We start from the raw sequence: 72,089 nt of genomic DNA on the forward strand, positions 1-72,089 counted from the left end.
TATGTGAACATACGACGTTGGTGGTGGCTGACAGGCTCGGAGTGTTTCCCAGATTTCTGAAGTGGAATGTTGGGACGCTATTGGCGAGGTTGTGGAGTGTGACGCTAGATGATGTTGACAAGTTTGAGGTAATCCGTGACTTTTACGCCTTATGTATGGTGACAGTTTGCGTGGTTTTGTGAATCGTATATGCGTTTGTGTGTAATTATATGGTTGTGGAATGTATGAGCAGGTGCTACCGGGTAGACCTCAAGTGTCAAAGTACGAAAGGGACCAATTGCTGAGTGGGAATAACGTGGTGGACGGTAGTGATGATGACTTTGTGGATAGGTTTGACATGATTGATGACGTACACAGAGATGATAATACAATAGACGCAAATAAATCCATTATGAATGTGATTGCCGGGGGAGACCAAACTGGAATGCAGGTAAAGGCAAAGTTGTCAGATGAACTGCCAATGGGTAGATTGAAAAGGGTAGATTGAAAAGGGTAGCTAAAACGGGAGAGGATAGAGTCAGTTTTATGACAAAGACTGATGGGGCATCGGTTCCAGCCACCCTTGAGGATGCACACCGAACAATTTTTGTTCTACAATCCGAGAACAAAAGTAACGATTTTGTTACTACGAAGTTGGAGGAGCAGGTTTCAAAACTAACGAGTGCACTTGAGCAGCAAGCCTCGAATATGTTTGTTGGGTTCAACAGTTGTCTGAAGGTGAAAGATGATGAAATAGCACACATGACAGGTGTTATTAGTGATCCGAGAAGCACCATAACCAGCCTTGAAGATAAACTCGCGTTCTCGGATGCAAATCCCACTGGAGAAGGTGCACGTAGGCGTGACACCGAGGACGAGACAGACTCATTTGCCTTTGTGGATGAGAAAAAAGCAGAGGAGTTGATCCATGATGTTACACAGATGGCTGTGGGTCGGGACAGTGTTGGGACTGGAAGTCGGACGGACATAGCATCGGCAAGTAAGAAAGCGTTGCATGCAGAAACGTTTGCTCCTGATGGTGGGAACCAAAGGGATTTGCAAATGGTAGGGGAAAAGCTGGTGAGGCCCCGGTAGGATTTGCTTTACAAAACTCATTTGTCAAGAAAATCAAAGAGAAGGCGAGGCGAGAAAGGAAGTTGTCGGAATTTGAGTATCCTATGCATCGGGGGTGCCTTCGTCGTGTGGATGGAAGTGAGGGGCAGCGTGCAGTTAGCGAGGGTGGTATTAACTTTAATATTGATTTATCTGAGGAAGTTAAAGTTGCTAACGAGGTTGATGAGCATGATAAGAAGAGGTTGGGGTATGGGCTGAATAATCGGTTTGCAGTGTGGAAGTTAGTGAAAGACGACGTGAAACGTAAAATTAACACAGCGTACAAGCGAGATGGAGACGAGTAAGTCGTGATTTACTATTTACTGTGTTTTTTATTATGTTGCTTTGTTTATCTCTGTCTAATGTGTGTGTTTTTTTTTTCCAGTGCTGTCATATAGACCGGTGGCAAAAAAGATGTGTTTGTTTACTTTTCCGACATTAAAAATTTGGTCCGCAATTCTGTAACTAGGGGAAATGTAAGTGTCAAACAATTACATGAATTCGCTGTGCATACGTTATATATGTACACTGTGGGATCTTATTTCAAACGCTTGTTATATCGCATCTCTTAATGTTGTAGTGTAGAGGTAGTGAATATAGTGTAATGGTAGTGAATATTTGGGCTGAATGTGTAGCTGGTTGGTAACAGGTGGTCGACGCGTGCGCAGAGCTTTTGGTGAGCAAACAGAATGTGCTTGCAGCAGGAATGGTTTCCCCGGAGAAGTCCTATTTTTTCAGTGGCATATGTCTGGTATGTGTTTTTTTTGACACGCGAGTTGTAATTCTAGTATTAGGGTATGTTGTTGTTTGAAGTTGTGGGCATGTCGTGGAACGCTGGATATGGTGGTGAACATGAGTGATACGTCAAGGGATCGATACTTGGAGGCTAACTTCCGCGCATGCGTTGGTTGTAGATACTTACATTTCCCTATATGCCACAAAGGACACTGGACGTTAGTGGTGTACGATACGGAAGATGGATCGTGGAAACATTACAACCCGCTTATGTCACGCACTGGTTTGGAAGACATACATTACAATGTATCATCGATTTTGGTATGTTTATCCCAAAACTGTTACAGTAATAGCCTAATTTTGTAATTTTACTGTAAAGTCCTGTCTGCATATGTGAGCGTGGAGGTGTTGTGTGAGACTTGATTCTTGGTTAATGTAACAGAAACGAACTTTTGCTGGATTACATTCAGCGAACATGCCTGGCAGCCGGGGACAATGCGATTGTTTGTACCGAAGACGGGAACATGGTGCTAGAAGCAGTTAGTGATTGTCCACAGCAGCGAGCAGATGCGTAAGTAATCTGAGTTTTCAATTTTTTTCCCAATTACATTGGATGCTATAGTTGATGACTTGTTTTTGACTGTGTGTTATGTCTATCCACGGCAGACCTGACTGTGCAATCATCGTTTGTTACATAATGCGGCAATATGTACACAATGTCGGGATCCATAAGGCAATGGAAGGTACTACTTGCATCAGTGCACGTGCAACTATGGTGGAGGCTTTTGTGAATAACCCACAGAAAGGGCTGGAAGTCATGGGAGGCAAATAATGAGACTGGCGTTGAACTGTTATGTTTTTTTTTTTTTTTTTTTTTTTTTTTTTTGTGTTAGAACTTTTTTGTTTTGTATGGACATGGTAATTGTCCTTCAGTTTAGTAAGGCAAGCTGTGATGATACATTTGCTTCATATTAAAATTGAACTAGTGGTTTTTTTGAGAGTTACCGGTCCGATGTGTCCAGGTTATATGGTCAATCTGCTGTTGACAAAATGCAATTTTTTTGTGATAATGTTTATGCTTATTTGGTTATGTTTCTCTTACAATAAGCTTGTACGTGTAGTTTTATTGATTGTTACTCAATGCTGGACATGAATGTGGCAAACCCACAAATGCATGTGACTTGTTAACCATGTGTAAGGATACTTTTGTATTAAATCCCCGCAGTTGGTATTGGGTATTGGTTTTTTTGGTTGGTGGTTGTACTGTAGGTGTATGGGGTGTGGGATGTGGTAACATGGAGGGCTGGTGGAATTTGTTGAGATGAGAAAGTTTGTGTATTTTGGGAGTAGGGGTTTGAAGTTGCATGTGTGTTGGTGGTGTGGGAGTGTGGTGATCATGGTGTTGTTATGTTAATGTGCGTGGACGTTTCTTTATTCATATTTATTTGTTAGTGTGTGTGTTGTTGTTTTGATGTATTCGTGAACAACGGAATGTGGTAGTTAGGTGGGTGTGCGTGTACACACATGCCATGGTGTCGTGTGGGGGTGTTGTGGTTTGCACCATATGCATGTTGACTTTGTTGTTGCTATACAAGTTCATTCTGTGGGATGTTACGAAGCTATGTAAGTTCATTCTATGGGGTGTTGCGAAGTGAGGTGCGTTACGTTATTTAATTTTGGGTTGTAGTAGTATTGTGGGGTGTCTTGGCGTGGCTGTGATTGAATGTTTGTTCGTGGCATTTCGTGAATAAAGGTGGCAATGCATGTGTTGGGGAGTGTGATATGTGTTTATGTAATTGTGTTTGTCAATGAAGTTAGATGTGCTTTCAGAAGTTAGATGTGCCTGCAGTGGGTGTCATGCCTCCACGCTGCATGGTCCGTGTGCGTTTGAATAACATTCCCAGAGTGCACGAACTTGTAAACATGGTTAGTAATGAAGAAGGTAAATGTGAAAATCGAACATTGCGTTCGTGCATGTCAACGTGTGGGATTATTCCAATTCTGGTGGTATGGCAGAAGTCAAATTTGCAATAAACACATAATGTATTACAAATTCATGAAGAATGTATTCCAACAACAAACATAATTTTTTTTTCACGTTAATTTGAAAACGAACTAACTAATATGATTGGTAACAACGGAAATTAAACGAAACCATAATATCCTTGCGGATTAGGAAATCCAACAAAAAAAAAACATAACACCAACCATGACCAAATTTAATTTGCAAACAAAATTAAAAACGAACTAACACATATTATTGATAACAACAGAAAATTAAAAAGAAAAAAAAACACTTCCCGAATTAGCCAAATTTGTGTTGCACATAAAATTGAAACAGGACAAGCACATAGCTTTTGCAATGTGGGTAATTAAAAGTGAACGTTTAAAACTAGTGGAAAGGGTAGGTAAACCAACATCAAAACACCACACGTGAAATCGGCCAACCACATTGCTATTTTCACATCAATTTTAAAACAAACTAACACCAATGTTTGTTAAGGACGGAAAGTAAAACAAAACGTAATGGCATTGCAGTACGAGTAAGTATTAAAAAATTTAAACATAACACTAACCATCAATCAAAGTAACAAAATTTATTTTCCACGCCAAATTGAAAACGAACAAACACATATTATTGATAACGACGAAAAATTGAAAAGAAAAAATAACACCAACCATGAATCGAACTAACAAAATTTATTTTGCATGCCAAATTGAAAACGAACTAACAAACGAACTAAAAAGAAATAATAAAAGCCTTGTGGAATGGGTAATTTCAACGCACAACTTGTGAACCTATAATGGTTCGGTACATGTTTTCCTGTTATGATTTCCCAAACGTCCGCAACAGCCACACCGGATCTGTTGCACTTCTTCACCTTTTAACGATATCCTCTTTTTCTTTGGCCTGCCGGGTGGTCACCGCACAGTTGGAGGTAGAATACCATAATGTCCCGGAATGACCTGTGGTTTCTCAATTGTTGGTATCGGAAATATAGCTTCGGAGTATGATGATTGGTAGTTGGTGACGTGGAAATAAGGGTCAACCAACGCATTCAAATCACTGCCACTATTGCGGATAGCAACCACTGCATGTTCGCAAGGAAGCCCATTGATCTGCCATTGGAAACATGAGCATGTACGCCTACCAATGTCCACCAGAACAGATGGGTGTGAGTGGACCTCATACACGTCATTGTTGGACTGACTGACAGTCCATGATCTTCCTTTCTTGTACGCCATCTCTAGTTTGTATTCCATCTTCGGACATATTACACCAGCCCAGGAACTTGACACTCCCTTATGGTCGGACATCTGTTTCATAATCTGTGTCCTAATTGCGTCAACCATTTGGGTGATTGGTAAATGGCGTGCTTGCTTTATCCAATTATTAAATGATTCAGCAGCGTTCGAACACATCTCACCATAACGGTTGCCCTTGTAAATTTGTGAGCTTGTTGTCATATGTAATGTTCGATGTAATACGGGGAATAATAAGTCATGAACATGGTGGGGGAAAAAATTAAATGAAATGTTTATGCGTTCCGTTACCTGAAGTACGCGTTGGCCCAGTGGTACGGCTTTAGATCTTGTAAGAAATTGACAGCAATGTGCCTCCCGGATTGCATGAACGCCTCTATTTTTTCATTAAAGTCAGCAATGGTCGGTGCGTATGCACATTCCCGCAATTTACTTACCAACCCAATACAGTACAATTTGTTCACATACTTCATCTTGTTCTTCAAATTCCTCTATAAATGTTGCATACAAAAAGTATGGTGGGCAGACGGGAACACAGTAGGCAAAGATTCGATGATACCGACGTGGCGATCAGAAACAAATGTCAAGTTCCGATCCCCATCAACTACATTAGCCAGATTTTGTAAGAACCAAGCCCAATTCACTACATTTTCAGAATCAACAATTGCAAACGCGACCGGGAATAGACCTGAAAAGAAGTTTAAAAAAAAAAAAAATAGTTTGATCAATGCTAATAGCTCCAGTGTGTGTGTAACACTCCATAACCACAAAGTATGAACCCACCATAACACAACTTTTAGGAACAGCCTATAACGGCATTACCATGTCATGCAAAACAAACACAGCTGTGTATAATCAAACATAGCTTTGAGGAACCCACCATAACCATGTCATGCAAAACAAGTATGAAGAACATTACCTTGGCTGCCATCTTTCCCGGTAGCCGCAAGCAGGTTGCCTTTAAATCTACCTTTTAGAAAAGTACCATTGAGAAACAATAACGGACGACAGTGGTTAAACCCATCCATGCATGCTTTGAATGATATGAACAACCTATTAAAACGACGTGTGTTGTGTTTATCGAAGTCAAGATTAATATAACTTCCGGGGTTATATTCCATAACGGCATCGCAGTGACCCCACACGTGTGGTCGCGACACCACTTCTTCAGATAAAAAAATCCATTCGCATTCAACACCCTCGTATGGATGGACCACAAACACCCCCTCGAGTCGCTAAACATGCATTTCGCCGTAATACGAACTGAGTCATTCTTTCGGAACCTAAATTGAACCCCACATTCGATGGCATATTTGCTGAGTACCTTGCGAAATTCAGTTAGCCCACCCTCGAAACATTGCCCGATATGAGTTATGCCACCCACCCAATCCGCCGACAATAATACCTTTCTAGCGTGTTGGCAAAAATTTGGTAGCAAATCAACCTCCTCATCAATATTTGTGACCATTTCCCCACCGTCCCCACCTGTGTCATCGTGCCCATGTGTTAAACTACGTCCACGTTTGACACCCCAACATGCACCACAAACTATTATATCGACATCAATGTGATCTAGCCGAAAAGACCTGGCAAGACATAACATGTTTTGGAAGTCTGCCTCGCTCTCCATTTTGAAATTATTGTAACCTGGGATCTTGAATGATAGGGAAACCGAAGTAGGCGTCAGTCCATCGAAATGTTCACACACATGAGTGGTGAATCTGCTAAACGTTAAATCATCACACACCATAACAGCAACGTTCTTGTTATCGTACAAACACAACAACATTATACAATCAGCCATTCCTACACGGAAACAAGGAAAAAAATAAATTAAACATGCAAATCAAGTTCATGAAGTACGCATTAAATGTATAACGTTACAAAAGTTTCCGCCGGAGCGTATCCAACGAATCGATTTGCACAATTGAAAAAAATAAGAAAATAAATTACCGTCGACAAACTCGGAAAATGCTGCACCACGGACTCCAAAACACAACCGCGATCGAATATAAAACACAACCACACTTAGAACACCTTGCCTCCCCTTCAAGAAAAAATTCTGATAAACCTTGCAATCCCTACAAATCTGGCAAAATATGCTCTTCCATAACGTCCACACACCAACATAATCCAAGGGATAAATATAAAACCCTACCAAAAACGTATTCAAATACCAAACATAAAAGGGTACAAACGTCATGCACAACACAATTTCAAAAAAATAGGACTCCCAAGTCTATTATTCTAGAAGGAGGACTTATTGGCCTAAAACTCTCCCAAATGGGATTTTCCAATAATTTCCCCTTATTGTATAGGAGAGTAGTTAAAAATTTTATTTTTTCAGTTAATTATGTTAAATAAAAATTTTTAACAAGAAATTTTTTATAATTTTTCAAATCACATGGAACAATTCATATTTTAAGAAAATGTCAAGAAATGTATTTATAATTTTTTTTTCCAACCAATCTCAAACCCAAACCGTAACATTCACCTCCCACCACCCCTCCTCCATCCACCTCTTGCTACCCTTCCTCCTGTCGCCCCCTCTCTTCCTACTCAGCCTCTCCTGCATCCCTCTCTCCCAGTCGAGCCACCTCCCGTCACCCACCACTCCATTCCAACTTCACTGTATAGTTTATATAGATATAGGACTTATTACAAATTATATTTTGTTCACACACTTCTCAAATGTGTGAACAAAACAATTTTCATTTTCAAGGTACATTTGAACATAGAAAACATCTAGGGCTTTTTATCATTATAGAAAAGATAGTAACCTAGAAAAATTGTCAAGATATGTACTCTGAATAGTGAGATGTGGTCTAGATTTAATATTTGTAAAATTGGACTCACACTTGAAATTAATCATAACCACACAATACATTTTTAGAATTCTTTTTAAAAATAAATTTTCTGAGTCCTGACATTGTTGTCATCATTATAGTTTCTGAATTACTCCTTGTAGCAATGAGCTTATCACTACCATTTATTTGATACTTAACATTACAGTGATAAACACACTTCAACTATAACCCAATAAAAAAAAAAGGGAATTAAGAAAGTCCTAAACAATAATATAGTGTTGTTAAGATTTATTCTAACCTTCCACCACCTCTAAAGTCTCCGAATGGGATCTCTGTAAGCTTGTCGTCTACGATTTCTTCTTCTTCTTTTTTCTTCCGGATGGAAAATCCTCTCAAGAACTTGTTCAACATGTTTGAAGTACCATTCATTCCATCTTTTACAACAAACAAGTAACCCAATGAAGATTCCCAAACCCACCACAAATCCAACAGCAGCACTTAAAAAGATTTCGGGCTCTAAACTGGGTGGAAATACTAAGGGCACTCTGTCAGATCTCAACATTGGGGATGAAACTGGTGAGGCATTGTTGCAACTGATGTTCAAAGGATACCTACATAATCCCTTGTTTCCTTGAAAGGAAGTGTCTGAAAATGTTTGAATTTGAGCGCCTGTTGGGATCATTCCAACTAATTGGTTATATGACAGGTTTAGGAATGAAAGAAATGTAAGGCTTCGAAGTTGCATTGGGATGCTCCCACTTAGCCTGTTCTGTGAAAGGTCTAATGATCGAACCTGTGCCAAGTTCTCAATTGATGGTGGAATTGGACCTGTGAGGGCATTGTGCGATACGTTAAAAATATAGAGAGATTTGAGATCGCCAATGCTATTTGGTATCACCCCTTGGAAATTTTTGTTCGATAAATCAATGGAGGTAAAAATAGTTAAAATTTTTACTAGCTCAATCTCCATCCCTTTATTGTTGAGCGTCACTGTATCTTGATAGTAGAAGCCATTAAGTTTTAGGAACTCAAACTGCAGGTGACCGAAATTTGATTTTGCATTATGATCAGCAACAGTCATTGCTGTCCAATGTGAGAAGACTTTATCTGGTAGATCACCACTAAAGTTATTTGAAGCTAGGTCAATGATTTGAAGCTTTAGCCACATATAATGGCCTAGTCGACAAAAGCGAATGCCTCCATGAAACTTGTTGGATCGCAAAACTAATACACACAAGCTAGATAAGTTCCCCAAGAAGCACGGGAAACTATCATTTATCTCATTGTTACCAACATTTAAAACCTCTAACACTGTGCAATTGGCAAGAGATTTGGGAACCTGCCCTTCCAAATGATTCCTACTGGTGTCTAGTGTCTCCAAAGCACAACTTTTCAGAAATGTACCCAAGATCTTACCACCAAGACTGTTATTGCTCAAATTCAGCACCCCAAGAGTCTCAGTACTCCTTTCAATCAAGCATGGAGGTATTGTGCCACTGAAATTATTGTTGGATAAATCAAGAACATTGAGGAACCTTGTGTTGCATATTGATTCGGGGATGGTTCCTGTGACACTATTACTTGAAAGAGAGAAGAAATAAGCAAAGGTGAGCTTGTTGCCAATTTTAGCAGGTATAGAAGAGTTGAAATTATTGCTCGAGTAATCCACATAGGCAACAGACTCTGGTGGTATTGGAATTTCCCCATGAAGTTTGTTAGAATGCAGGTCAAGGACAGAAAGACTAGGAAATTTATATGGTTTTTCCAAATCTATCAGGAGATTATGAGAGAGATTCAACTGCACCAGAGATCCAATTTTCAAAATCCAGTTTGGTATTCTCCCTGAAATTTGGTTGGCTGAGAGGTCCAAACTAATCATTTTTGATTGGTTCCGTAGCTTGGGAAATCTTCGCAACTTGCAAGAAGCCATTTTTAATATGCTGAGTTGGGGAAAGGAAGACAAGCTAGACTCACTGTCACTTGCATTAATTGACAAGCTATTGTATGAAAGCTCAAGACTTGTGAGATTTTGGAGCCTCTGGATCATTTCTACCACTGAAGTTGTTGAAAGAAAGTGAGAGGACATTTAGACTTCGAAGTTCAAAGAAAGATGAGGGAATTGACCCGTGTAATTTGTTTCTACTCAAATCCAATGTATCCAATGAAGGTAAGGATTCGTTAGAAAATCCAATAACTGAACCATCAAATTGGTTATTGGAAAGCTGAATTTTTTGCAGCAATGGTAGTGAAAACAAAGACAAAGGAATTCTCCCATTGAATGAATTGTGCGCTAAATCAATATTTAGAAGATTTGAAAGGCCCTGAAAGTGAGTGGAAGGAACATGACCTGTTAGAGCATTATGAGATAGATCTATGTATGTGATATTCTTGGACATCTGAAAGGATGGGATTGTACCAGTAAAACTGTTGGATGACAAGTCCAAATAAACAAGTTGAGTAAGGTTTGCCATGGTATTCGGAATTAGTCCGTTGAAATTGCAGCCTGGAAGCTACATTCTAGACGGCATCTTCAGGTTACCAACAGAATCTGGTAATGTCCCAGAAAAATTTGTGTTGCTAAGCACCAGGGTGTGAAGGGATCCATTTGGAGGAAACTGTGGCAAAAACCCCTGAAGATAACAATTTCCTGACAAGTCAAGAGCCTCCAATGTTGATTCTTGGAATATCTTTTCCGGAAATTTTCCATCCAAGTTGGAAGAACAGAGATGCAAGGATCTCAAATTCGGCAAATCTTTAAAGAACTTCGGGACTTTGGCAGAGAGATTGTTTTGACCAAGTCGGAAACTGAAGCTTCTGGAGCGAAGAATCAATAGGACCTGAAAGATTGCAATTGAACAAGCTCAAGACTTGCAGATTAGGTAGTGAAGACGAAATGGCCTCACACCACTGGCTTGCCTGGGCCGAAATATTTACCCCATCAAGTAGGAGTGTTTTTAGCCCCGTGAGGTTTTGAATGAGCTTTAATAAATTTGGGTTCTCAAGTTTCAGTGAAGGTGCTCCAGGGAAGTACAGGGTAGATAGATCAAGAGTAACCAACGTTGTCATGCGCGACAATACAATCGAAATTTTCCCAGCAAAATTTGCATTTGAGAAATTCAAATATGTTAGTCTAGTAAGGTTGCCAAAACTGGGTGGAATTTGTGTGAAGTTGAAGTTGTTGTAAGCCAAATTCAGGTTTTGAAGAAACTGGAGACTGAAAAGACTACTCAAGTGGCTGATTCCACCTGAGATTGATTCTCTGTTCAAGTCGAAACCAATAACATGACCCTCTTTGTCGCAAGTAACGCCCTTCCAACGGCAACAATCAGTTGTTTGAGTCCAATTTACCAACTTGACAGAAACTGCTGAATTATATCTGAGGTTGTTCTTCAATTGGAGCAATAGTGAGTTCTGATCATTGAGGCATTGGCTGTGTACTGGAACAGTACTAATGCCAAAGCTCAAGAGAAGAGTAATAGAGAAAAGCCAAGCAAAGAATGCAATTCTCATGTTTAAGGGTATTGCGAAGCACAAGCGCAACAATGGAAATGAAATGAATTGCTCAAGTTGGGAGTGGAGGCTTCTTTATCAGGTCTATTCTTCAAGCAAAAAGCCACTTGCAAAATCTGAGGGCTGGTCTTCCAATATTTTCTCCTTCAGTTGGTGCAGTTCTTTTTACTGTTTGGCAAAATTGCATCACCTTTCCTTTGTCATGGGATTATAATCTTAAAGGGTACTTTTTTTTGGATATTTGGTCTTGTAATTTCTACTCTAGTCCCATTCCCAATGACTAGGTAAATCATTTGGTTACTTAATTCATTGGGTTTAATAAAAGAAATTTTAAAAATTCCTATAATCAAAAGTTCTAATTTTTCAAAATTGTAATATCATAAGGTCATGTTTTAATATATACACTGAAATTCAACAAATCTTAAGCCTCTACTGTTCTTGAGTTGATTCAGGTACGCTACCCCCTCAACCGAGGTGCTAAAGGTCTAGGAAACTAACCCAAATCTGCTATTCCTCAGCTTTGACTGTTACCATTTGGACTTGATTCAATATCTTTGGAAAGACAAGCAAATAATAATGGGTAATACACATTAAGGAAAGTAAGTACTTATTTATGAATAGGTAAATTATTAATAGGCCCTAATAGTTGGATTTAATTTCCATCAAGTCTTATTGAAAATAAGTCCTAATAAAATCGTCGCTACAAATAATTTTTGTGACGATTTTTTGCATATATAGTTAAAAATTGACAATTATTGACTTTTTTTTTGTCACATTTTTATGAATTGTCGCTAAACTTATAATTAGTGACCTTTTTTTGTGACGAATTTTTTCAAACTGTCGCTGAAAGTTAAAAATTAGTGACTTTTTATGACATTTTTTAAACTATCGCTAAAATTTAAAATTAATGACATTTTTTTTGTAATAATTTTTAAACTGTCACTAAAAATTGGCGATTAGTGACTTTTTTTTAATAGTGTTTGATAGAAAGTGTCATTAATTATCATAAGACCTATTGAATAATAAGTCCACCTATTAACATCTAAGCGTAAGTCCTCTCTATTACATGGATTAAAGATCTCCATTTCAATTTATAAGATTGTAATATATTATTGAATTTTAAATCAACGATTACTAGGTCAATATGAATTTATTTATATGCCAACCTGTTTTGTGAGAAGTTGGTTAAAAATTGACTTTTTGGCTTTTTATGGCTTTTTTGTCATTTTGTGTGTAAAAAATATAAGAGATAATATGATTTGAAATGGGTTAAAAGTTAACTTTTAGCTAGCTTCCCAAATCATCCCATAGTTTCCACATACACTGTTTTTGCTATTTGTTTCTCCTATTTTGCCTAGAAGTCAAGATTGGTGTAATTGACTTGATCTAGTTCAGCCTAAGAAATGGGTTAGATATCTTAATCTGGAATTCATGTTCTTGGTGCTTTTACACCCACTCATATATATATATATATATATATATATATTATCTATTTATAATGACAACTACTTCTTGAGAAAATTAGGAAAGATATCTGGTCAAGTAAGTTAGTCAGATTGTTAGTTTCCCTTCGGTATAAATAATAGATAATGATTTGAATTATTTATTTCTTTTACATAATTTTGTGATGATTATATTACTATTGATATCTAATTAATTTAAATTTTTACATAAATAATCTTCTTAGTAGATTCAACAAGATGAATGAATTAGATTATCAAAATAGATTCATAGACAGCAAACTATATGCTACAATCTAATTATCTAGATTGGAGAAAAGTGTTATTCTTATTCTTATTATTAATATTATATACCACGGTAGAGAAAAAAAATGTTGAGTAGGGCATCGGCTAATGGATTGTAGTTCAAAGTGCAATAACTTCTTTGAGAAAATATTGTAACGACAAACTATTGGAGGATGGAGGGATATGAATTTAAGTCTTACTAAACCAAGCTACACGACGGCGCTGGACCATCTGGATGGAGTCTTATTTTGTTCATTGTGAACATTACACATCTCCATGATTGATTCTGTAAAATATGTTGAGAGGGTGATATTGAAAGAGTAAGTAAGCTCTATGATTCAATATATACAGAAACGGTAAGAAGAGGCTCCATTATATAGGAGCTGCTATACAACATCATCATGAGAAAAACATATAAAAGAGAAAGGGGCCGAAAGCAGCCAAAAGCAGAATCCTATTTTAATCCTATAGCTACTTGTATGGCTGTAGTGATTGCATTAATATATTATACATTAATATATACATTATACATTAACAGCCCCCCTCAAACTCAAGGAGGACAAACATCAACCAACTGGAGTTTGGAGACAAGTTCAACGAAGTGGCCAGGAGAATGAGCTTTGGTGAAGATATCAGCAGGTTGATCAACAGAAGAGATTGGATGGAGATGGACAGTACCACGAGTGACGTGTTGACGAATAAAATGGCAGTCAATCTCAATGTGTGTGGTGCGATCATGAAAAACATCATTGTGAGCAATTTGAAGAGCACTGTGATTGTCACAAAAGAGGTCAGTAGCACCAGAGGGGGTAACACCCATGTCAGTAAGAAGCCAATGAAGCCAGAGAAGCTCTTGAGTAGTATCAGCAAGAGCACGGTATTCGGCCTCGGTACTGGAACGAGCAGTAAGAGATTGTTTCTTGCGGCGCCAAGAAATAAGAGAATCACCCAGGAAAAAGCAAAACCCAGTAGTAGAGCGGCGGTCAGTAGGATCTCCAGCCCAATCAGCATCGGAGAAAGCACGAAGCTGGAGAGATGAGCGGGCGGAATAATGAAGACCATGAAACAGGGTGCCTCTGAGATACCGAAGGATACGAACTAATGCAGCATAATGAGGGGTACAAGGAGTTGACATAAACTGGCTGACAATATGAACGGCATAGGCAATATCAGGACGAGTAATAGTGAGATAGACAAGACTGCCAACCAGCTGACGATATAGGGTAGCATTAGAGAGAAGAGGGCCATCAAGAGGTGTAAGATGACTCTGAGGCTCCAGGGGAGTGGGGGCAGTCTTGCAATCTGTAAGACCAGCACGTGTGAGAAGATTAGAGGTATACTTAGCCTGAGAGAGAAAAGAACCCGTAGAATCATGAGAGATTTCAAGACCCAAGAAATAGCTGAGAGGACTAAGGTCTTTCATCTCGATATGATGGCTAAGAAACTGTTTAAGGCGAAGAATACCATCGATATCATCACCGGTGATAATCATGTCATCCACATAAACCAGAAGCAGGGTGGTCCCTTGAGCTGTTTGCCGGATAAAAAGAGCAGTATCATAAGAGCTGGAGGTGAAACCACATTCATGAATAGTAGAGCTGAACTTGGCAAACCAAGCTCGGGGAGCTTGTTTTAGACCATATAAAGCACATTGAAGTTTGCAGACTTTATGAGGTGGATAAGTACCCAGGGGGAGGTTGCATGTAGACCTCCTCGAGAAGAACACCATTAAGGAAAGCATTTTTCACGTCCAGTTGATAAAGATCCCATTGGCGGGTGGTAGCAACAACAATCAAGCTGCGAACAGAGGTGAGATGAGCAACAGGAGCAAAGGTCTCCTTATAGTCAATACCACATTCTTGGTTGAAGCATTTGGCAACAAGGCGAGCTTTGTAGCGCTCAATAGGAGCAAAGGTCTCCTCATAGTCAATACCATATTCTTGGTTGAAGCATTTGGCAACAAGGCGAGCTTTGTAGCGCTCAATAGATCCATCAAAACAAGTCTTGATTTTGTATACCTATTTACAGCCAATGGCAGTCTTGCTAGGAGGAAGATCAACAATGTCCCAAGTATGAGTTTTGTCTAAAGCCTGTAATTCATCAGTCATAGCATGCTGCCAAAGAGGATTAGAGCGAGCCTCACGATAAGAGGTCGGTTCATAAGTAGAAAAAGCAGTAGAACCAACAATAAAGTCACGAAGACGAGTAGAAGGTTGGGTTACTCAGTGTGGTCGAGCAGAGGGAGGAGGAGCCAGAGGAAGAGACTCAATAGGAGGGGAGGAGCCCGAGGGAGCAAGAGCAGGACCATCAGAGCGAGCAGATGCATGGGACAAATCAGTAGGCAAGGTGATCTCGAGAGAGGCTGGCAGGGGCGGTGGGGTAAGCGTATCAGAAAACTCGAGAGAAGCTGGCAGGGGCGGTGGAGTAAGCTCATCAAAAAACAGATCTGTGGAAGGGTCAGTAAAAAATAGAGAGGGCGAAGGAACGGACAAACGGAAGAGAGAGAGAGAGAAAAACATTTTGTGTTCCCAAAAGACCACATGATGGGAGATACGAAGTCGCTGGGAGAGAGGATCCCAACAACGATACCCTTTATGTTCAATACCATACCCCAAGAAGCAACAACGACGGGAACAGGGTTCAAGTTTGGTACGTTCATGAGGTTGGAGAAGAACAAAACAGGCAGAGCCAAAGACCTTAAGGTTGGTGGAAGGGGGACGGGTGCCATGCAAACGCTTATAAGGAGTGTGATTATGAATGACAGGTGTAGGGATACAGTTGATAGTGTAAGCAGCAGTGAGAGCTGCCTCTCCCCAAAAATGTTCCGGACAAGAGGAAGACAGAAAGAGAACATGAGTAGTGTCGAGAATATGCCGATGTTTCTGTTCAGCACGTCCATTTTGTTGAGACGTACCGGGACAGGAACGATGAGGTTGAGTACCATGACTCTAAAGGAAGGAAAGAAAGTCAAAATCTTTATATTCCATGGCATTGTCGGAGCGAAAAAGCTTAATAGTTTTAGAAAATTGTGTTTTAACCATTGCAGCAAAATTGTAATAAAGTTGTTTGAGCTCAGAGCGATTTTTCATAAGAAACAACCATGTAAAACGGGAAAAATCATCTATAAAAACAACAAAATAGCGTGCGTCGCCCATAGTGGGAGTAAGAGAGGGTCCCCAAATATCAGAATGGATGAGATCAAATGGTGCAAAAGAAACAGAGTCACTTTTATTAAACGACAAAGCAGGTTGTTTGGCAAGTTGACAGGACACACAATCGAAAGCATCAGAACTTACAGGACCTAAATGACCACTAGAAATTAAAGATTTTAAATGACCAACAGAAAGATGGCCTAAACGACAGTGCCAAAGCTGAAAAGGAGATAAAGGAGGAGCAGTGGTAGGAGCGGTGATCTGAGAGGAATCCGGAACATGAAGATGGATGAGTTCGTAGAGACGTCCATGCTTACGGCCTATCCCACGAGTTTGCCCCGTTCGAGGGTCCTGCACCAAACAACCAGTATGAGAAAAGGTAACAGTTAGACCATGCTCACATAATTGACTAATGGAGATAAGATTTAAAGTAAGAGCAGACATAAGATATACATAGGATAAAGATAAGTGAGAGGTGGAAACAGAACCAACATGACTTACAGACAGGAGATATCCATCAGCAGTATGGATAGAAGGAACATGAGGAGTAGAAGAGAGAGGAGAAAAAATAGTAGGGTCAAAGGTCATGTGATTACAACAAGCGGAGTCAAAGTACCAGGAAGTGTTACCTGCGGTGACAGATAAAGCAGCAGAGGGAGGAGTACCGAAATTCTGCCAAAATGTTGAAACATGGCTTCGACATCTGCTTGAGAGAAGACTGGAGTGGAAGGGTCTATAGGGACAGAGGAAGGTAAATCCTCTGAGGCAGCAGCAGTAGTGCATTGAGCAGGCATTGGTTTAAACGGAGTCCCAGAACGGTGAGAGTTGCTGCGGGAAAAATTCCCGGTGGAAGGACCATTGCGAGAGGCACGAGCGGGATTGCGGAAGCACTCTTGCTGGAGATGACCAGGACCAGTCTTGTTGCAAAACCGACAAATACGAACTGGACAATTAACCAGAAAATGAGTCGATGGAAGACTGCGGTTTTGACAGTAGTTGCAGAGAGATGACCTCTGTTGTGAAGGTGGTGAAGGAGAACTCCGAATCTGGGGAGTAGCAAGAACAGAGTCCACAGAGTGCGGATGGAGAGTACCAAACCTGGTTTCCTTTGACAGTAGCTCAGAAATTGCTTGCTCAAGAGTGGGTAAAGGAGTGCGATGAAGGAGAGATGCGCGTACTGGCTCAAAACGGGGAGTGAGAGCCATGAGAAACTGAACCAAGCGCTGTTGGTCACGGTAAGTAGTAAACAAGGCAGCATCCTTAGTACAATCCCATGGAGGTTCAGAAAGAGCGAGCTGATCCCAAACATAATACATTTAGGAGAGGAAATCATTAATGTTCTGAATGGTATCTTGGCACATACAGTGAAGATGACTCAGAAGCTGATATTGGTGAGCAAGGCCAGTAGTTTGATGGCGTTCTTGTAAAAAATCCCAGATGGCCTTGGCTGGAGAGGAAGCGGAGTCAAGTTGGAACCGACCAAACTAAAGGCTGATAGATGTAACAGAAGTATTGCGAAGCCAAGTGATGATCTGATAGTTTTTACTATCCCAATCCTCCAGACGATCGACATATTTGTTAGCGGATTCCGTGGTGGCAGCGGATTCTGTGGTTGCTTGGATGGGTTTGCACACATCCCCAATGATGATGTGCCAAAGTTTCTTTCCTTTGAGGAACCCGAACATAGCTTGTGCCCATAAGACATAGTTAGTCCCGTCAAGAACAACGAAAATAGGGTGGTTAGAGGAGTCCGGGCGATCCATGAGGGAAAAATAGTACTATCGAGGTAGATGCTAAAAAATCCAAGGGCACCAGTGAATGCAGAAGGTCCAAATTAGTGAGGAACCGGGCTGAACCAGCTAGAAAAGTCCATAAATAGGGGTGAACCGGCTTGGGAAAAGTGCTGAGCCGGTTTGAGCTGAACCGACTGGAGCCAAAGGCAAAGACGTGTGCAAGTGGCGCGAGCCGAAGGCGAAAGCGGCGTGAGGCGTGTGCGGCGCGAGCGAGTGACGCGTGCGAGAGAGACGGCTCAAGCGGACGGCTTAAGCGGCGTGCGGACGCGTGTAGCGCGTGAGACGTGGAGAGAGGTGGCTCAAGCGACTGGTGGACGCGTGGAGCGCGTGGGACGTTGAAGGCGGAAACAGGTGACGCACCGGGGACAAATATGGCGCATGAGGGCGCGTGAGACGTCGGATGGTGATGAATCTGGTGGCGTTGGATTCGTCGGGAAGAGACGAAGGTTTCTGTGTTGTCCAATCTGTAATTTAGATAAGGACGAGATATGCAACAATCTGCCAAACAGAAAATGTGATGCAGATGAGATACACAGCAATCTGCCAGGCAAGAAATGTGATGCAGCGGAAGAAGAGACTAGGAAAAACACTTGTGCTCTGACACCATGTAAAATATGTTGAGAGAGTGATATTGAAAGAGTAAGTAAGCTCTGTGATTCAATATATACAGAAACTGTAAGAAGAGGCTCCATTATATAGGAGCTGCTATATACCATCATCATGAGAAAAACATATAAAAGAGAAAGGGGCCGAAAGCAGAATCCTATTTTAATCCTATAGCTAGCTGTATGGCTGTAGTGGTTGCATTAATATATTATACATTAATATATACATTATACATTAACAGATTCTTTCATTCACCTCCCTAATAGGTTTCAAGTTCTAAATGGTGCATTGACGCTAGCAAACTTAATTAGGGCAATATGCAGACAACTATACATTTCATATACTAATTTTTTTTTTTTTTTTTTTTTGCAGCCATCATAAGCCATCGCAAATAATAAAAATGTAGTCGTAAAAGACCTTTTGCAACAATCATGCGACCGCAAATAAGAGACACAAATGTCGTGGTGACAAATACTTTTTTGCGACGTCACTTTAACTACTTTTTGTGACAGCTATGTTGTAGTTGCAAAAAAATAAAATAAAAAGCAACATCTATGTTTTAGCGACTATTTTTTTTAAGGTTGCAAATAATTATTTATCATAAAAATCATATATAGGTTTGCTGCAATAAAAAATCAATTGCAAGCACTTAACAATTTTTTTAATGAAAAATAACATAAAATTAATAAATTAATTTAAATATAGACGTATGAACACAAACACACACACATATATACTAGTGAAAAAATCTCATGCAATGCACATGCTAGTATGACTTTTAACTCCAATGTTTTATTGAGTTTACTAAATGAAATGGAATAATATGACATTTTTTTAAAAATATTTATTTTATATTTGATTCATTCAAAAAATAATAAAAAATACATTGTAAAAGAAATAATAATTATTCCATAAGAAAATAAGAAAATAATTATTTCATTTCATTCCACTACTTGAACTTTTTTTTTTTTTTTTCAAAAATGAGCTTAGTTTCTTACAAAATTAAATAGAATCAATGATTAAATATATGATAAAAATTTTAATTTCTATTATAAAGTATAATTATGGAATAAATAGATGAGATAAAATTTTAATTTAAATGAGTGGATTTTTTTATTAATTTTTATTAGGATAGAATAATCGAATGGTGATATATATTACACGCCAATGATCATATGACTTAGTTTTATTTGTAAAAAATTATTTTTAGACCCGTGCAAGGCATGGGCCATTCTTTTGATAAATTTATATTTCCAAATGCAAATCTTATAACCAATTATTATGTTGAGTTTGATTTTTTAAAAATTATTTTAGACTAATCTTCATTTGTTTTTTTCATATTTTATTCAATTTTTTTTTTCTGTTTATTCTGTTAAATTAAAAATTCTAATAAGGAATAGTTATAATTTCTAGTATTATAACCTTCATCCAAATTAGTACTACTAATATTAGTAAATAATACAAAATAAAAAAAAAACAATAGCTCAATTAATATACATTAATATATATTTGAGAGAAAAAAGATTGAGAAAACATAGGTGTACAAAGTGGCTTGAGCTCAAAACCTCAAGATTATTAGTTTAACTCTTAACTATTGAACCAATAGTCACTTCTTAGTAAATAATACAAAATAAAAGAGTAAAATAGAAAAATTAAAATACAAAAGAATAAAATAGAAAAATTAAAATACAAGCTTCTAATAGTAAATAATTCTAAACCAGAGGACAAAATTGAATAAAAAAGTACAAGTGTCAAGCAATAAACACTCCTTATATATATATATAAGTATATATCCTTATCCTTATCGCTATCCTTATATATATATAAAGCTGTAATTTAAGCTCTACTAAGCTAGCAAAGAAAAAAAAAAAAAAAAAAAAACTCACACAAAATCGTATCACAGGCAAGACCCACATATTAGAGCTTTCCTAGAGCTCCAAATCATTTTTTTTTAGGGGTTGTTTGGGTGTTCTAAATAAGTATATTTTTTGACTTTTTATAAAATATGGGTTAGGTATGGGTTGGGTTTGAAGTGATGTGATAGAGAGGTGATGTGACTTAAATAAGATGATATGACTTAAATAGGATAGTGACTTTTTAACTTTTTAAATTTTTTTGAAGATGCCAAACTTAGGCCAAGTTTGGGTACTTCCAAAAAAGCAAAAAAGTCAAAAAGTTACTCAAAAAGTTAAAAAGTTAACACTATTCACCAAAAGTCAACAATTACGGCTGCACAACTCCCAATTCAAACTTTTCCCTATAAATCAATTTTTACAATTTTTTATTACACATTTTTCAATAAAAAGTCAAAAAGTTAATCCAAACATTCATATTTTCAATCTCAATTTTTTAGTCTAAAAAGACAAAAAATACACTTTTTTTAGTTTTCCCAAACTTGACCTTAGCCTTAGTCCCATCGGTTGTTTTGTTGACCCTTTCTCCATAAGATTCCAAAAGATTCTTTCTACTGTATATAGTTGAGTGAGCCAGCTTATTCCAAGTATATTTTTAAAAACAAAAAAATAAAAAAAAAGTCTTAACATGTAACCTGTGATGTCTGAAATCAAGTTTTATTATTGTAAATACAAATTTTCTTTCCTTATGTCATTCTCCTATCAATTATTAAAATAAAAAAAAATTATGTGTTTAGATTTTAAATTTATATAGGAATTTTTTAAGTGAAAGAAAAGTGAAATAGATTTGTTAATAAAAGTGAAATAGATTTGTTTAGATTTTAAATTTATATAGGAATTTTTTAAGTGAAAGAAAAGTGAAATAGATTCGTTAATAAAATCAAAAGTATATATATATATATATATATATATTTTAGAAATTTCCTTACAAGTTTAATTCAAACGTATCCTATATTTATTATTTGACTACGATTGTTTAATTTTGTGGGACATTGATAGTTTGAGCAATTAATCACATGATTTCAGATTGTTGTGGTTAGAAATGTGAGGAAATTAATTAATAGAAATGCTATGAATCATAAAAAAATATTTTAAAATTTATCTTGAATTAAATTGTATGGTGTTAATTTAAAATTTGTATGGTTTAAATTTTATCTAAAATAATTATAAACTTTAGATGTGTTTTTTAAAATAATTTTCTGAGTAATTTTTTTTAAAAAAAAATTATGATACTGCAGATTAATTTAATAAGTGCCCTTCTATAGAAGCAATTGGAAGATATTGAATTGAAGAGCAGCTTTCAGAGTCAATGTGGGTCCCTTTCGAAACACTGATGCATCCTTTGGCTTATATCTGGCTTCGGAAACAATAGGTAAGTTCTTATTTTCACCTCAATTAATTTAAATTGTGTTTATATTTTAAAAAAATAAAGAAAATTTTAAGTAAATTAGTTTTTATCTATTCACTCTTCTATTTGTAATTTGTTTTCTAGAAAATTGAAAATAAACAAATTTGATATGAAAAACTTGTTTGACATTGTTTTTGAGAAAAAAATTAGGGAAAATTCTAGGGGATACAACTAACACATAATTTATGTTTATAAAAATATAATTAAACAATGTAAAAATAAACATCTATATAATAAGGGAGAAGGGTTTTTGAAAAAATATAAAATGTATCAGAGATACATTTCATTTTAAGGGCTCAGATCAATTGTTATAAAAATCAATGGTTGAGAGGATGCTTCAATTCCCGCCCAAACACTCGGTGCTCTCTCCCTCTTCCACATACCCACTTCATTTTAAGGGCTCAGATCAATTGTTATAAACATCAATGGTTGAGAGGATGCTTCAATTCCCGCCCAAACACTCAGTGCTCTCTCCCTCTCCCACCTACCCACGTCTCTACCCATTCCATCTTTATCTCTCTCTCTTTCCATCTCTGTTGCACGTCTCCTCCCATTCCCTCCTTATCTCTATCTCATTTTTTGTTCGTCTTCTTTATCTCTCGCTCCTGACGCTACCTCTCTCCTTCTCCCCCCCTCCTCTCTCAGTGGCTTGAATTCGCAACCCTCTCACTCGCTGCCTTGGACCTCTCCGTTACCACACACACACACTCTCTCTCTCTCTCTCTCTCTCTCTCTCTCTCTCTCTCTCTTTATGCTTCATGTATTGATTTTTCATTTTTTAAATTTCCTGGATATCATTTTTTGAACCCCAATTGGAGCTCTCCGTTACCACTCTGCCTCTCTCTCTCTTTCTCTCTATGCTTCATGTATTGATTGTTATTTATTTTTCATTTTTTGGGACTGAATTACCTATATCTTAATTTTATTAGCTTCAACTGTGTTGGTGCAGATACAAAATAAAGCAAGCATCTCTGGATTGCATGATAAAGGTTCGTTTAGAAAGTGAAATAGCAGTATTTAACAATAAATATATCACTTCATATCGTTCATAGTTGGGGCTTTGATTTTGATTTTTCTAAACCTTGATCATATATCTAGAGTACTCATTTTGATTTTGATTTTGATTTTTGTTTTTCTAAACCTTAAATTGATTTGTTAATTAGGTATTTTCTGGATATCATTTTTGGGTATTTGGATTGCTCTAAAACAGTTCTCCGAAAAACACCATTTCGGTTTCAGAGCTCTCTATATACAATTGGGTTTTGAGTTTTAAGACTTAATAGAAGTAGTTTTGTTGGTGGGTTGTTGTCATTGGATTTGTTTTTATATCTATATAAACATTTGATCATAAGAGGAATTATATACATCGGAGCACTTCTACATTTGGAGGTAATTTGGTGAGCTGGGTTTGAATTTGGAGGTGAATTCAGGATTGGAAAGAGGAATTATATACATTTGGGTGTGTTGTTTGTTGATAGAATTGAGGTCTATAATGGTTATAATAAATCAATTTTTCAGTTTCAGAGCTCTCTGTATACAATTGGGTTCTGAGTTTTAAGACTTAATAGAAGTAGTTTTGTTGGTGGGTTGCTGTCATTGGATTTGTTTATATATCTATATAAACCTTTGATCATGAGAGGAATTATATACATTGGAGTGCCTCTACGTTTGGAGGTAATTTGGTGAGCTGGGTCTGAATTTGGAGGTGAATTCAGGATTGGTAAGAGGAATTATATACATTTGGGTGTGTTGTTTGTTGATGGAATTGAGGTCTATAATGGTTATAATAAATCTGTTTGTTCCATTTGATTGCTAATCTTTTTAGTCAGGTTGAGTTATTGACTCTTCAAAGGAACAATGCCTTAGCCTTAGGTGCTGAAATACATTCCATTTGATTGCTAAATTATGTTGATTTGTTTGTACCCAATTGTGTTTGTTATTGCTAGAAAAAATAGAATTTTTATTGGGTTTTGAGTTTTAAGACTTAATAGAAGTGGTTTTGTTGGTGGGTTGCTGTCATTGGATTTGTTTATATATCTATATAAACCTTTGATCATAAGAGGAATTATATACATTGGAGTGCTTATAGCGATCCGTGATTGTGTGTTGTGGTTTATACCTTGTTTCTATCCTTTGCTTCCTTATATTTGAGCTTTGGGATATGTTGAGCGAGTGTGGAACAGGTTGGTTGTGAGTTTGTGCAAGTGGTTGCTACCCAGGTTTTTGCCTCTTCGCTCGAGCGAGGCTTCTTGCGCTCGAGCGAGCCTTGGGTATTTATCTTTTCGTTCGAGCGAATTTTCTTGCGCTCGAGCGAGCCTTGTTTGGTGTGTCTCTTCGCTCGAGCGAGAATTCTTGCGCTCGAGCGTGCGTCTGCGTCTCTTTTAGACCTGAAAAGTAGCATTCTTCGCTCGAGCGAGCTTTCTCACACTCGAGCGAGCCCTGTACTCCTTCGCTCGAGCGAACATTTTTGCACTCGAGCGTGTGTCTGCGTTGGTGGGTTGTAGACCTGAAGTCTTGCTTTGTTCGCTCGAGCGAAGCTTCTTGCGCTCGAGCGAGGTCTGTTTGTTGTGTCTGGTCGCTCGAGCAATGACTCTTTCGCTCGAGCGAGCTTCGCAGATATCTAATCTCAGCAGCGGGAATTTTACCCCTTTTTCATTATCTTCTTCCTCCAAAACCCTAGATCCGACTCTCTCTCCCTCTCTCACTCCTTCTCTCTAAAAATACTCCATGCTCTAAAGCTTTCTTACCCTTCATCCTTTACAAAAAAGCTAGAGTTTGGTGTGGGCTTTCTTTTGATCCAAGAAAATACGAGTTTGGAGCACCTTGGGGTTTCTCTCATCTTTCCTTTTGAGCTTCTACTTGGAGGTAGGGATTTCTTGAGTTATATATATAGGTTATGTATTGTTGTTGTTGATTTAAAAGTTTCCTTGAAAGATTAGTGTTGATTTTGATTTTGTGACCTAAAATGTGGAGTTTTCAAAATGGGTTTAATCCCAAATCATTTTACTAAACACTAGTGAGCTTGTTCAGTTATTGAATTCAAGAGAATGATTTAATGGGGTTTGTAATGCCCCGAAATAATTCAACATGAACTACCAATAAATAATCAACATTTACCCAACAATAACAATAATCTGCCTATCTTTACATAATTACTAATGAGTCTTTACAAGGTTTTACATGCGGGTATACATTCATCAATACAAACATATGAATCTATAGCATGTAAAGCATCCATTCTCAAAACAATACAATGCCCTTAAGGGCTTACATCTTCCAAGGCATAAGCCTGGTTATACAAAAAAATGGTTTCTACAACCCATACACATTAGCCCTTGGCTCAAAAAGAATTACACAAAATAAAAGAGCTATGTACTCTTCTAAAAAACATCCACGCCCTCAGTTCAGCAGGATTACCACATCTTTACCTGCACCAAATCCTATATGGGTGAGCACAGAGCCCAGTAGAGAATTCTTACAAAGTATATACAGTTATGCATACCCTTTAAAACAATGCAATTGTTAATGCCATGCCATGCATCCTTATAAGAAAGTCCATTTCATGCACATTTAAAAGTTTCTATCTTTTCAACAATTATTTGCAATCTCAGCATTTTTAACAAAATTTCCAATCATTAATCAATAGGGGCAGTAAATACGACACTGGTAATCTCTAGGCTGGTATCTGCAAATAGACTCTACGAGTACTACCAAACTGTCATTTTTACCGGTATTAACTGGAAGGCTCGACACCTATCTGCGCGATTTTCTAGTCTTTCACCAAGGACACTCAGGCCAACTTATCAAATTCAACTACACCCCCTATTCGGACTTACCACGTATTTACCCCATTCACATTACCACAGTTCTCATTACAATATGATCTTTCTCAAAATAAATGTCTTTCCAAAACATGTCAAGGTGCACAATAATAATAACTCAATTGAAATATGATGCAATAATTACTATTTTCAAAATATCTCTACAATAATATCAATCAATCATTTCTCATCTCTTCCCTTCAAGTCATTTCACAAAATGCCCAGGTGCCCACCATTTCTCACAACAACAATTTACAACAAATAATCCTTTCAAGGCAAACCATGTTCTTAACACAATTCCAAGATCTTACGAAGTTTCATAAACATGATACAAAGTCATTCATCACTCCCAACAACATACACTTTCAACATTTTTAACCACTTTGCAATAATATCATCTCACCCATCATCATAACACAAAACAATAAAGAGTTTCACAAATATTTCCATGTGTTTTCAAAATCGCCCAAATTTCTAGGGTTTTTCCTCAAAATAATCACTTTCCCCTTTTTGTTTGTGGAAACCCTCATCAAAACCTTTGTCATAGATCAACAAGATGAACCCCTCAAGATAATTTACCTTTTTAAAGTTTAGAACAAAGCCTTCTTTTGAAGGAAATCTCTACATTTTGAAAACCACAAGATTGAATTTTTTTTTAAAATTTAATAGAAACTCTTTAAACATCATCAAATAGCAAAACTATATATATAACTCAAGAATAACCCTACCTCCAAGTAGAATCCCAAGGAGAAGGGCTAGACAAAGGTGAAGCTTCCAAAAATGGCAAATCCCACTTCTTCTTGGATGGAAATGAAGATCTTGAAGAGCTCAATCTTTTTGTCTAAGGAAGGAGGGTGAGAAGACCACTAGATCTAGGTCAAATATAGAGAGAGTATTTCTAGAGAGAGAAGCTCTCAACTTAGGGTTTGGATGAAAAAGAGATGAAAAAGTTAAGTAAAAAGTCATTTTTACGATCTGATATACGCATAGTCCGCTCGAGCGGAGAGTTTCACACTCGAGCGTCAAACACAACAACAACAACTCGCTCGAGCGCAAAGAGCACCGCTCGAGCATGGATTACACCCGTCCAGTATTTCACAAATTGCAGATAGCCGCTCGAGCGCCATAAGGGCCACTCAAGCTCAGACACGCTTGAGCGTAAGAAACTCCGCTCGAGTGTGAAAAACACTCTTGCAGCACTTTTGCAGAGACATCCGATACTGAAAGATGGCAAACTCCGCTCGAGCGCAAGAAATCCCGCTCGAGCGGAAGATCGAAATTCTGGGCAACAAGATTCTAGATCGAAAGGCAACCAACCTGTTCTAAACACGCTCAAGTCATTCCAAAACTCAAATTCAAGAGGTGTAAGGAAGAAAGACATAACCGACAGCATCAAACAACGAGATTCGGATCCAGAATACCATGATAGTCGGGTAGAGACCCGGGGTCGCTATATCTTTATAGGGATGGAAAATGTTTGGTTTTTGGTGAAAACCCTAGAAATTTGGGGATTTTTGAAGAATTTGGAAGATGTCCATAAAATTCTTTTATATCTTTGAATAGAAGTTGATTGAGTATAAATTCCATAATGTGTTTGTAAGAATGGTAATCTTTTATATATATTGAGATGGAGGAATTGTTTTAAAAATTTCATTTGTAGCCCTTGAGGAGACTATGTTGTTATGACTTGTGAAATGAGGGAATTGTGGTATGAATGGATGGTTAATGGTGGACTTGTGAAAAATAATGAAGGAAAGAAATGGGAAATTGTGAATGTGGCATTATCGTAGAAATTTTGAATGTGAAGAAATGTTATGAATTACAGGAATTATTGCATTGCATATTATTTCATTTATTATTGTGCATTGTGGTTCTAAATCGAAGAAATTTGCATTCATGATAGAAAATGATTTGTATGAGAAATATGGTATATGAATGTGGTAAATACGTGGTAAGTCCGGATAGGGGGCGTAGATGAACTTTGTTAAGTTAGCCTGAGTGTCCATGGTGAAAGACCAGAAAACCGCGCGGATAGGTGTCAAGCCTTCCGGTTAGCACCGGTAAAAATGACAGTTTGGTAGTGCTTGTTGAGCCTACTTACAGACACCAGCCTAGGGATTACTAGTGTCGTATCCCTATTGAATTAATATTGGGAGTTTGAAATTGATGAAATCACATGTAATATTGAGAACATGGTGATTTTGAAACATGTATTGAAATGAATATTTTTCCTCATTGATTAACCTTGGCGTAGCATTGCATTTACATTTACTTTTGTATTGAGGGAAAAACATAACTATATATACTTTGTGAGAAATCTCTACTGGGCTTTATGCTCACCCCTATGGGATTTGGTGCAGGTAAAGATGTCGTGATCTCGCCGAGCTAAGGGTGTGGATGTATTTTGGTGAAGAGTAGTCTTGTTCATATTTTTGTTGTGATATTTTTGTAAGCCAAGGGCTAATATGTTTGGGTCCGAGAGACCATTTCATGTAACCGGGTTACTGCCTTGGAAGATGTAAGCCCTTAAGGGCATTTTGTTGTTTTGAGATTAGATGCCTCACATGCTATAGATTCAAGTGATTCATTTACCGTTGAATGTATATTCGCATGTGAACTTTTGTATAAACTCTCTCATATTCTATGTAAAGATGGATGGTTCATTGTCATGGCTTAGTGGATGTTAATTAATGTGGGTTGATCATGTTGGTTTATTTTTGGGGCGTTACAACTTGGTATCAGAGCTACCGGGTTGGAATACTTGGGGCTCGCGGGAAGTGGTCGTTCTACCACAATGGGTTCATTTCGCATGACTAGGAAATGTTTTACTTTTGTGATTGTGTGACAACATGTTTATGTGATTATGTGGTATGAGATTAGACTTTTGGGATGTTATTTGCGCCTGTTAGGTTCCTTGAGGTCTTAATAGAAGGGTACCTGATCAATACTCATTCTACTAAGAGTTCTTGGTTTCTCATGGGACGAATCTTATCACTAAAGGATAATTCGTATTTGTTTATGTGACTGCGTGTTTATATGGAGTGAATTAAATTGTTTGTGTGGTAAGATGTATGTGGTTGCTCTAGCCTAACGTGTGAAGTTAGTGGCGAGCACATTTGGAGTTATGTGCTAAGTTATTTACTTTGTCTCTCAATTAGGATGTCAGGAAGAGTTCGAACTTGAGGTGGTAGGAGTGGAAGGCGAGGTCGAGGTCGCCGGGGAGTATTTGAGGTGCCGGTCCAAGAGGTCTTGGTACAAGAAGAGGGTTTAGGCCAAGCTGACATGGCCGAACAAGTGGGGCAAGCAGAGGTGCCGGGGCAAGCCGGCCAAGCTGCAATGGGGGCTCTAGCCCGAGAGATGGTTGGGGCATTGAGGGAATCTATGAACATTTTGAGGGCGGAGACCCAAGCAAGCGAGAATATAGCAGAGACTAGAGCTAGCTTCCTCACGAGGGAGTTTCTAAGGGCCAAGCCGGATGAATTCCACGGCGGCCCGGATCCGAAGAAGGCGGATAAATGGTTGGAACAAACCATGAAGACCTTTGATATGCTCCATATAGATGATGGTGAGTTGAGGGTGACCCTCGCTAGTTATTACCTCAAAGGTGACGCCGGCCAATGGTGGAAGTATGCAAAAGGCCGGATAGCACCAACATGGGAGGCATTTGTGACGGCCTTCCAAGACAAGTATCTACCTCCCATGGCTCAGGAGAGGTTAAGACAGGAATTCAAGGACCTTAAGCAATTGAATATGTCTGTGACCAAATTTGAAGCGGTCTTTTCTAGTTTGTCCCGGTTTGCACCGGAGTTAGTAGCAACGGAGGAGCGCTGTTGCTTTGAGTTTGAGCAGAGGTTGAGGACGAAGATTTTGTTCAAAGTTGCCGAGAACATGATCCGAGAGTATGACCGCCTTGTGGAGGCGGCTGCACATGTAGAGATTATTATGAAGGCCGAGGAGGAGAGACTTCGGAATTCGAGGTCTAGGGGTCAAGGGTCTCAGGGGGACTTTAGGCCTAACAAGAAGGGCAGGAGCACTTTTTCATCCCAATCCCAGCCGCAGCAGTCTAGATCCACTTTCCCCTTGCCTAGTGCGGGCTCGGGGAAGAGTGCATTGAGCGGATTTTCTTGCTTCAAATGTGGCCAATCGGGTCACAAGGCCTTTGCATGTCTGCAGAAGGGCGGAGGACAACAGATGTTACCACCACCGCCTAACCGATCTCAGAGTCAGTCTCAGAGTAGTAGTCAGGGGCCTACTTGCTTCCAGTGTGGTCAGTCGGGGCATATGAAGAGAGCATGCCCACAGTTGGGAGGCGCATCTAGCACATCAGGGTCTAGGCAGACACAGGGCCACCAGCAAGCTCACTCAGCTTAGGCTTCGAGAGTTCATCAGGGAGCCGCTTCGGCTCAGTCTGTACAGTAGGCCTACATTCCGAGGGAGGAGCAGGGGGTTGATCAGAGGCCACAGGGGCACATGTATGTTGTTACCGCGCCAAAGCAGTTGCCGGGACCCTCAGTAGTGGGAGGCATTTTTATTGTGTGTAATTCTCTGGCCAGTGTGTTGATAGATACGGGTGCGTCTTATTCATTCATATCTGCTGCATTCGCATCTGCATTGGGGTTAGAAGTGGCACAATTAGCGTCTCTACTTAGAGTAAAGTCACCAGTTGGGGGTACGGTTGACTTAGACCGGGGGTGTCGTGATTGTGAGATAGAGGTTGCCAGACGTAGACTCCCGTTTGCTTTTGTGTTGCTAGACATGTCCAGTTTTGATGTCATTCTAGGCATGGATTGGTTGAATTTGTATCGGGCAGTGATTGATTGTTTTCGTCGGAGGGTCACAGTGTGCACATCGAGTGGAGATTGTTTTTACTTTCTGGGGGACAAGAGTGATCGGGTCTTGTTGCCGGTGTTTGATCCTAGTGGTAGAAATGAGCTTAGCGGTCTTCTAGCTACACTCTTGGATAGTGAGAGTGACGGGATTCGAGTTGAGTTGCCAATGGTGGTGTGTGAATACCCGGAAGTGTTTCCCGAGGACCTTACTAGTTTGCCACCCCACCAGGAGGTTGAGTTCACCATCGACTTAGTACCTGGAACGGCACCAATTTCCATGGCACCGTATAGATTCGCACCCGCGGAGTTACACGAGTTGAAGATTCAACTCCAGGAGCTATTAGACAAGGGCTTCATTCGCCTTAGTACGTCACCTTGGGGAGCGCCGGCCCTTTTTGTAAAGAAGAAGGATGGGTCATTGAGATTGTGTATCGACTACCGTAAATTGAACCGAGTTATTGTTAAGAACAAATACCCTTTGCCTAGAATAGATGACTTGTTTGACCAACTTAGAGAGTCTTGTTGCTTCTCCAAAATAGACTTGAGATCGGAGTACCATCAATTGAGAGTCCGGGAAGAGGACATCCAGAAAACGGCCTTTCGTACGCGTTATGGCCACTATGAGTTCCTAGTAATGCCCTTTGGTTTGACCAATGCATCGACTTCTTTTATGGATTTGATGAACCGAATATTCAGGGAGTACTTGGATCGTTTTGTGGTCGTCTTCGTGGACGACATCCTTATCTATTCGACCTCTGAGGAGGAACATGATACTCATTTGAGGATTGTGCTTGACTTATTTAGGAAGCATCAGTTATATGCCAAATTTGAGAAGTGTGAGTTTTGGCTCACCGAGGTGAAGTTTTTAGGCCACGTCATGTCAAGAGAGGGAGTAACAGTAGATTCCTCGAAGATAGATTATGTACAAGATTGGGAGCAACTTAAGAATGTCTTTGAGATTCGAAGTTTCTTGGGGGATTTCTCTAGACTAGCCGCGCCTTTGACTAGATTGACTAGAAAAGGGGTTAAATTTGTATGGAGTGAGGCTTGTGAGAAGTCTTTCCAAAAGCTCAAGACTAGATTGACCACGGCACCGGTATTGATCATTCCAGAGAAAGGGTTGGGGTATATTGTCTTTTGTGATGCGTCTCGGGATGGGCTTGGTTGTGTTTTGATGCAAGAGGGAAAGGTTGTGGCCTACGATTCACGACAACTGAAAACTCACGAGAAGAATTACCCTACCCACGACCTAGAGTTAGCCGCAATAGTGTTTGCCTTGAAAATTTGGAGGCATTACTTGTATGGTGAGAAGTGAGAAGTTTTCTCTGACCACAAGAGCTTGAAATATTTGTTTTCCCAAAAGGATTTGAATTTGTGTCAATGGAGGTGGATGGAGTTTTTAGAAGACTATGATTTTGAGTTACACTATCATCCGAGGAAGGCTAATGTAGTGGCCGACGCCTTAAGTCAAAAAACTGTGAGTAACTTGGCAAGTGTGGCCATTCGGGAGTGGGCTATGTTGGGTGAAGTCAGAGAATTTAAATTGCAACTGGGTGAGTCCGAAGAGGGTGCAACTTTGTTCGCCTTGAGTGCTCAACCTACCTTGATTAGTAAAGTTGTAGAAGCATAACGGAGAGACCGGGAAATAGAGTTAATTCGTACATTCACTCGGATCAGAGTGTACGTTACCTAGAGCGTTTATTTATGCCTGAATCTTGTAGAGAAAAAGTGCTTCGGGAGTTCCACCACTCACGCCTTGCGGTACATCTGGGAGGCACCAAAATGTATCGTAACCTTAGCCGTCAGTTTTGGTGGAGGGGTATGAAGCGGGACGTCGCATCCTTTGTGTCCAAGTGCCTTACTTGTCAACAAGTGAAGGCCGAACACCAGAGACCAGCGGGTTTGTTACAACCCTTACCGATAGCTGAGTGGAAATGGGAGCACGTTACCATGGATTTCGTAGTTGGACTCCCTAGAACACAGCGGGGTAATGATGCCATTTGGGTGATTGTTGACTGATTGACTAAGTTCACACACTTCATTCCTATGCGTACTACAGACTCAGTTGAGCACTTGGCAGAATTGTATGTTAGAGAAATAGTTCGGCTTCATGGGGTTCCAGTAACCATCGTGTCGGATAGGGATCCTCGCTTTACCGTCTGGTTGTGGCAAAGCCTTCATGAGGCATTGGGAACCAAGTTAACCTTTAGTACCACTTACCACCCTCAAACCGATGGGCAGTCGAAACACACCATTCAAATTTTGGAAGATATGCTTAGGGCTTGTGTCCTAGATTTCAAGGGGTCTTGGGAGAGGCACTTACCGTTGATCGAGTTAGCCTACAACAATAGTTATCAGGCTAGCATTGAGATGGCACCGTTTGAGGCCTTGTATGGCCGGCCTTATAGGTCACCCGTTTGTTGGGCCGAGGTAGGAGATGCATCGTTGTTGGGACCGGAGATTGTTAGGGAGACTACCAAGAAAGTTTCTCTCATTCGGAAGAGATTAGCTACAACCCAAAGCCGACAGAAGAGTTACGCTGATAAGAGGAGGCGACCCTTATCCTTTGAAGTAGGTGATCATGTGTTCCTTAAAATCTCACCTAGGCGGGGTTTGATGTGGTTTGGAAAAAGTGGGAAGTTGTCTCCGAGGTTCATCGGGCCTTTCGAGATATTGGAAAGGATTGGGGAGGTGGCATATCGGTTAGCCTTACCGCCACAACTTTCGGGGGTTCATAACGTATTCCATGTGTCAATGCTTAGAAAGTACGAACCCGACCCTTCTCATGTGTTGGATTGGGTTGAATTGGAGGTAGATGAGGACGCCTCCTACGAAGAGCGACCAGTTCAAATCTTGGATACTCGGGAGCAAGTGCTACAAGGCAAAACCATACCCTTAGTGAAAGTATTATGGAGACACCATGGAATCGAGGAAGCGACTTGGGAAAGGGAAGTGAAGGTCTGCTCCAAGTATCTAGATTTATTTGAACGTGCTTGATTGTTTTATTTTGAGTGTACTGTCCCCTAGTGATGAGGGAGGGTGTGAAATTGTTGATCACTTGTTGTTGAATGTATTATTAAATTGAGCATGAGTTTATGGAAGAATGATACTTTGTTGTAAATGTTTTATCTCATATCTCTAATTTGAACGAATGTGTTTAGATGAAATGAAGATGGAAAGAAGGGTAAAAGTTGGTTGAGCGTTGATGTTATAACTTGAAAATGTTGTTAGAATGATTATAGTTGTAAAAGCACATTTGTTTATTGGTTTGTCTAAATTTCGGGGATGAAATTCTTTAAGGGGGGAGGGTTATAGCGATCCATGATTGTGTGTTGTGGTTTATACCTTGTTTCTACCCTTTGCTTCTTTATATTTGAGCTTTGGGATGTGTTAAGCGAGTGTGGAATAGGTTGGTTGTGAGTTTGTGCAAGTGGTTGCTGCCCAGGTTTTTGCCTCTTCGCTCGAGTGAGGCTTCTTGCGCTCGAGCGAGCCTTGTTTGGTGTGTCTCTTCGCTCGAGCGAGAATTCTTACGCTTGAGCGTGCGTCTGCGTCTCTTTTAGACCTGAAGAGTGGCATTCTTCGCTCGAGCGAGCTTTCTCACGCTCGAGCGAGCATTTTTGTGCTCAAGCGTGCGTCTGCGTTGGTGGGTTGTAGACCTAAAATCTTGCTTTGTTCGCTCGAGCGAAGCTTCTTGCGCTCGAGCGAGGTCCGTTTGTTGTGTCTAGTCGCTCTAGCTATGACTCCTTCGCTCGAGCGAGCTTCGCAGATAGCAGATCTCAACAACGGGAATTTTACCCCCTTTTCATTATCTTCTTCCTCCAAAACACTAGATCTGACTCTCTCTCCCTCTCTCACTCATTCTCTCTAAAAATACTCCATGCTCTAAAGCTTTCCTACCTTTCATCCTTTACAAAAAAGCTAGAGTTTGGTGTGGGCTTTCTTTTGATCCAAGAAAATACGAGTTTGGAGCACCTTGGGGTTTCTCTCATCTTTCCTTTTGAGCTTCTAGGTAGGGATTTCTTGAGTTATATATATAGGTTATGCATTGTTGTTGTTGATTTAAAAGTTTCCTTGAAAGATTAGTGTTGATTTTGATTTTGTGACCTAAAATGTAGGAGTTTTCAAAATGGGTTTAATCCCAAATCATTTTACTAAATACTAGTGGGCTTGTTTAGTTATTGAATTCAAGAGAATGATTTAATGGGGTTTCTTTATGGGGATGGGAAATGTTTGGTTTTTGGTGAAAACCCTAGAAATTTGGGGATTTTTGGAGAATTTGGAAGATGTCCATAAAATTCTTTTATATCTTTGAATAGAAGTTGATTGAGTATAAATTCCGTAATGTGTTTGTAAGAATGGTAATCTTTTATATATATTGAGATGGAGGAATTGTTTTAAAAATTTCATTTGTAGCCCTTGAGGAGACTATGTTGCTATGACTTGTGAAATGAGGGAATTGTGGTATGAATGGATGGTTAATGGTGGACTTGTGAAGAATAATGAAGGAAAGAAATGGGAAATTGTGAATGTGGCATTATCATAGAAATTTTGAATGTGAAGAAATGTTATGAATTACAGGAATTGTTGTATTGCATATTATTTCATTTATTATTCTGCATTGTGGTTCTAAATCGAAGAAATTTGCATTCATGACAGAAAATGATTTGTATGAGAAATATGGTATATGAATGGGGTAAATACGTGGTAAGTCTGGATAGGGGGTGTAGATGAACTTTGTTAAGTTAGCCTGAGTGTCCATAGTAAAAGACCAGAAAACCGCGCGGATAGGTGTCGAGCCTTCCGGTTAGCACCGGTAAAAATGACAGTTTGGTAGTACTTGTTGAGCCTACTTGCAGACACCAGCCTAGGGATTACCAGTGTCGTATCCCTATTGAATTAATATTGGAAGTTTGAAATTGATGAAATCACATGGTAATATTGAGAACATGGTGATTTTGAAACAATGTATTGAAATGAATATTTTTCCTCATTGATTAACCTTGACATAGCACTGCATTTACATTTACTTTTGTATTGAGGGAAAAGCATAACTATATATACTTTGTGAGAAATCTCTGCTGGGCTTTATGCTCACCCCTATGGGATTTGGTGCAGGTAAAGATGTCGTGATCCCGCCGAGCTAAGGGTGTGGATGTATTTTGGTGAAGAGTAGTCTTGCTCTTATTTTTGTTGTTATATTTTTGTAAGCCAAGGGCTAATATGTTTAGGTCCGAGAGACCATTTCATGTAACCGCGCTACTACCTTGGAAGATGTAAGCCCTTAAGGGCATTTTGTTGTTTTGAGATTAGATGCCTCACATGCTATAGATTCAAGTGATTCATTTACCGTTGAATGTATATTCGCATGTGAACTTTTGTATAAACTCTCTCATATTCTATGTAAAGATGGATGGTTCATTGTCATGGCTTAGTGGATGTTAATTAATGTGGGTTGATCATGTTGGTTTATTTTTGGGGCGTTACAGTGCTTTTACGTTTGGAGGTAATTTGGTGAGCTGGGTTTGAATTTGGAGGTGAATTCAGGATTTGTAAGAGGAATTATATACATTTGGGTGTGTTGTTTGTTGGTGGAATTGCGGTCTATAATGGTTATAATAAATCTGTTTGTTCAATTTGATTGCTAATTTTTTTAGTCAGGTTGAGTTATTGACTCTTCAAAGGAACAATGCCTTAGCCTTAGGTGCTGAAATACATGTGTATGCATTATATTCTTTTAGATATTACGATTGGCCTTAAAAATTTAATGGACAAAGCTTGCATAGTTTTCATCTGCCTACTTTCGTGGGCAAAACACACATGCACATGCATGTATGCATTACATATATATTTCATTGGATATGTGACAGAAAAGCCCATTTGTGCTCATATTATCATATATGAGAAAAGTATTGTGAGTTCTGCAATTCTTAACTTAAACCTGTTGACAGATAAGCTTATTTAGCTGCACTGGTTTGGCTAGAGTAATAGAATAGATGTGTGTGCGTTATATTTTCTTAATTTTCTGTACATGGTATGTAGATGATGAAAACATATAATTAGCTCATATGATTATTTAGTATAGAGCATAAAAAAATTATGAGTTAAGCTCATCATCTAATTTTGTAGTATGGTTTGTGAAGTTCACCACGCGTCTCACTTTAATGACGTGAGTCTTTCATTTTGTAGGATTGTTTTGGATATATTATCTATTGAAAAAATAATAATTTATATAAAAATTGTAATTATATGATTTTTATCATATTTGATTTAAAAAAAAATAAATGATAAGCATAATTTTAGAATAGACTCTTCATTTCTTAACGATAAACATGATGAAATTAATTAACTTATTTTATCAAATTCAAACCAGTGGTAAACCCTACGAATCAAATTATGCCTTTCCAGTTAATACCAGGACTGAAGTGGGCTGCTATGGGTGTAATTTTGTGTTGTTACCTTGAAGGAACATCTCAAATAATTGATTATTAGGCATATACAATTATGTCAGATTTTATCAAATTGAAACCAGTGGTAAACACTACAAATCAAATTACACCTTTTTAGTTAATACCATGACTGAAGTGAGCTACTATGGGTGTAATTTTGTGTTGTTACCTTCAAGGAACATCTCAAATAATTGGTTGTTATGCACATACAATTATGTCATATGGCTTGCTTGCATAATGTTTAAAGGGCCACCACTTTCATGGGCCCAAATTGAGAGCTTAACTCAGAAACTTTTATGTTTTTATCATTGAACAAAATTGTTTTCATCATCTAGAACAAAATTATTTTGTTTTCATAATTTATGTATGCTCGATAGATTTGATTCAATATCTACAGATTTTATTTCCATACAATGTATGTATAGTCGACAAAATTATTTAGTATAGAGCATAAATTTTTTTTCTTAATAGTCTCTACCATTTCTACATCCAAAAACTACTCTCTTAATAGTATGGCCGACCATACATACATCCAAAAACTAGAGTGAATTTGTTTTTTAACATCAAAATAACTGTCAAAAATAAAAATTTGACCTAATTCTGTTGTATGTTTATTTTTTATTTTTATTTATTTATTTATTTTTGTTCTAATTTTGTTTCCACATTATGTCATTTAGTTTTCACTACTCATGAATTGCAAGATGCGACATGGAAATTGCTCTCATTGTTATTATTATTGTTTTATTTCATTTCAGGTGTCGTCTTTCAATCACAATCTGAATTCTGCAAAGTTTCAATCAAGCATTTTTGGTACTGTTGTTCCTAGCAAGCCATCTTCCTTACAGTTGAGTAATCCACTGTTTCCTATTTGTGCAGTTGATATTGATGTTGTTTAGACTCTTCCCATTGTTATTTTGATGTCCTAAAATGCTTAACAAAGCCAAGATAGTTAGGTTTGTGTGAGTGCATTTAACAGAGGGACAACGTTAAAACTTCTTAATATATTGATGGCAGAAACTTCTTAATATATTGAAAGTCAAGTTACTTACGTGTTTATGGGATATTTATGTGTTTCTTTGAATTGAATTAAGTGAATTGAATAGTATAGCATATTGCTCTGTGCACCAGTGCATTTTTACATTGCCATAGCCCCATGAATAGAGCTTCAAGCCCATGACCCTTGCTTTGAAAGGCTGGGTGTCACGACCCAAACCCGCCCCTATGGGTTTAGCACCGTAACCGGCCAGTAATCCAAGATTACCGAAGGCTTGCTTAACAGTAATACAGTAATACAGAGTACAGGGGCTGGCGGAAGCCAAAACAGTAAATAAACAGTGTCCAATGAGTTGTGACAGTCTGTATGCCAAAAAGACTTTCCATTCAAATATATGCGGTCAGAGAAAACAGTATGTACATATATACAGTCGTTCAGTTCAGGGACCTAATCCCTATTTAACAGTACAGTACAGTAAACAAAACAGTTACAGAGAGAGAAGGGGGAACTAAAACACCCTTAAGCCATAGCTTGACAGGCTCGGAACCTCGCATTGAGGCACATAGGTTGGCTCGACAAAACTGGAGTTTACCCCGACGCTTCTAACCACGGTCCGATGCCTGTACACCTACATATATATATGAGCAGTGAGCTAAAGCCCAGTGAATAACACAATGTGTAAAGGGGTTAAGAATGAATGTCCTTACAGTAATGAAAACAGTTCATTAAATCAGTATTTCAGTTGTTCAATTAGTACAGTCATATGTGGTACATCCATTAGCATAACAGTACAGTAAGCAGTAGGTCTTAAAAGACCGAACAGTAAATGATGGCCATCAATCAGTAAACAGTAGTGGTTCCAACAAGGGAACCGACAGAGATCTCTGTAACAGTAATAGTAAACAGTAGTTGCTAAGGATGCCACAGTACAGTTCAGAATATAGGACATACATTCATTCAATTAACAGTAACAGTTCAGAAAGCAGTACAGTTCAATTGTTCAGAAGATAATCATTTTGAACATATCTTTACACAGTTGTTACTCACAGAGTTCTGGGCTACAGTAAAGCTAGAGTGCGTCCCCAGTCGCCAACCCTACACAGTTACAGATTGAACACACACTAAGCTACACAGTTGGGAAAATAATAACTTAATCCCTAATTTTCCTCGGTGTGGTTGTACATCTATATCCTCATTAAGATGCCTTAAACTAGGCCTAAGAATGCTTAGGATGGGATGAGGATGCAAAGATGCACTTTAAAATCATTTTCAGAATTTTCAGAAAACAGGGGTCATGCTCAAGCGTAGGTTACTCCGCTCGAGCGGACATGCAGACAAAGGTTTCCGCTCGAGCGTAGTCTTACCCACTCGAGCGTTCTGCAAAACAGTTAAAAGTGCTGGATAGGTGAAAATCACGCTCGATTGGGTGCTCGACACCCGCTCGAGCATGAGACACACTGTCCCGCTTGAGGGCCAGTTATTCCGCTCGAGCGAACTTCAAAACAGTGCAAAGTGCTGAGAGCACGAATTTCACGCTCGAGCGCCAGTCACGCCGCTCGAGCGTGAGTCCAAATTCTGGAAATTCCAAATTTGAACCTCAAGCTCAAAACCAAGTTTTAAACCAAAAATTTCGATCCTCTTGGGCCAATTTTCCAGAAAACACATCAAAACTCATACTTTAACATGATTCCAAAGCTCAATTGTAAAATCAAAGCCCAAGGGTATTTCAAACAACTCTCAATTCAAACCAATTTTCGTGAACATAATCCAAGCATGACATGAATGAGTTTAGCTAGCCTCCAAGCTTCCAAAACATGCTCCAAGGAGCCAATTCTTTCCAAAACAAAATGAAATCATGGACTTCACATAATTATGAGCATGCATGTGACAATTCTCCATGGAGTCAACTCAAAATTCAACAATATAGGCATACATGCATGGAATGAGCTCTTAATTCAACAACTTAAGCTAGTTCTAGGCTTAGGTCACTAAGAACACAAGAACCATGGATGAACATTCATAAACACAACAATAAAAGGTTGAATTTCCTTACCTAAGTCTTGAATTAGAGGTATGGAGGCTCAATGTTGCAAGAACTCCTTTAATCTTCCTAATTTCCAAGCAATTCTCTCAAGAACAAATCAATTTTCTCCCTCTCTCTCTCTTGGTCGGTTGAGACAAGGAAAGGTTGATGAAAATGTTTTGTATAGAGTGTAATGAGGCTCAACAATAGTCCAAGTAGTGGGCCACTAGGTGGCACCAATGTAAATAAGGCCAACTATGCAATTTATCAATATTTAATCTAATTTAATCATACCTAACCAGTTTTCAGGTAAATATGCCATAAAATCCTATAAATTCTAACTAACACAGAACATCAATCCCTTTCAGATTCGGCCGCTGATAAGGCCTTTAATTCGCAATTTAAATATAAAAACACGAACAGATCAATTAACAGTCAACAGATAGAAAATGCATTTAAACAGATATAGTCAATCAATCAGGTTCAGATTTTAGTCAGTCAGTTCAATATTTCAATCAGTTCAATTACTTCAGTTATCAATCACAATCAGTCTCAGTTTAGCAGTAATCGGTAGTTATCGGTAAACAATGACGAGGGTTGTTACAGTGGGTCTCTACCAACTGTTATTATACCCAGTGTGTTAGTGTTCCCCTTCAATTACTATGCATTTGTCTGCACCATTAACATTTATTGTATACAGTTTTTATTTATTTATTTTTATTATTATTATTATTTTTTTATGGTTAATTGATGGAATGCGTTCAATATATTTCAGGGAGGAATTTAAGGATGAGGAGATGGTTGATGTGAAGTCATTACACATCCGAAACTTTCTCTGAAGTTGAGTTTGTTGGTTGGTGCTTTGCTTTGCATTTAACAATTGTTAGGATACTCATATCCAGCAATTGTTTCTCTAACTTCTTTGATTGAAATTAATTGATTACCTAGGGACCTGTCTTAAAAAGAGATATAATCCTAGATTTAATAGTAAACAACTTGATTATCTTTTCGTCTATTGTTATTGGTCGGTTTCCAGACAAAAGAAATTTAACAGTAGCACTAACTGATGTGCATTTAAGTTTTAATTTCTTTTAAATTGTAGAGCACTGGCTGGTGTGCATTATTTAATATTTAATTTTTTTTATATTTGATTTGTTTAGAATTGTAGAGTACAGTCTGTTAAATATATTTTTATAATTGCATTTTATTTACATCGTGCTTTTAGGCACGAGCATACGCTAGTTGTTGTTCGAGATATCAATGGAGGAAAAAATAGTTAAAATTTTCACTAGCTCCACCTCCATCCCTTTATTGTCGAGTGTCACTGTATCTTAATAGTATAAGCCAATTAGTTTTAGGAACTCAAACTGCAGGTCACTGAAATTTGATTTTTCATTATCAACAGCCATCATTGCTTTCCAATGTAAGAAGGCTTGACTTGGCAGATCACCACTGAAGTTATTTGAAGCGAGGTCAATGATTTGAAGCTAGGTCAATGATTTGAAGCTTTGGCCAGAAATTATGGTCTGGTCGACAATTGCAAATGCCTCTGTGGAACTTGTTGGATCGCAAAACTAATACATGCAAGCTAAAAGAGTTCCCCAAGAAGCATTGGAAGCTATCATTTATGTTGTTGTTACTAAAATTTAAAACCTTTAACACTGTGCAATTGGCAAGAGATTTGTGAACTTGCCCTTCCAAATGATTTCTACTGATGTCTAGTGTCTCTAAAGCACAACTTTTTGGAAATGTCCCAAAGATCTTACCACCAAGATTGTTATTGATCAAATTAGCACCCCAAGAGTCTCAGTACTCCTTTCAATCAAGCATGGAGGTATTGTGCCACTGAAATTATTATTGGATAAATCAAGAACATTGGGGAAGCTTGCATTGCATATTGATTCATGGATAGTTCTTGTGAGCAAATTACTTGAAGAGAGAAGAAATAAGCAAAGGTAAGCTTGTGCCAATTTTAGCAGGTATAGAAGAGTTGAAATGATTGCTAGAGTAATCCACAGAGGTAACAAACTCTGGTGGTATTGGAATTTTCCCATGAAGTTGGTTAGAATGCAGGTCAAGGACAAAAAGACTAGGAAATTTATATGGTTTTTCCAAATCTACTAGGAGATTATGAGAGACGTTCAACTGCATCAGAGATCCAATTTTCCAAATCCAGTTTGGTATTCTCCCTGAAATTTGGTTGGCTGAGAGTTCCAAAATAATCATTCTTGATTGGTTCCGTAGCTCAGGAAATCTTTGCAGCTTGCAAGAAGCCATTTTTAATATGTTAAGCTGGGGAAAGGAAGACAAGCTCGACTTACTGTCACTTGCATCAATTGATAAGCTATTGTATGAAAGCTCAAGTTCTGTGAGATTTTGGATCATTTCTAGTTGCATGGTGACACTGAAGTTGTTGAAAGAAAGCATGATGACATTTAGACTTTGAAGTTCAAAGAAAGATGAGGGAATTGATGTAACAACCCCGACCTTTGATTAATGTTAATCCATATTTAAGTATGCCTAATTAGTAATTAAGGAGAAATTCTGAATTAAAATGCATGTGTGCGTTGCATTGTTTGTGTTTATATCTGTTAGGCGTAGGAAGATCTGTTCACGTTTTAGTTTCGGTTTGCGAATTGAAAGCCTTATCGGCATCCGAATCAGAAATTGACTTAACTTATGTGCAAGTTAGGATTTTTAGAGCTTTATGGTAGGTTTAATTAAAATTCAGTTTGGAACAGTTAAATTACATTTAATTAATGCCCACTAATTAACCCCATTAAACACATTTTTGGTTTAAGCCTAATTAGGGCCTTTTTGACCCCCAGTAAGTTGCCTTTTCACTTCACTCTTCCATTTTCTTGATGCCCAATGTGAGAGAGTGAGAGTGAGAGAGAGAGAGAGAGAGAGAGAGAGAGAGAGAGAGAGAGAGAGTTGGGAGAAATTGATTCAACAAGAAAGTTTGCTTAGAAGATTAGAGGAGCTTGAAGAAGACTTGGGAGATTGGGCCTCTACACTTAGAATTCAAGGCTTGAGGTAGGAAATTCACCCTCTTGGTTATGAATTTAATTTGTTCATGCATGAATTCAAGTTAATTGAGCTATAGATGTGGGAATCAAGCTTAAGGAGTAGGGGAGTAGATCAATCCATGAATACATGCATGTTTCAAAGCATTTTGAAGATTTATTTTCAAGAATTCCTTCATGCATGTGTTGAATTCACTCTAATTTTGGAAACACAATGAGTTTCATGATTTTTAGTAGCATTCGATCATGTTTTGGAGAGCCTTAGCTCAAAAATGTACATGCATGTTATGTTCATGAATTAATTTCAAGTTTCAAGTTGAATGTTGCTCAATTGGCATACTTATGGGCTTTGATTTTGTAAAATGATCTTCGAAACATGTTGTTTTATGAGTTTTCACGTATTTCCTCAAATTATTGGCCCAGAAAATTGAGTTTGATGCATTTGGGGTTGAATTTGAGCTTGGTGATCAAATCTGAAAATTCCAGAAATTTGATCCACACTCGAGCGTGGAACTTCACGCTTGAGCGTGCACTCTGAGTACATGCACTCCGCTTGAGTGTCGAGGTTTACGCTCGAGCGTGAAATGCATATACCCAGAAGTTTGTGTGTTTTACAGTCCGCTCGAGCGAGGGAATCCATGCTCGAGCGAGGGTCTGAGTCTCACGCTCGAGCGTAGGTCGAGCGCCCGTCGAGCGTGAATATCATGCATCCAGTACTTTTTCAAGAGTTTACAGTCCGCTCGAGCAGGGAAAGTCACGCTTGAGCGGAGCTCCATTGTCTGCATGTCCGCTCGAGCGAGGAAACCCACGCTCGAGTGTGGACCTTATTTTCAGCAAGTTTTAAGAAATGTTTTCCAATGCATTCTTCCATCCTCATTCCATCCTAGGCATTTCTAGGCCATGTTTAAGACTCCATAATGAGGATTAAAGGCTAGAAACACACTAAGAGCCAACGAAGTAAGTTATGTACAATTAAAACATGTGTTTCAAGTGTGTATCTGTTATGTGTTATGTAGGTCACGTGCCGCATACCGTTTGACCAATCTGCTCCATCTATTTGTCTCAAGGCCAACTGTGAGTAATAACGTAGTAAAGTTATGTTCAACTGTATTTATTTTCTGTGTGATAAAATAAGATCTATTTTCTAAAATGTTATGTTATGTACAATGAATGATTGTTTAATTTCTAATATGTATTCGTGACATCCTTAGTATCATGTGATATCTGTTGGCTGTTACCCGGTATCGGAGGTTCCATCATAGAACTTAATCTGTCTGCACTCTGTTACCCGTATTAGAGGCTCCGTCATGGGGGCTCAGCGTATTTATTCTCTGTTACTCAGATCCGGAGGTTCCTTTATGGAACTGGTTATTCGTAACCCTCACGTGTCTACATCTATTATGTATCTACTCTGTTAATGCTAATGGATGTATCACGTATATTTAAGCATACCTCATGTTTTATATATATGATCTAGACAAATTACGAATTTGATACGAAACTGAATTATGATTTCTGAATCTGTACGGACTCATTCATTGAAACCCCTTTACTCTGTTATTGTTCACTGAGCTTTCGCTCACAGTTTATATTATGTATGTAGGTGAGCCAACGCGTGATCAGGGCCAGAGTTGATGGCCTTCACTTCTATTTTTGTCAGCCAACCGTTGTGCCTCCCGAGGAGGTTCCGATCGAAGTCTAGTTACATGGCTATTTTTGTATTTATGCTAGTCTCTGTCTGTTTTGTAAAGTTAGGTCATGGGAATTACACTTTTGTAAATGTTGGTAAATATTGATGTCCTTCGATCGGCATGCTTATGTATATATAAGTTTTGAAATCTTCTTCCCGTGTATGTTATCACAGCTCATTGGACCTTGTCTATTTTGTATAATTGCTTCCGCAGCCCCTTATTATGTGCTTATCTGTTCAGAGGCCTTTGGTAATCCACAGATTACTGATCGGTTATGATGTTAACCCTACAGGGACGGGTTTGGGTCGTGACAATTGATCCTCGTAATTTGTTTCAACTCAAATCCAGTGTATCCAATGAAGGCAAGGATTCCTTAGAAAATCCAATAACTAGACCACCATATTGCCTTATTGGTTATTGCAAAGCTAAATTTTTTGCAGCAATCGTAGTGAAAAAAAAAAGACAAAAGAATATTCCCATTGAATGGATTGTATGCTAAATTAATATTTAGAAGATTTGAAAGGCCTTGAAAGTGAGTGGAAAGGAACATGACCTGTTAGAGCATTATGAGATAGGTCTATGTATGTGATATTCTTGGACATCTGAAAGGATGGGATTGTACCAGTAAAATTATTATACGACAAGCCCAAATAAAGAAGTTGAGTAAGGTTTGCATTGGAATTTGGATTGGTCCGCTGAAATTGCATCTTGAAAGCTCGATTCTAGACAACACTCTCAGATTGCCAACAGAATTTGGTAATGTCCCTGAAAAAGTTGTGTTGCTAAGCACCAGGGTGTGAAGGGATCCATTTGGAGGAAACTGTGGAAAAACCCCAAAAGATTACTATTTTCTGACAAGTCAAGAGGCTCCAACGTTGATCCTTGGAATATCTTTTCCAGAACCTTTCCATACAAGCTGGAAAAGCAGATATGCAAGGATCTCAAATTCGGCAAGTCTGCAAAGATCTCCAGAACTGGAGCAGACAGATTGTTCTGACTTAGACAGATGTCGGAAAGAAACTGAACGTTTTGAAGAGAAGAATCAATAGGGCCTGAAAGATAGCAATTGGATAAGCTCAAGATTTGCAGATAAGGCAGTGAAGACGAAATGGCCTCACACCATTGGCTACCCTGGGTTGAAATATTTACCCCGTCAAGTAGGAGTTGTTTAAGGCCCGTGAGGTTTTGAACAAGGATTAGTAAATTTGGTTTTCAAGTTTCAGGGAAGGAACTCTGGAAAAGTACAGAGTAGACAGATCAAGAGTAACCAAATTTTTCATGTATAACAATTCAATTGGAATTTGCCTAGCAACATTTGCATTTGACAAATTCAGATATGTCAGTCTAGTAAGTTTGCTGAAACCTGGTGGAATTTGTGTGAAGGTGAAGTTATTGTGAACCCAATTCAAGTTTTGAAGAAACTGGAGGCTGAAAAGAATACTCAAGTGGTTGATTCCACTGGAGATTGATTTTTTGTTCAAGTCTAGACCAGTGAAATGACTTGCTTTGTCGCAAGTCACACCCTTTCAACTATAGCAATCGTTTGTTTGAGTCCAATTTAGCAACTTTGACAGAAACTGCTGAATTGAATGTGAGGCTGTTCTTCAATTGGAGCGACAATAAGCTCTGATCATTGAGGCATTGGCTGTGTACTGGAACAGTACTAATGCAGAAGATCAAGAGAATAGTGAATAGAGAAAATCCAAGCAAAGAATGCAATTCTCATGTTTAAGGGTATTGTGAAGCACAAGCACAACAATGGAAATGAAATGAATAGCTCAAGTTGGGAGTGGTGAATTTTTTAGGCTAGAGAAATCCAATAACTTGTCCATCTCCTGGCATTCTATACAAGGCTGTATGAATAATTTTCAAATACACAAAATGACTCGCAAACTACATGCTTATTCAGTCAAGCACAAATTGAAAGGAGGAAAATATGATATCTTCTTTCTGCAGTTTTCAAAAACTTTTGCCCCATCTGTTTGTGAATAAGGAAAACATTGCCTTTTTTATGAACAACATGTAACAGTGGAAAAACATTTTCTGAGACTGGGGTTTCTACTTTCATCAGTATATGCTTCGATTTGTTTGTTTATTTTTGGGAAGTGGTTTGTGTAGCATTTTTTGTGCTAAGCATTTCCTTTAAAAAAAAAATTCTAGGATAGACTGGAAAGAGCTTTTTTATTTTTTATTTTTATTTTTGAATGATATGGTTAAGTTGTTGTTGTTGTTGGTTTTTTTTTTTTGCCGCCTCTCTTGGTAAAATAAGCTAACCTAAACTTATGGATTGTCAAATACATCTTACAAGTCACCTGATAATCTTTCTTTTGCTTTTTTCTTCCTCTTTTTGAATAATATGGTTTACCGATGCTATGTGACCAACAGCTCATCCAACAGTAATACTAACATGAAATTTTCTTTGGGGAATTATAGCCCAGTGGGCTTTAGCAATATTTTTTTTTTTTTTACAAATACATTAAAAAGTATAGAATTTTAATTATTAATGTGTATAAAGTTTACCAATTACGTGTCATCTTTTTTCTAATTGGGGAAACTACATCCCTACTATATGTATACTGGATTAGTAACTGGTGAAATACCAAAAAAACTACACAAAATTTCAGTGGACTATTGAAGCTATTAGTGTGATTGATCAGACAAGAGAAATTGAGATAAAAAGGAGGGCGGTGGGCGTTTCGGATCCGCTCAATGCAAGGCAAGGAAAGCAAGTCTGAAAGGGCTAGCTAAGGCAAGGCAGCTAGAGCTAAAGGCAAGCAAGGACAAAGAGAGGGAAGAGAAAGAATCCCTACCTGCCCTGTAGCTAATCGAAGGAGTGAAGAAAGCAACAGTTAGCGCAGCCGTTTCTTGCTGCCCAAGCGAAACTTGTTTCCAGCTGACTCCTTGAATTACAAAAATATGGAGGGGTGCAAGTCTACAGTTTTTTATTTGCACCTCACCACATAATAACTTGCACTCCACATGTTTTTATATATTTTTTTTCTATATCCTATTGCACTGTAATTCTCCCTTTCTAATTTTACACTGAATTTTTATTTCCCCCTTTTCTTTTTCCATGCTTTCGCCGTCAACCTCCGGTCGGTTAGTCTAGCAAAATAATAAATTGAATAATTAACACAAATAAAAAAAAAACAATACCCAATTAGTGCACATTAATATGTGTTTGGGAGGGGAAAGATTTGGTATATACTTAACTTTTGGCACAGTACACAAAGTGGTTGTCCCGTGACTTGAACCCATAATCTCAAAGTATTAGGTCAAGATTTTACAATTAAACCAATGGTCACCCCCTCCCAAACAAATATTATAAATAAAAAAAAACAGATAATAGAAAATAAATTAGAGTTCAGAACAAAATAACTTGCGAGAATTTAGGAGTCACGTTGTCACTATCCTAAAATTGTTTTTCTTTTCCTCATAAAGGATTAACGGAGTGAAATAATTTCAAGAACGTGACAGAATTAAATGGGTAATTAAAACAACGTTTGGAACACAATAAGTGATGGAGTAATAATATTTTATTTTTATTAAAAATATTCGAATAGTCTACTAATAGGATTTCTAATTCTCTTATTCATTGGTGTTCTCGAAAGAGAATCCTAAAAAAGAACTTGATCATCATAATTGACAATTTTTTTTTCTTCTTTCAATCGACTTAACCTGGATCAATAGCATGATGAACCAAAAGGTTTCTAGGATCTATTATTAAGAATTATGAATCACAATTCTCATTAACAACATTAATCAATAAGGCAACCAAGATCACAGCCTCCTTCTCTGAGCTCTGTAACCTCTGTTTCCATGATTGCCTCTTCCTAGTTGTTGCATACCAAAAATCCTCCAAAGAAGATGATCAACATGTCCATAGTACCATCTCCTCCATCTCTTGCATAATACAAGAGACCATATGATGATTCCCAACCCAACCACAAATCCGATTTCAACGCTTATGATACTGTTGGCTTTTTTGGCTTTTGAAGGTTACTTTTGTAATTATGAGCGTGCTAGCAAGGATCAATTAGTCCTTACAGAAAATTAATTACCAACCAATTATCAGACGATTGTGTTTTAGTTCTTTCAGCCTCAATGAAGAGGACTTTTACTGGTGGCTTGATTTATGAAAATTAAGCAAATAATAATTAAATGAAGAACAATTGAAGCATTTCATTAAAATGAAAAACTTACAATGATCCAAACTCAGCCTCGTAGAGGTTTACAGCAACAATCTATTTGAAACTACTCCTATGAACGAAGTGCAGTGCAAGAATTTTAAAGTACAGGAATGTAAAAAACATGAAATGTAAAATTGGAAAGGAAATAAAGTAGAATAAGACCGGTTTTTTGGATCTGAGTCTGGGGGTTTTTTCTGGGGCCTTCTCTGCTATTTATACTTCTCAAGGATGACCATTGAACTGCATTTCCAACCGTCGAACTGCTCCTCCATGATCGCTGATCATGTTGCCTTATAATTAGCTCACTATGCCATCATTTGCAGTTAGGCTTCCCTCCTAATTTTGAATTTGAATATGAGTAACCGTTGAAGCCACATCACTTTGCATCTCTTTGCTGATCTAATGCTACTCAGATCTCGTAATAACCAATACTAACTGCCACATGTACGATCATGATCAAAGACTTGAATAGTCTTCCTGTATTACCTTTGTTCTACCACGCGTCGAATTGTAATTGGCTTATACAAAATATGTAACCAACATTACCCCTCGCACTAATATACCCAATACTTGGTGATATTAGTGGATCCAGGTCTTTTATCCACGTCTTAGAACGTGCATGGGCTTTGTATTCTTCCAGAAATGCAACCGTCATACATCATTTGCATTAAACTCTCTTTCAATCTTTTGAACACTCCCACCACCTTAGTATTCGAACAAACTGATACATTTTTATGGCCAAATCAATTTTCTCCTCTATTGGTCGAGCACACGAAGAGTCATCTGATGATGTTGTTCCTCCTCGAAAGAATCTCCATGCATTAATTAGCCATCTTTACCCACCTTTCTATATTCAAGTCATGGAAGCCTTTGCAAATTATTAACCCTTGGACTACGAACACATTGCCCTTAATCCTTTGATTCAGAAAGTTACAAATATGGACATGGGAAGTTCTTCTTCTAATTCACCCTTGGACTACAAACAAACTGCCCTCAATCCTTTGATTCAGAAAGTTGTAAATATGGACATGGGAAGTTCTTCTTCATAACCCTCTGCATGGGATAAGGCTGTGGCTTCTTCTTCCTTTGGGGCTTCTGACTGGGCAAGTTGGTCGGAACCTGAGGCCTGTGATTTAAGGGAGCGAATTAACCATCACTTTGTCGAGTTCACTGACCCTTTAGAGTTTTCTTCCTATGCGCGAAGCTCAATGGTTTATCCTTACGTGCCCATCGACCGCTGACGCAGTTTAGAGGATAATCTGCTGGTAGCATGGTACACATCCTCCATGCCTACAAAGATAGTACACGCTACCCGACACCCAGAAGAGGCACAAGGGTACAACCCATCGTTCTTAGCCCAGAAGGCGAAGCTTTGCTCTTCTGACTGGCTCGATTATATTAATGCCCTTGTTCCTTCTGTCCTTGCTCCTTCTCCCGAAATGGAAACTTCCATACCTCCTCCTCCGCCAAATCCTTGCTGGACTGAGAGACTGAGGCTTGCCCTCTCTACGGATAAGGTCTTTTCTCCTTACAAGCCTCCACCTTCCCCTACTCCAGCTGAGCAGAAGTAAGCCCAACTTCTGCTTGCGGCCTTCTCTCACTTGTCTTTCAATGTTCTTGAGGACAATGTTCCCCTCAAGAACCTTCGATGGGCTTGTGATGTTCTGACTCGGGGTCACGTCCTCAACCCCCTCACCCAAGCTGAGCTTCACATGTTTTTGAGCCAACACCCATTGCTTCTTCACTGGCATCGGATTTCTGTGGCCACCACTCAATCTTTGGACCAACTCTCATCCCATCGAGTTCATGCACAGTACGAAGCAGAGAACCTCATTGAAGAATTCGATGACTTCAAGAATAAAGACTCTGTGTATTGGGATGACTTGGATATGGAGGAATTGGAACAAGGATTGAAAGAAACAACGTTCGAAATAAAGGCTAAAGAGCTCTTTTATCAAGTGAGAGCACATCAACTTTAGCAGCCAATCCTGGAAGAAATAGAGGATAGAATAAAGAAAGAACATAAATTCATTGACCATAGCTGGACCAAATTCCATGATCTTGTTATTTATTCTATTCCTTACTTTTATGAGCTCGAATTTGTACCCAAAGAGGGCCATTCGATGTAATTGCTTTTACTTTAATACAACTAAAACTTTTATCTTTGTTTGGCATTGTTTGATTTTGTCTACGTTTGTCTTTAAACGCAAATTTAGGGCTTCGAACTGAACAATCTTATCCTTCGAATCCAGATTCAATCGTTTTAAATGAAACACTAAAAAACCAACATGAACTTTTCCAATTTATGGATTACAATTGATAGTTTTTGCTGATTTTCATTTAGAATCAATGCTTCGAATTTAACAATCTTGACCCTTAAAGCTTGTTTTAATCATAACCAAAATTTGGTCATGGTTAGTACAATCAATCAGTTTTAAATTAACCATTTTTGCTTCGAACAACAGTCCATACTTTCAAAAATATGGAACCCCCTTTTGAGGGCTGCACTGTTTTAGTCCGAAAAGACAGTCCTTTCTATATATATAAACCCACTATTGGTTTTGATGTTTCGAACACCAATTCCCATCCTCAAGGGGTATCAAGTTTTGCTTCGAATGACATTACTCTCATTAAGAAACTTAAAACAGGTCTTTAATTCCTTTGAAGTAAACAAATACTTGTGCATTCATACATCCTTAGGTATGGAATGTGTTTCAAAGTCGGCTTCTCAGTTTCGAAGCCGTTGTTATTTGACTTTTGGCGCCAAAATATGGTTTCGAAGCCAAATATTTTATTTCAAAACTAGCATTAACATCTGGGATATGTTTTTCTCTCCAAAAGCATCAATATTGAAGGAAACTCTTCGTATCTGTACTTTTAGTACTTTACGAATTACACGATATATTTTTTAGACACAACGGTTTTTAAAACCCTTTTATTTCGTGTTCTAAAATCACTCGTTTCCCTATTGCACAAACCCTTTATCTCTACCGACCTTCCACTTCTCTCTACTCCCTTTCCCAACTTCATCCTCTGAGAAAGCTTTCTATCAATGGCTTCTTCTTCATTGAAAGTACCAGTCATAGAGCGTGCGAGCCCGTCTGTAACCCTGAAAAGGATCATTGAGGCAGAATGTGAAAAGTACAAGGCCGGTGAGAAAAGCACCATCGACGGACGCATCTTCATCCCTCGACGTCATGAGCAACAAGACTATGTGCTTGGGCCCATCTTCAAGGAGATTCTTACCGAGCTTCCAGCGTTATATCCACGTCTAGAAGACCATTGTCTCCTTTACGAAGGTGGTCTTGATTGGGGAACCTAGAGGATGAACCGTCCCCACCGATGCTGGCCCACGGTGAGACCGGAGCAGCAAGAATGGTATGATCAAGTTGTCCCTGATAGGACTTTGGACCTTCAAGAGCTCTGCTTTCTCGATGCCCTCCAACTATCCAGGTTTATTATCTCAGAGGACCCTTTCTAATATTGCTGCTCTTTGCTTCTGGAATTCTGCCTTTAATTTCTTCCAATTCAAATGTGGGATGATGGCCCCTACTGTTCTTGATATTTGCCATCTATTAGGATTGTCCCTCATTGGTACCCCCATTGGACCAGATTATCCTGATTTACCAATCCCCTTTTCCCTCCCCTCCCTTAACTCATCCTATAGTGACTTTGTCAAGGCTGAGAATAGAAGGGAGAGCCCTGTAACTGATAGGGAATTCTTTTCCTTCATACTATATTGGCTTTGTAAGTTCCTTTTTTGCATTTCTTCTCAAAGAATCATGCTTGAATTTGCCCCTCTTGCCAAAGCCCTTGTCCTACAGAAAAAGGTGGCCTTAGCTCCATACGTTCTAGGCCATGAATATAGAGCTTGTTCCCCTTTTTTGTGAGAAACCCTTGGATGCCAAGCAAGGGGGTCCATTTTGGATACTTTAGCTTTGGCTTTTTGCTTATTTTGCTGAGCTACAATCTAAGTGTCTTAAATTTTTTGAGCCAAACCCTTTTACTCATGGCATGAGGCTAGCCAATGCTTCACTTTATCCTTCTACCTTTGCTTTTTACTTCTCTTTCTTCCATCAACTTCCAGCTTCCCTTCCTTCTTACAGCTTTCGTCCCTTCGAACCCATTACTATTGGCCCATCTTGGTTGAAGAATTTTCTAAGTGATAGGCTTTGTGCTTTACCTCCTCACAAGGATATATGGGCTTCTATTCTGATCCCCAGAGAGTTATTCATTGGGACTATGAACCCCAGAGCCTACAAATGCATTGCTGAGCCTTATTGTCCTGCTCAATTCGCTAGACAATTTGGCTTCTCACAAGGGGTCCCAATACCTCTCTGCAGTAACACCAATCTAAATCTTACTAGCAGGGATTTAAAGGTTTGAAGGTCCAGACTAGAAGAGGCAACTTCTAAGTTTATACAGGACTTGATCGATTTTGAATATATCCCTTTCATTCCTCAAGGTAACCTATTGAAGAGGTACCAAAACTTGTGGGTGACCAATATGGAAGTATACTTGGCCATTGCTCCTCAAGACTTATTAATGGTGCGGGCAAATTACATATACCCCCCTCGAGGTTTGACTAAATTACAGATACCCCCCTGAGGTTTCGGAAATTACATCCTGCCCCCTGAGGTTTATATTTCATAACAAATTACCCCCTAATTTCTTATGCAAATATAGCATTCAGGGGGGAATTCGTAATTTCTCAAACCTCAGGGGGGTATCTATAATTTAGCCAAACCTCGAGGGGGTATATGTAATTTGCCCCAGTTCCTGTGCCTGCCACCACACAGTCTACTCCTGCTGCCTCCACTCTTCCTAGAGTTACTCGAGTTGCCTCGAAGAAAGGTATATACCCTTGTTTCTTGTCCTTTTGCCTTTTTTTTATATATAATGCTTCTTAGCCTTATCTTTAGTTCTTCTTTTGTGAAGGTGGTGCAAGTGCTTCACAGGGAGATTCTCCTCAGAAGACCCAAGCTTTACATCTTCTCAAGAGCAAATAGCAAAAGAAGAAAATGAAAATTTTACCTGATTTTGAAAAGGAAGCACCTGAAGTTCAATCAGTAGAAGAAGAAAAAGAAGAAGAAGAAAAAGAAGAAGAAGATCAAGAGCAAGAGACACCCTTACAAAGAAGAAAGAGAGTGACTGTCTCTTCTTTTGATTTGGTTCAAGATTCCACTCATGAGACAACTGCCAGAGTAGTAGCAGAGGAACTCACTTCTGAGGAATCTGAATCCCAGATTGAAGAGAGAGAAATTGAGAAGGAGCAGGCAATACCAATACAAAGAAAAAAGAGAAGGAAGATGACTGTCTCCCCTTCTGATTTGGTCGAAGACCCTATTCATGAGGCAGCTGCCAAGGCAGTAGAGCAGGAACATTCTAAGGCCATAATTATTTTACAGAGAGCTGAAAAAAGGAGGCAACAACAACTGTTAAGAGATGAAGCTTTTGCTGCTGCTGCAATCCAAAGAGAAACTTCAAGGAGGCAGCATATTGCTGAGCACTATTCTCTTCGCAGCCCTCCCATTGTTGCTACCACTTCTGAAACAAGTAACTTCTTTCATGTCTCTATTCTTTTCCCTTGTCAATTTCTTGGTATTGAGACTTGACATTACTTTGTACTTCTTCTTTTGCATCAATAACTACTGAGCCTATTCTTCCAATAAGGACTCCCTCAGTTTCAATTGAAGTGGAACAAACTCAAGATTTGTAGACCATTCAAATATTTCTGCCACTTTCAAGCCCTATATTTTCTATACCCTTCCTAAGGCCAAGTATTCCTACTCCTTTTCCTTCTGGCTTTACCCCATATCTCCCCTGTTTGTCTTTTGATTTTTCTCAATTTAGTTCTCTTTCGAGCCTTACTTTTCCTTCCCCTCGTAAGGAAACTCCAGCTACTACTTCCTCTTTGATGGTAGCTGATTCTTCTATAGAAGGTACTAGTAGCTCTCCAACTCATGGTTTATCACCTCTACCTGGTTCCAACCCTTCTTCCCTCGATCTATTGGTGGCTAGAACCATAGAAACTGCTGAAGATGCTCCATCCATTTCTCCTATCCCTATGCAGTCCTTTGTGCCTTTCACCGAAGCTCTTTCTGCACCCTTCATGTCCATGGATGAGGTAGACATCTTTGAAGCAATACTAGCTAGTCTCTTCGACATACCTTCCACCTCTCCAATAGCTAATGATGAGACTGAGCCATTAGTTCTGCTAGAAATTTTTGAGAGCTCTTCCACCAGTAGTAAGACTTCTTCGCCTTTGATAGACTTGGACAGCTGCCTGGAGCTATTGACATCTTTTTTGAGGATCCCTTTTGAGGCTTTACAGAGGCCTATAATAAGAAATGGCTTCCTTCAGTGCTGCAAAATCGTTGAGCAATCCGGCATGAATGTCTCAAGTCATTTATCTCAGGCAGCAGCCACTATTGACTTTTACATCAACATTTGCCATGCTGCCAAGGCTGCAGAGGAGAAATATCAGAGACCAGAGCTTTGTTTCCACAGTAGATACTGAAATATCAGAGCTAAAGGAACAACATTCCTCTATCTCCCACTTTCGAACTCAACTACTGGAGAAGAAAGCTCAACTTGAGGAGGAGCTATCTGCAGTTAACTAGGCTTTAATCCGAACTGACACCAAGTTGCAGATTACCAATCAAGGACTGGCTGACCGAAAGCAGGAAATGACCACAGCCATCCAGTTGTTCTCATCATTTAAGAATAAAACATCTATTGTAAAAGAACAACTGAGACATTGTAATGACTTCTGGGCCAATTTATGGCAGAATGTATTCAACTCTTTATGAAAAGCAAATTCTTATTTATCATTTGAATATTCTCATGTTCTTTTACTCAACATTTATTCTATTCCTTGTGTTTCCCATATAGTTGGAAAATAAGGCTTCAAATATCTGCCATTAATCTTTTTGGAATGTACATATCCATTCAAATTTCTCAAATGATATGCTCCAAAAGGCAGGACTCTATGAACTTGATATGGTCCTTCCCAATTAGGTGACTATTTGCCAAACTTATGGCTTTTAATCCCTATTGGGAGTATTGTCTTCCATACAAAATCACCTTCATCAAAGCTAATGTGTTTGACGTTTTTATTATAGTTTTTGGCTGCTTTCTTCTTTTGGAAAAGAATGCTATTTAATACCAGAATTCTAGCTTCATCTACGCTTTCTAACTCCAAGCACATACTCTGATGGTATTGCTCAAGACCTAACTGGTCTTGGCATCTTACCCTCAAGAACTTAACATTAATTTCCACAAGTAACACTGCATCATGCCCATATACTAAGGCATAAGGAGTGACTCCTACGCTTGACCTTGGGGAAGTTCTATAAGCCCACAATACATCCAGCAATAAGTTATGCCAATCCCTAGGATTGTCTTCCACAACCTTTTGTATTCCTTTTTTCAAGGACTTGTTGGATGATTCAGCTTGACCATTGGCTTGTGCAGAATAGGGGGTGAAATTAACAAGGGTAATTCCAAACTCTGCCACAAAAGACCTTACCATTTTTCTATCAAATACAGTCCCATTATCAATAGTTATAGTCTGAGGGATACCAAATCTATGAATTAGATCTTTAATGAATCCAATGACCTCAGTCTGGTCTATAGCCTTGTATGGCTTAGCTTCGACCCACTTAGTGAAGTAATCAGTGGCCACTAAAATGAAACAATGATGCTTCGAAGAGGGTGGGTGTATTTTCCCCATCACATTCATGGCCCATCCTCTAAATGGCCAAGGCTTCACTACTGCATGCAGGTCAATTATGGGCATATGCCTTATTGTGCCATGCTTTTGACATGCCTGGCAACCTCTTGCATATTCTCACTACAAAAAAAAAAAAAAAAAAAAATTTATTAACCTATTTTTTGGTCACCAAAAGTGTAATTTTGGTTGCTGAAAGTATCCGCGACATGAACAAAATTGGCTGCTGAAGCCCTGTCACTAAATGCTTTGGCGACCAAATCAATTTTGGTTGCCTTTATAAATAAATTGGCGACCAAATACTTCCGTCGCCAAAAGACTAAAATTTCGTCGCCATAAATTAACATTTAGTCACTAAAAGTAGCCTTCAGCTGATGACATGTTAAGTTTCAACGACATATAAATGCGTCACTAAAAATATCTTTCAGTGACTAAAAGAATTGGTTGTTGAATGTTAAAACTTTTGGTGACCAATCAAGTTTTGGGTCGCTAAAAAAATTATGGACACATACTTTCAGCAACATAAATAAAATGTCACCAAAAGTAAATTTATAACTAAAAAAACCTGTCACCAAAAATTCATTATTTATAATTTTTTTTAACAATTTCCCTGTTTAATACATAATTCATAAACCTATAAATAATTTTTTTTAACAATTTCCCTGTTCAATACATCATTCATAAACCTATAAACATAAGAAAAATATAATTCAAATTAACACACTTGTGCAAAGCATCCAAAATATAAACTAAATTCAAAAGTAGTACCATATTAAATATAAACAACATATCAAATCCAAAGCATCCAATTTAAGTACAAATCTCTTACAATCCCAAACTTCAAATATGTAATGCCCAAAGCCCTTCTAAGCTTGCAAATTCATAACAAAAACCTACGACAAAATATATCCAAAAATTCAAAATGTAATCCTTTGATGCTCCCCGAACTATAATTCATCCATTGCCAATCCAAAAAACCTTCCATGCTTGCAAATTCATAACAAAAACCTATGACAAAATATATCCAAAAATTCAAAATGTAATCCTTTGATGCTCCCCGAACTATATTCGATCCATTGCCAATCTGTCAAACATATGAAAAAAAAAATTATAATGTTAAAATGTTAATAATAAAGGTCTTGGTCTAAAAACATTGGTTTCACATTATAGATGAACAAATTGAGAGAAAATTTTCCTACGGTGAATTACAAAATTTCAATATACCAAAATCAAAAAGTAACACATAATTCACCAGTTAAACGTGGCATATATGAACTAATTACAAGCAATATCTCTATAAATTTGTAAACCAGTCACATGTTGTCCAACCAAAACCTAGCTCAAATTATGTCATTATGGAATACTGATGAAATCCAATTTCAAGGTTCCAAAACAAGAGCAAATATCAATTGAGTAGGAGCTATCACTGCAATGAGATGTAATCCAAAGTGCTAACTTTACTTTCATGACTAAATTGAAATCAGAAGGACCTAAATCTTAAACTTGAGGCTGCTTTTACTTACATGAAGGTCAAATTATGAGATATGTGACATTTCTAGTATAGCATTATAATGTTCTTAGGAAACATAATAAGAGTTTAACATTGGGATAATGAAATTAAACCACATCTTTGGTCCCTCGATTAAAACAAAATATAGCAGCAATCTCAAAAACATAGGGATAATAAATCATCCTTTCTTTGAAACTCTCATTCCTAAACTCTAGTTCCTTCCTAAACTCTACTAGCCTCCTTCCTAAACTCTCATTTTCTTTTCTCTAGTTCCTCTCTAAACCCACACATCCCACCATACAAACCCACTAGCATTAAACCTACAATAGCCATCACGGCCAATAGATAGATAGTAGCCAACTAACTTTCCAGCCTCTGATATATCCACAAACTAACTTTCCTCCCCAACTCAACTAACTTTCCTCACTACTAGTAGAAGCTTTCCAGCCTCTGATATATCCACAAACTAGGAATAGGGAACAACCAACACAAATATTAGAGAGCAGCAAAATTGGGAGCAGATCCAAACGTGAGACCAAAATAGAGATAATGTGGAGATCAAAGACGAGGCCAGCTCGATTAACTAGATCTCTTGCAGTATCAAGTCAGACCAAAAGATTTTGCATTAAAGAATACTAGTGGCAAGAATCCCAATAGCAAGAATCCTTAACCAACTTAACTAACTTTCCTCACTGCTAATAGAAGCTTACTAGCCTCCGATATATCCACAAACTAGGAATAGCGAACAACCAACACAAATATCTGGTTTCTACTCAATCAGAGCCAAGGTATAACACTAGATGAACCCAAAAGCAAAGAGCCAACAAATACTTAACAGAAATACAATTTAATATAACCAAATCATTTTACAAAATTGGAAAACAAGGTTGAAATGACACAAAAACTGATTTCTAAACACTTCTTGAACAAAGAACCAAACAAAATTAGCACACACGCGAGCGCACCAAAAAAGAGAACTTGGGTAATAGCCCCAATAGGCTAGTTGGCACCTTCACTTTCCTATAGAATAGAAAAATGCTCCAAACAAGGAATGAAATCCAGAATTCATAATATAGGCCCCCTTTTTTTCTTTCAAAAATCAAAGGAAAATAGAAAATGGATCCAATAACTTGAAAAATTTTGAGAATTTAGAGCTAGCAACCCCACACCTAGTCGACCATGGTGGTACTTTATTTAGGTCGAGAACAGCGATGAGATCCTCCCTATGTGACGATCACGGTCGACTTATTGCTATGATACCAAATAAGATTTATCATAAAGGTGAAGAAGAACAACATATCCATTTGAACATCAAGCCAAATCTCTCATCTTAATGTCTACAAACCCTAGAAACTTTCTCCAACAAATGAGTACATAGCCCAATAATATTTTGTTCACCTAAATCTGCCAAAAATCCTGTTCAAGGCAATTTCAAAAATGTTGTCCTACATTGACATGACAAAGTGGAAAAGGCAGCTTAGCCCAATGAAGATTTTCATTAGTGTCCATTTCAATGTGGATGCATGCTCCACTCTAATTACCTTTTACTATGCTGTGAAGCTCAGAGTCACTTAAAAAATGAACTAAAGAGTAATGAAAATTCAAATGCTAAACAGATGATTTTATAGATTCATTGCAAGAGAGAGTTTTTGCTACAATAAGAACCAAAGGAAAATTATTCACTATATTACAAGAAAGAAAGAGAATTGTTGAAGAACTCATTTAACCATTTAGGTGGAGTTGTTACCAATCAAGCTAACATTTTTTATTTATGGTCATCATTTAACTTTTTCTTGCATCTCAACCAACCATTTTAGCCTATTCTTCCAACTTATTTTCAATTTATATTACTCTAACTTAATCAACTAGCAACAATCAAGAAGAGGGATCAACCAATAGCAATCAAGAAGAACAATACATCAACAAATAAAGCAAACTAGCCAACTGAAGAGCATCATAGCAGCAGCTTGTTTTAACAAATATATTAAGTGAAGTGTTTTTAGTGATCTGAAAATTAAATTTTGAAAAATATACTTACAGAGCAAGCTGTCAATAAAATTCCTCTAATGAACAATCATCTTCATCAACCTGCATGTCTGCCTTATCCTTGTGCATCCTCATAAACTTTTCAATCTCTTCAAACCTTTTGTTTTGCATTTCAATCTTTCTAGCTTGCTCTTGTGTTACCAAGTTCTGGGCTGCAATTTGTTCTTGCTGGACCTCAGCCAAATTCTTCAATGACTCTATTTGTTCTTGTAGGCTTGAAACCACCTCAACATGTGCTTGTGTACTAACAGAAGATTTGGATGAGGATGGGTTTCGACCAACTCCGAAGCCCTTTATGTATCTTGATTTACTCGTTCCAAGAACTTCAATTGACAGCTGCTCCTGAGTTAAAGGTATTGCCCCAGGCTCCAAAGACTCTTCACGTCGTTTTTTCAAAGCGTCCTATCAATTTTTAAACAACTTTAACAAATATAACCAATTACATAAATATGTAATTATATTAATTGGCATACTTACATGTAATTCACCACATATTGGAGCTATCCAATCTGCCTTTCTCTTGCTCCAATGGGAATCTTTGTAGAAGTCTACAATGTCAACCTTCGCAGTACCCTAATTCCATCAATTTAAAAGTAAGTATACATAATTAATTTTAACTCAATCACACTTTCAAATATATTAAATGCATCACCTCTCTATACATTGCTGCTTGAAATGACTTAGAGCCCATTGTATGATTATATGGTAATTTTGATCGACTATTCCTCCCTTTTTCAGCCAATTCCTACAAAAGTAAATGATTAGTAAAATTAAATTGAAATTGAAACACGATTCTTTAAGTTATGAAATTTTACCTGATGATCGCTATTAAGCCATACATGATTAATCATGTATACCCAAGCCTCATGGTCAACCCCTTTTTGATCAAACACAAGGAAAAGAAGATGATGGATGCACTTATTCCACTTCAATGCTTTTTGGTCAAACACAAGGAAAAGAAGATGGTTTTCAACAAAAGAAGATGTATATTATTTATAGTATGTGTTCTTATAAAAATACAAAATTATTTTAATAAAACAATAACTTAATTAAGCAATAATTGTAATAGCTTCATTGTATATTATCTACGAACACTGCCAGGTTTGGGACAGTGGTGTTCTACAGTGGGGTGTGAAATCTTTGTCTTGAACAAAATAAAATGGTATGAATGTTTGTGTCGGTTCGACCAATTAGTAAAGTGTTTTTTTGGTTTGAATATATTAAAAAAGTATAAATAAAAATAAAAAGTGTGTTTTTGGTAGTAATATTAGCAAGGCTAGATTACATCATTAGTCTTTCTATTTTTTATTCTTATAATTTTAATTTAATTTTTACACTTTTAATTATATTATAATGTAGCCCATCTGACTGTGTTATCATATTTTGAATTAAAAAAATCACGTACAAAATTACAAAGATTAGAATGAAATTCAAAATAAATTATAGAAAAATTATATCATTAATTCTATAGTTTAAATGAAATATTATTCTAATTTTTATAATTTTAAGGAAAATTAAAGTGCTGTTTCACTTAAATTACAGGAGTAATAGTATCATTTGCCAACCAGCAACTTGTACTTGTACCCCAATTCACCCCTCATTCATGGGGAGCCTACCAAGCCATGTCGCTTCGGGTCAGCAAAAGGCTATTTAGTGTGACTCACTTTAAACCCATCAACATGATTTGCACTTTTCATTATGTAATAACTTTTTAATATATAAGGATGGTTTAGAATGATCTAAATAAGTATATTTTTTATTTTTTTTTATAAAAAGATATGTAGAAATATAAAGAGGTGATACGACTCAAAAACAATAAAATGATAAAAAAAAGCGTGTTACAATAGGTGATGCCAAACAAATTCATAATTTATAAACATAATTAAGTTGATAAGATGTATTGATAGTTATAAAATAAATAGGTTGATAAGATATATTGATAGTTATACGATTAGAGATCACATTTATATTAAAAACAAAGTGATTTTGAAAAATAATTCATTTTGAAAATAAAATAAAATTTTATTCAATCATCATGTGGTAATCAATGTTTGATCAATTTGATTTTTACATAAATAATATGCTTGACAAATAATAGAAAACGAACAATTTAGATAATCTTAATAGGTTTGGAGTCAGACCTAGTAAGAGTCATAGCAACCCCTGTTCTGTACAAAACACAACGGACACCCGATTTCTCATTCAACGGCATGAGATTATGAGTCTCTAAAAAAGTGTTTCTCCAATCATCTCTTCTTATCCATGTTAGTGACCAAAGGCACTTTTTACTCCCAGAAGGGTATCTATATCTCCCACTATATACAGTATTAAAATATCATCACAGTGGAAAAACATCTTCCCTCTCAGTGCCCTATATTCTCAAACTGAGAAACATTCAACAAACTCATTCATTTTGGCCTCATTTTATGATATGCTGCTACTGGTCACACAATCAAAACATATATTCAATGTGTGAATATGCATGCATGTGTACATGCTTGTCAATAATAATCAAGTGATTAGTTAGTGAACTTTTTGGGAAAATAAATCCTCTAATATGGATTTTAACTGGTTGCAAATAAAGCCTACTTTCTGGTTGCTCAATGGGGACATTCTCTTACTCTCTATCATATAACCCAATTGAAAGCCTAGGAGAGGGAAAGGGACTACATTCAAAATATCAGAGACAGAGAAGAGAACAGAGCAGCGACCCAAAAAGAGGGTCGCGATCTGCTGCCAATCTGCTGCTGCCTAGCGCTACTATGCCGTTGGCATTCGGCGGCGCGAGAAAGCAAGAGGGAGAGGGAGAGGTACTACATTCAGAATATTAGAGACAGAGAAGAGAACAGAGCAGTGACCCAAAAAGAGGGTCGCGATCTGCTGCTGCCGAGCACTGCTGTGCCTTTCGCATTCAGCGGCGCGAGAGAGTAAGAGGGAGAAGGAGAGGGAGAAGGAAGGAGAAGGAGAAGGAGAGGGAGAGAAGAAGAAGAGAAGAAGAACATACCTGAGAAGTGCTGCCGCCGAGCACTGCTGTGCCGTTCTGTGCTGTGTGCCGTTTCAGATGGATGAGAAAATGAGAAGAAGTTAGGTCAATTGCTTGTTTATTCACTTGTCAACAATTTTTGGCAATAAAAAATTTGGTAAAAAAAATACAAATTAATTTGTCTTTAAATTATTAGTCTTTAATAATTTGGTCAAATATAAAAAACTTTGTTTATAGATATAATTGTCTTTATAGAAATTGTTTGTCTTTAATAATTGTATTATTTGTCTTTAAAAAATACAAATTATTTCTATAAATTATTTTTCTTTATAGAAATAATTGTCAAATTAATTATTTCTATATTTTTACAAACTTCTATACAAATTATTTCTATATTTTTATAGACAAATTAATAGATTGATCCAAATTAATAAATTAATATTTGTATAGAAATATAGAAATAATTGTATAGAAATTATTGTAACAATTAATATTTGTATAGAAAACATATTAATATTTCTCTTTATAGAAATAATTAATATTTGTTTTGTAACAATTAATATTTGTATAGAAATTATTAATTTGCTACAAATTTCTATACAATTATTACTATAAATTATTTTTATCGACAAATATTTGTAACAAATTATTTCTATATTTTTGGCAAACTTTGTTTATAGAAATAATTGTCTTTATAGAAATTATTTGTCTTTAATAATTGTATTATTTGTCTTTAAAAAATACAAATTATTTCTATAAATTATTTGTTTGTACCAAATTGTTTATTCACTTGTCAATAATTTTTGGCAATAAAAAATTTGTAAAGACAAATAATTTATTAGCAACCAAATTAATTTGGTTGCCAAAAATATTATTCAGATTTTTAGAGACCAAGGAATGTCTGTCGCCAAACAAATACAATTGGCGACTAAATGTTCCGTCGCTATAAATTAATTTGGTCTCTAAAAAGTTTTTCGCGCTCCCGCGCAAGAAATTCACTAGGCGCCAAAATCAATAGCGACCAAAATTATAAATTCGTCGCCAAAATTTTATTTTTTAGTGACCACAAATATTCTGTCGCCAATTATGTATCTTTGGATCTAAATTTTTGTTTGGTTGCTAAAAAGTGTCACCAAAAATATTTTTTGTTGTAGTGTCTATGCAGTCTTTAAGGATAGTTGGCCAATAGTAGGAATGCCTTCGAAGCAACCATCTCATCTTCACACCAGGCTGATGAGCACCACAGATGTCTTCATGAACTCAGCCATAGCTGTCAATGCTTCTTTTGGGCCTAAACATTCCAGCAATAAACCATCTTCCCCTCTTTTGTAGAGAGCATTACCATACATCATGTATTGCATAGATTGCAATTTAATTTTTCTGCTGGCCTTTGAAAATGGGCTAGCCAGATACTACATTATTGGATGCCTCCAATCTTGATCTTGTAAGTCATTATGATTGACTTCCAGGACCATATTCCTTTTATTTAGGGGTGGTATTAATTTCTGATATGTTGTTTGGCTTATGTCCCTTTGAGCATTATCCCTTCTCTTGAAATTCGAAGCTTTTTGAGCCACATCATTAGCTTTATTATTCAAGAATCTTGGGACATGAGTTACATTTGCTATTTGAAATTGAGAAAACAGATGTAATGCAACAACATAGTATGGCAACACGCTTATACTTTGACATTTGAAAATCCCTTTCACTTGGTTAACAACCAATTGAGAATCTCCAAATATGTCAACTGCATGAACTTATAATCCAATAAGAATTTCCAGTCCTATTATTAAGGCTTCATATTCAGCTTGATTATTGGAGCAAGTAATTTCATACACTCTAAAACCATGCGTGGTTTCTATTCCTTGTGGTGACGTAATTACCTCACCAATTCCAATTAGACCATTGGCTTTTGATCCATCAAACCACATTTGCCATGGTTCAACACTATCCATACCAAGTTCCATTATCTCTTGGCTTTCTGTTTGAGATGGATGGTCTGCTAAAAAATTAGCTAAAACTTGTCCTTTTACAGCCTTTTGGGGAACATATTCTAAATGAAATTCTGATAAGGCTAGTATCCATTTGCCAATTCTTCCCCTCAACATAGGTCTAGATAACATATACTCAACCAAATCTGTGGTTGCAATTACCAAGACAGTTGTAAGCAAAAGATAGTATCTTAATTTCATTGCAGCAAAATACAATGCAAGGCACAGCTTTTCAACAGCTGAGTATTTACATTCACAAGAATTTAGAAACCTACTAAGGTAATAAACAACTTGCTCCTTGCCTTCTTCATTGTCTTGGACTAAAAAAGCTCCCAATGAATCTTCTGTTGCAGCTATGTACAACTTCAAAGGCTTATTACCCTTTGGTGTCATCAGCACTGGAAGGTTGGCCAAGTAGGCTTTGATTCCTTCGAAAGCAATTTGACGCTCTGCTGTCCACACAAATTCCTCTTCATATTTTAGCCTTAACAAGGAAAAAAATATTTTAGTTTTCCCTACAGTATTAGAAATGAATCTTCGAAGAAAATTAACCTGTCCAAGGAACTTTTGTAATTCTTTCTTACTTGATGGAGGTCTGGCTTCAATGATGGCTTTGGCTTTATTCTGGTCAATCTGTATTACTTTCTTGTGTACTACATAGCCCAAGAAGTTTCCAGATGATACGCCAAAAGCACACTTAAGAGGATTGAGTTTCAACTTAAACTTTCTCATTCTTTCAAAAGCTGCTTCTAAGTGAAACAGATGCTCCTCCATGGATTGGGATTTCACTACAATGTCATCAATATAACACTCTAAATACCCTCCAATGAGGTCATGAAAGATAGTGTTCATAGCCCTCTGATATGTAGCCCCAGCATTCTTTAGGCCAAATGGCATTTTAACCCATTCGAAGGTGCCAATATTCCCAGGACATCTGAATGCTGTCTTGTGAACATCCTCCTCTGCAATGCAGATTTGGTTATAACCATAGTGCCCATACATCATTGATAAAATTTGATGCCCTGCTGAACTGTCTACCAACAAATCTACTATAGGCATAGGATACTCATCTTTTGGAGTTGCTAGATTTAAGTTTCTGAAATCAATGCATACCCTTATTTTACCATTCTTTTTAACTACAGGCACAATATTGGATAGCCATTCAACATACCTGGTTGTCCTAATAAAACCTACCTTGTGTAGTCTAAGAATTTCCTCTTTAACTTTCTGAATCACTTCTGGACTCATTCTTCTAGGTTTTTGCTTGTATGGCTTGAAATTAGGCCTCATAGGGAGCTTGTGTTCTACTAATGACCTATCTAATCCTGGTAGTTCATTATAAGACCATGCAAAACAATCTTTATATTTCTTCAGAACAACCAACAACTGGTTCCTGTCAAGAGCATTCAATCAAGAACTTATATAGATGGGCTGTTGTATAGAACCTTCCCCTAAATTTACTTCTTCTAAGGGGTCTTGTATTTGAGAACTTACTGAAGCTCCTTCTTTGATTCCTTCTACCTTCGAAGCAATCTCCTTGCTTTGTTCTGCTGCCAGATTCTTTGATTCAACATCTTTACCCTCCTCCTCATAGACAAAGTTTGTCCATAAGGCTTCTTCTTCCTGTATCTCCTAGACTTTTGTCTAAATGTCCAATGCACAGTATTTATCAAGGGCCAAAACTCTACCCTGTTGCTGCTCCTGCATGCAGCCAATTATTATGGCTTATTTCTCTTGCTCTTGCACTTTCTGGACTATTGATTTTATATCCAATATTGAGAACTTAATTAGAGCCAAAGACTTGGCTTCTTGGTCTTCATTTCTTTGCCTACAACCAGGCATCATTGTCATCCTTAACGGCAACCTCTTCATCAGCACTCTCCTGGACTAAGTGCTTCAAGTGTGTCACTTCCTCATTAGCCATCACCTCGGCTGAGCCATCAGGTTTTCTCAGTATACTGAGTGGTGTCACTCCCTCAATATACAATTTGGCCTCTGCGAAGTCTACACAGACTATGAAGGGTTGAGGATCTGCATCAATTTCCTCTGTCTCTTCATTGCCCAAGGCCATCATTATTTTCTGATGCAAAGAGGAAGGCACACATTTGTTAGTGTGAATCCAATCTCTACCAAGTAAAGCATTGTACTTAGCATTGCTGTCGATAACGAAGAATGCCGTCATGCAATCCCTGGTTCCCACACTCAGGTTGATGGGTAGAATTCCCTGAGCCATATGTTTGTCTCCAGCGAAGCCAGCAATGGTTGTGCTAGCTGGGATTAACCTAGGGTTCCTTTTTCCTAGTTTCTTTAAGGAAGATTTCGGTAGTAAGTTCACTATTGTCCCATTATCCACCAAGACTCGGTTCAATTATATCTCATCGAAGAAGGCATTGATATACAAAGGCTTGACATGCTGTGTCATAGAGTTCGAGGGATACTCAAAAGGATATGAGAGGTTAATACTCACCTCTTCTTCACTCTCGTATTCAGTTTCCATTGGGGTAGCCATTCCGGATTCATCTTGCACCATACTCACTTGTGAATCTTCACTAGAGACTGGAATTGGGTCAATTTCTTGACCCTCTTGGTTCTCATCTCCAGCTTGGAATTCATGCGGTAGTATGCGTACCATATTCACTGATACTGGAGGAAACGAGCCAAATTGGATGGCTGGTTGTGCCTATTTCTCCTCTTGGCCACCTTGTTCAGTTACTTCAGAAGCATCTTACATCCTGCATTCTGGCACTTCATTACTAACAAACTCCTTCGAATGGTCTTTTTTGACTGGCTTTTCAACCAAAAACGTCTGTTCAGCCATGAAGGCTTCAAACATTTCTTCCTCAACCATTTGTTTCTTTTGGCCTAGGCCAACTTCTTCTTCTGTCTCGCTATCACTCTCCATCAAAGCCTTCTCCAATCCTGCTAGACTGGACTTCTCTCTGGCTTTTAGTTCAGAGTGAACTTTGGCCAATTGTTCTCTGCTACAACCCATTTTGTCTTGTAGAGTTGGTTTTGGAGTATGGTCTGACTTTGGATTCTTCTTTCCTTCTGTCTGGACCAATGAGGAGCTTTCTCTACTTTCTTTCAGGTCTTTCTGGTACTGAGTGTACCTACGCTGAATCTTCCTCCTTTGTGATCTAGAAATTATGGGGAACATATCTGGTTCCTTTGTTTTTTGGTGTTTAAGCAATACCCAATTATTTGGAGCCACCAAAGGAGGTTTGACCATCCTACCTTGGTTTCCAACAACATCTCTTTGGGTGTACACTTCCCTAGGTTTGTTTTGCATTACAAACCAATCTGGAACTCCAGGTACCCACGAACTTACTGACTCATCTGTTAAATTGTTTCTTTCCTCCTTCGAAGCCATCTTCGAAACTGGCTGTGAAGGCCACTGCTTGGCCCTGACTTCATGTTTTGGGCCTAACTCAGGCCTTTGATGAAGGTGGCCACTTTCAGTCCTTTGTGAGGTTGGTTTAGGAGGCCAATATCTGGCTTTGATCCCATAAACTGAGCCTCTTTCCGACCTCCTTTCAGGATGACTGCTCTCAATTCTGTAGTAATTAGGTGGCCTAGACTCATATAAAGGCCTCTTACCCTTAAATTACACTCTAGTAGCTACTGATTCAGCCATGAATGGCTGCTGCTTGGGAGCAGTTGGATATGGCCTTTTGTTATGAGCACTGGTTGGTTTAGGACGTCTCTGCACATCCATGTAGTATTGCTTCCCATCAATCGGGAGCCCTTTCAGCCACTTATAGCTCAACCTACACCCGGGACACATTCTTTGGATAACTGCTGCCTCTAAGGAATCATCATCCAGTGCTTCTTCATCAGAGTCTTTTCCCTGACTTGTATAGCCTTGTCCAACAACTGACAGACTTCTAGTGTCTTTCTTAATAGTAGCCTGGCTGGCAACATGCATTTGCACATTGACCTCTTCCAATTCCTACAGAGATAAATTCTAGAAGTCTGGTACAATAACATTAGCTGCAATTTCTCCAACTTCTGGAAATGGATTACTGTCGATCCCCATGGCCTTTTCTACTTTAGCTAGGAATTTTAGACTTCCTTTCCGAATTTGTTCTTGGATCCTGTCTTGAAAAACAATACAGTTTTTAGTCGAGTGTGACCAAGAATTATGCCATTTACAATACACTTTTCCTTTAAGTTCATCTGGAGATGGAATTTTGACTCCTTTTGGTAACTTAAGGAAGTTGGCCGCAAGCAAATGATCAAAAATATCATCTGCCTTCGTTAAATCGAAAGAGTATTTCCTATGAATGTCTTTCTTTTTAAACTGCTGGTCAATTGTTATGTCCTTATGAATTGATGCCTCACAGATCACAGGTTCTTTCTCCATAATCTCTGCTGCATCAATCTCATAATTAGGATCTCTATAATATGTCTTGTATGATGCATTATTTCGATCTTGTTCTTCCTCTAGTAATGCTTCATACCTAGACACCTTATAAGTTAGTTCCACCAAGTCTCTGAACTCAGTTGAGTCGAACTTCTTTCGAAGCCTAAACTCTAAGCCATTTTGAGCCAATCTCACGAATTCTGGCTTTGGTAGGATGACCCTACATTTGTTTCGTGCTCTTTTAAATCTGGTAATAAACTGAGTAGCCTTCTCATCAGGCCTTTGACTCAATCTTGCCAAGTCTGCCATGGAAACCTCTGGCTCCGATTGGAAGAATTGGGCATGAAATGCCTCTTCCATTTGTTGCCAAGTTTGGATAGAGCCAGGTCTAAGGTTAATATACCATACAAATGCTCCCCCAGTTAGAGAATTTGGGAATAATCTTAACTTCATATAGTCATTATTAGTAAATTCACCACATTGAGTACCAAACCTAGCAATATGCTCCACTGTTGACTGGTTTCCATTCCCATAAAAAAGGGAAAAATCTAGTGTTCTGAAACCTCTTCGGTATTCATGTACCCTATCTACCCATTATGGGTACGGTTTCTTATACACAGGAATCTGGACCCCCCGAGCCATCGATCCATACATCTCTCTAACAATATCAGCAATTTGATCCCTAGGGGCCATATTTTGTGCCTGTTGAACCACTACTGGAGGGACAAACACAGGGTTTGGTGGACAACCTTGTGCCTGGGGTCCTCTTGGTCCATAAGGTGGTATATTTGGGACTGGTTGTCCCTGTGGTGCCGGTTGCTATTGGGGGTGTGGGTAACCCCTTTAAGCCTGTCCTGTGAAAGGACTTGTGAAAGGTGCTGGAACAGGTGTTGTGTCTCTTCCATTTGTAGGAAAACCTTCCAACCCACCGGGCATAAATTCAAATAAAGGATTAGTAAATCCCCTCGTGCTAGGTATGGCTTTGAACATGGGATTTGGGACCATTCTTATGCCATTTTCTTGTACTGGGCCAGATCCACCAACTTGCATGGCTTCACTGTTAAGTACTGATGCATTTTGACCTGCCATAGGCCTCGAAATAGGTTTATACCAAGACTGGGGTGATGGTCTTTCATAGTTTTGATTACTAGTTTGACCATTAGAATGTCCATTAATTTGCATAGGCTGTTTATCTCTAGCCAATCTTTGCTGAGGGACATTTGAAATTTCCTCCATGTGTCTTGTGTTTGTTGGTTGGTGGGTATTCATTCGATCCAAAAAGGATGTTGCCCATCTTTCCATTGTGTTCATTAACTGCTGTCCCATAGCATCTACTAGGCCACCCCATGGATTTATTGGCTGAGTAGATGGAACAGTGGATGGTCCAATTCCTTGGCCTCCTCCAATATTATGAACATGTGGTAGTTATTCCGAAGTGCTGGTCTGTTCGACCATAGGTTCTGATGAACTGGGTGCTTCCACAGGATGTGTTATCACATTATCCTTTGGATTAGGCACTTCTACCTCTCCTTCCACGCCTTCTTCAAAGCATTCATTTTCTCCTTGTCTCCTACGTCTAGCCATTTCAATTAGTCCCACCGGGCGTGCCAAAAATATATGTTGGCTTTTTTGGCTTTCGAAGGTTACTTTTGTAATTATGAGCATGCCAACAAGGATCAATCAGTCCTTACAGAAAATTAATTGCCAACCAATTATCAGACGATTGCGTTTTAGTTCTTTCAGCCTCAATAAAGAGGACTTTTACTGGTGGCTTGATTTAGGAGAATTAAGCAAATAACAATTAAATGAAGAACAATTGAAGCATTTCATTAAAATGAAAAACTTACAATGATCCAAACTCAGCCTTGTAGAGGTTTATAGCAACAATCTACTTGAAACTACTTCTATGAACGAAGTGCAGTGCAGGAATTTTAAAGTACAGGAATGTAAAGAACATGAAATGTAAAACTGGAAAGGAAATAAAGTAGAATAAGACTGGTTTTTTGGATCTGAGTCTGGGGTTTTTTCTGGGGCCTTCTCCCCTATTTATACTTCTCAAGGATGACCATTGAACTGCATTTCCAACCGTCGAACTGCTCCTCCATGATCGCTGATCATGTTGCCTTATAATTAGCTCCACTATGCCATCATTTGCAGTTAGGCTTCCCTCTTAATTTTGAATTTGAATGTGAGTAACCGTTGAAGCCACATCACTTTGCATCTCTTTGCTGATCCAATGCTACTCAGATCTAGTAATAACCAATACTAACTACCACATGTACGATCATGATCGAAGACTTGAATAGTCTTCCTGTATTACCCTTATTCTGCCACACGTCGAATTGTAATTGGCTTATACAAAATATGTAGCCAACAGATATCCCAATCAATCTCAAGCCCAGAATTCAAAAGTTTATTT

The 72,089-nt window shown here is 38.1% G+C and overlaps 3 protein-coding genes and 1 pseudogene across 4 annotated transcripts; 1 reads left to right on the top strand and 3 right to left on the bottom strand.

Moving 5' to 3' along the window:
• Positions 1 to 4,749: 4,749 nt before the first annotated feature.
• On the bottom strand, positions 4,750 to 5,295 carry LOC114282984 (uncharacterized). Its single transcript, XM_082889929.1, has one exon. It carries the CDS (start codon positions 5,293 to 5,295, stop codon positions 4,750 to 4,752), a length of 546 nt encoding a protein of 181 aa, XP_082746055.1.
• Positions 5,296 to 8,135: 2,840 nt separating this feature from the next.
• LOC114290805 (uncharacterized) lies at positions 8,136 to 11,738 on the bottom strand (annotated as a pseudogene). The gene has a single exon (XR_014341891.1). The product of XR_014341891.1 is annotated as an uncharacterized LOC114290805 (transcript).
• Positions 11,739 to 29,182: 17,444 nt separating this feature from the next.
• On the top strand, positions 29,183 to 38,017 carry LOC145800266 (uncharacterized). Its single transcript, XM_082889930.1, has 4 exons — positions 29,183 to 30,113; positions 30,627 to 30,960; positions 31,480 to 31,771; positions 37,877 to 38,017. The coding sequence occupies exons 1-4, from the start codon at positions 29,183 to 29,185 to the stop codon at positions 38,015 to 38,017; spliced, it is 1,698 nt and encodes a 565-aa protein (XP_082746056.1).
• A 4,047-nt stretch (positions 38,018 to 42,064) lies between these two features.
• On the bottom strand, positions 42,065 to 42,523 carry LOC145800267 (receptor like protein 22-like). The gene has a single exon (XM_082889931.1). The coding sequence runs from the start codon at positions 42,521 to 42,523 to the stop codon at positions 42,065 to 42,067; it is 459 nt and encodes a 152-aa protein (XP_082746057.1).
• Positions 42,524 to 72,089: the final 29,566 nt, after the last annotated feature.

This window comes from Camellia sinensis, chromosome 10, assembly GCF_055761805.1.
Source record: "Camellia sinensis isolate YWXY chromosome 10, ASM5576180v1, whole genome shotgun sequence".
In the NCBI taxonomy this organism is placed as follows: domain Eukaryota; kingdom Viridiplantae; phylum Streptophyta; class Magnoliopsida; order Ericales; family Theaceae; genus Camellia; species Camellia sinensis.

Coding starts and splice junctions, on each gene's coding strand:
- LOC114282984 (XM_082889929.1), bottom strand. CDS start 5,295: ATGACAACAAGCTCACAAATTTACAAGGGCAACCGTTATGGTGAGATG.
- LOC145800266 (XM_082889930.1), top strand. CDS start 29,183: ATGGGGGCTCTAGCCCGAGAGATGGTTGGGGCATTGAGGGAATCTATG. Junction 30,114..30,626: donor GCCTACTTGCTTCCAGTGTG/GTCAGTCGGGGC, acceptor ATGTCATTCTAG/GCATGGATTGGTTGAATTTG. Junction 30,961..31,479: donor GCACCAATTTCCATGGCACC/GTATAGATTCGC, acceptor TGACTTATTTAG/GAAGCATCAGTTATATGCCA.
- LOC145800267 (XM_082889931.1), bottom strand. CDS start 42,523: ATGATCCAAAATCTCACAGAACTTGAGCTTTCATACAATAGCTTATCA.